General features: G+C 37.3%; 2 protein-coding genes across 2 annotated transcripts; both read right to left on the reverse strand.

Annotated features, from left to right (window-relative positions):
- Positions 1–35,223: 35,223 nt before the first annotated feature.
- LOC146731638 (uncharacterized) lies at positions 35,224–35,712 on the reverse strand. Its single transcript, XM_085492970.1, has one exon. The coding sequence runs from the start codon at positions 35,710–35,712 to the stop codon at positions 35,224–35,226; it is 489 nt and encodes a 162-aa protein (XP_085349096.1).
- Positions 35,713–47,491: 11,779 nt separating this feature from the next.
- On the reverse strand, positions 47,492–48,433 carry LOC100373958 (somatostatin receptor type 3-like). Its single transcript, XM_085492971.1, has one exon. The coding sequence runs from the start codon at positions 48,431–48,433 to the stop codon at positions 47,492–47,494; it is 942 nt and encodes a 313-aa protein (XP_085349097.1).
- Positions 48,434–68,975: the final 20,542 nt, after the last annotated feature.

Raw genomic sequence — 68,975 nt, forward strand, 5'->3', positions numbered from 1 at the left:
AGCTTTGATGCAATTCACATTACAACAGATTTATTATGGATCTTCTACACTTGTTGTTAAAGAGAAGGTAAAGCAATCACACATAGCCAAATGGCGGACATTCGTGGCTAATTACTTTATGTTATTTCCGACATGATATTAGTATATTAATTCATGGGATAATTCAGTTGATGGCCAGGATGTATACACACATATGCTAAACTAGTATGCACTGAAGGCAACAGAAAAACCGACATATCTTTTGGATTATTCATTCAACAACAAAAAATTCAGAATTCCTTGCAACTCAAGTTCACGCAACCACAGTCACAGCAATTCTGTGTCACTTGGAGCCATCGCTGAGCCCTTTTCAACTCTTTTGCCCCCGCATTATCATTGGTTTAAGAAATGGAATCCAGCATTTACACTCTAATAGATTCCAGTATATTACCTTCTACTGTAGTCAATGTTAGAATTTCTACTGGTCCTTATCTAGACAAATGTATCAGTAGTACCAGCATGTTGTGTCTCTAATGTTCACGTTTCTAAAATTTGCGATTTGTTGACACTATTCCATATTGTGACGTCAACGTGAAACTATGGTTACTGATATGGATAGAGTAAATTATTATTTTTAAACAGTTTGAGTGGCTACCTGTTGTTTGGTGACCCCTCGTTCAGATGATACAGCTATTTTCGTTTCCGCCACAACCAAATTTGCCACCACTTTTTTATTTTGATACCAGAAAAGAGGGCTAATTCTCACTTATTATTAGGATTATTACTCTATCGCTCCACTATTGATTTTAAGCATTTTATCAAAAAGTGTCAAATTTAAATAACTTTGCACTAACAACTGATGGAGCAATTAGTAATCAACATCTTGTTAGTGTTAATAAAATATATTATATAAATTATAACACAACCGTTTATTTTTGATAAGATATTCATATTTTAATAAAATCACAATTTTGTGCCATCTCAAATAAAAACAACAAGATGTTAACATTTCCATAGCTTGCTTGGAATTATGCTTGCATATTACTTTTGCATCACTACCCAAATTATATTTTGTATACACATTTACATGATAACATACAAGAAGTGTTTTGGGCCTTAATAGTATATGCACATAATTGCTGTATGTGTATAAAATTCCTTTCACGAGTTTTGACTTAATAAAGAATTAACAAATGTTACATATTATAATAAGTGTTCCTTGGGTAGTTTAAGATTTTAATTCGCTTTCATAGAGATGCATTGAATATCATTTATAATTGTATTAAACATCCTGAAAAACATCTTTCAAAAACATTCTTAACATATGTCTGTGATCTATATTAGGGACATTTTCCTCCGACAAAGCTTTATGGGCCTAAACGTCAGTTCCGCCTAGAGCACAGTTAATCACTGATTGAACATATGCAGACGTATGCCATATTTGAAAATTCGAATTATCTGTATGTGTATTCATATTTTATTGCAAACCCGAGTTCGTTGTACTGAATAAACTGGTATTGTTTTTTGTGTGTGTGCTGCGAATGGTTTGCCATCTACATAAAAAAGGAAAATTTTATTGACAAATGCAATGGGATGTATATGTCCGAAGGCAAAATGTCTTCAATGTCTGCATATTGACCGTATTATTATATTTCTCTAGGTACAACCTCTTGCTGTGCGTGTAGGCAGCCTCGATGCCTGTTTTTCTCAATACAATTTAGTGAGATAACCGTATTGCTTTGCCTTGCAAATTCTGAAAATCTCCGCAAACACGCGCTGTGTAATACAATATATTATTATACCTCTGTCACCATAATGCCATAAGTCTAATTTCAGATATGGAACGATTACAAGCATAAGCGTCCTCTGATAATAAAAAACAAACATGGCAGCCCCCAGGGTTTGACTGTACCCCATACAAAGAAGTTCAATCAGTTCCAAACTTTTTGTAATTCGCCATTCCCATGATGTATCCTTGGGAGGAAAAGATGTATAATAATAACTCAGACAGTACACCTCCGCATCGACCTCCGCTGCGCGTCGTCGATACTCCCGCTGTACTGTCTTCGTGCATACTTTTCGGTATCCTCGTAATAACCTCATATTAATACTATCATTATCCATTCTTTTTCTATCATTATGCAAATCATTTCAGAAATGATTTGAATAAATGGAGAGCCTACCCTCCGTCGTGATCACATTCTTTCAAACAAAACTTAAAACTAGGCGAGACGTGTTACCTAATACGTCCTTATTATCTGTTAAATACAGATACTAGATTAAGTTAAAAAACACTTTGTAATATTATTATTTGCAAAATAATGTATTAAACGAGTATAGTAATTAGTAAAATTAGAAACACGAGTTCAGTAAATCTGATATTATAGGGTCACAAGTATAATATCCTTTGTATCCCATATATCCGTTTCACAGCTCCTGAAGGCTCAAACATAACACAGTCAACGTAATTTGAATATACAAGCCGTCAAGAGCGTAATGGCTAATTTGCATAAACGATCATATGATTTGTTATTTGTTATGTCATCAACTTCCATAAATAGGTTCATTTGTCTGCCTCACATGTACTTACAAATATTAACCGTAGGTTTATTATTCTATTTATTGTGATAACTACAGTCGCCTGGTAATAATTGCCGTTTTTTTTTTCTGTCAAGGTTACCGCAAAGGATTCTGACACCTTTCTCCTGTTTAATTAAAACTGACTTTTGTCAAGAATTCAAAATGGCCGTCAATTTGCATAACAATAGACAGTTTACACCTAGCTGGATTTTCACAGGCTCATAAATACGATTTGCTTACAGTGAAATCGTAATTACACATTTTCGTCATGTAAATTTAAAGATGGTCGCTAAGCATGCCCCTTGTCATATAAAGGGTCGTAACCTAAGTTCTGATAAGGCTATGACAAAATGTTGGGAGTCCATCTTTAGGATATCATTGATGGAGCTGGGCACCAAAGACCAACAGTTTATTTAAAGACTAACATTCATTATTTTGGTATACTAAGGTATGCTAAATATGCAAATTAGGTATAGATGATCTGAATATGTTCAATTTTGCCAGACTTCATATGCAAACTAAAAGACCAAATATGCTTTGCTGTTGGTGATGTTGTGCACGGTAACCATGTAAGCTACATTTACATTGCAGCCATTTTGGAGTTATGCTAATTAGGAAAATAACATGTGCATAAAAGATTAGCGTGATTCATATTCTGACTCAGAACACCCTTGGGACATTATATCAATCAAAATACTTTGCATAACGCCTATTTGAATATGTGACCAAATGGCAACCAGACTAAAAGCTTTTTAGGACAAAAATGTACAAAAAAATCAAGATTTTTGTCATCAAAAGCTGAATATTGACTGAATCAATGTTAGGTTCGATAATTCAGTTTCATTCTACACATTATGCCCTTTAATTTGATACATCATATATGGATATTTAGTATTTTAATGTCAATACCCAACAGCTGATTTACGAAAAGGACTCAAAATCTCATATATCTTCAAAAAGAATATTACAATTTGCATTCTGAATTAATCAATCACTTAGATGATTTTTTTACAAACTGCTGAGGAATAAGAACTTTTCGTCATTAACATCTGAATAATTAAAATCAAATATAGGATCAATCACAATCGTTGACCGTGTGCGACCGTTTGGGGTTAGTGCGTCTGTGTGTGTGTATGTATGTCTGTGTGTATGTTCCACTGATATTTCAAAAACCAATTACAGTGTATTAGATTTCAGTGAAACGTGGTAAATAGATGCTCTTGGATAATGCTAAAGCCTGGTTAGTCTTTAGATGAAATCCATGCATATTTGATACCTATTTTTCATATTAATTAGCCAATTTTAAGCTTTTTTACTTGTTTCTCACGTACCATTCAACGGATTTTAATAACATTTGGTACATAGATGGTCTAGGATAATGAGAAGATTTGATTAGTTTTTGATTGAAATTCGTACATACTATTGGCCTAATTTGCAAATTAATTAGCCATTTTAAGTCACTTTTTTCTTTAACAAATTTCAATGAAACATGATACAAAAATGTTGTGGTAGAATGCACAGACCGGGTCAGTTTGTGGTTGAAATACATGCATATTAATGACCTGATTGTGTATTTATTAGCCAATGTTTAGCTTCTCCACCAATTTATCAACAATTCATCAGATTTCAATGAAACTAAGTACATAGGTACTCTGGAATAAGCCATATATAATTTCAATGAAATCCACAGATCTAATAAACTCAGAGTAGAAATTTATGTATATTAGTTGTATAAATGAGATATGAATAAGTGTAATATCTCATTAAATAATTTTTTTTTTAGTTATTGGAAATGTGCTTCTAATATGACAAATACAGTATTTCTTTCTTTTTAAGCTTTCCTTGATTATTATATCAGTCACATTTTACACATTGAACTGAATAGTTTGATGTAACAATTACACAATAGATAATACAAAAATATGAAATATATACATAACCTCAGCTCATAAAAATCACGAAATTTAAATGATTTGAAAACATAAATTGACACATTGTGTTACTTAGTTTTTATAGATTGAAGCAATCATCAGGAAACATGTTTCTTTCGTATATTAGATTCTGTACCGCTCGTGGAATTTTCTCGGACCTACAGTAGGAAACGACAATAATCTCCTATGGGATGGTAACCCTTTTTAATGACAGTGAATACATTATCTTAAGTTTACGGAATTCTTGGTCCAAGTGACAGTAGTCAATTTTGTGCATATTAAAATTTGAATATACATAGACCATTTTATTCAAACTTGGCGGAAAGAAAAACATATGACGTTTCATATACGAACAATTTCTTCTTTAAAATTACGTTCAAGATAGAATTAAAATAAACAAAAACAAATTCAACCTTGCAAGCGCTAATTTCTTTAAAAAACAGTGACAATGGAATAACATGTATGTTTATAGATAAAAGTCCACACACACTATTTGGGGGTAATGTTTGGTAATTTTTTATAAGAATATATCGCGTCAGTAAATTATATTTTCAGCAAGTGCCATTTACATTAGTTATATAACCATACAATCACAATAACAAATGGTTTGTGCTCTCTTGAAATTGACTATATATGAGATGTTTATTTTATGTTGATGTGAGGTATATTCCAAAGTCGTGGCGCACAATCGGCCACATATTACCAACCTAGACCCCGGCGCCACAATGCTATCGTTATATTGTGTGCAATCATAAATTATATAAATATTTATAATATTATTCTATTGGTCAATCAGTACCACGTGCGAATGTGATTGAGTTCAATGTACTAAAATAAAAAAGATGCGTGTGGGTGTTTGCTTAGTAATACGCACAATCTAGTCCTTGCCATGGTATCACACAATAATAGGGAACGCTTATAATTGTTAATTTAGAATCCCTATTATGATTTATTATGAATCATTGAAGCTATATAGCAAATGGTATAGCGATAAATCGCCCATGGTTTCTCTCGGCCCGTGGTGTGCCCATGGTGACACCCACGCCTTGTTAAGATATGTTGACACACAATGGGTTCCCGGAGATTAGATGACGCGGTGTTTCAGTATAGTGGCGGAAATAGCTTTTTGATTAAAATATTTTGCAACAAAATGTGTTCATAAAGCCGATACTCTTATTTACGCGCCACTCTGACAACTGGCCTGCAACTTTGAAGTCATTCCATATCGATTTAGTCAATCTTTTATTGTCAACCTGTTATACACATTTAACAGTTCCTGAAATGAAAAAAAGAAAACAACAACAACAACAACACGAATGTCTACTACATCTTTAAACAAAAAAACAACAACACTTGCCAGTTGACTGACAGGTTGGTGTGGAACTTGGTTGCAAACAAGACAACAAATAAACATGGCACTTACGTTAGAATTTTCAACAATGACCACCTAAATCTAGACTGGAGGCTGCTTGAAGATGAATTTGAACTTATTTAGTGTCATTATATCAATTATCACTTGAAATTAATAATAGACAACTCCAGATATATAAATTGTGTAAATTGTATAAAATTAAAACCAATTAATAATATATTTTTTGTAATTTAAATCAACTTATGGGTTATTACTTATACAGTAAATCTAATTTTATTTTAAAAAAATATATATATATCTGTATCAAACGTTATATATTTTTCAATTGATAATGCACATTATCATGCAGTTAGTTGTAACCGTGGAACACTTTTATGGAGAGAAAACGAGTTTCTTTCTGGCATAGACATGGATATGAATGATGTAGAATAATCACGGCTGGGACACCCGTGTTTTCTTTTTATTAGCAATAACTATGCGTACAATGTATGATTAATAAGTCCCGAATCCCTTCACCACGCCATGGGTAGGATTTGTGGCTTTGCAAATTCGGAGTGCTAACTGCTTGTCTGTTAAAAGTGTTAAAGTATAGTGGCCGTCGCACCGCGTCCTGTTCGATATGGGACTCATAGCGACGTATACAGCGACGACCGCCGCCCTTTAAAGCGAGAGGATCGACACCTGCGCACGCGCGTGAATCGAGTCCCAATCGACGATAACAACACACGCTAAAACGTAGAGGCTCATGGGTAGACGCTTGTTTGTAAACAATGACAAGCTATGGCCATCTGACGCATGCGCATGTGATGACTCCCCTGCTTTAAAATACAGAAAGCCTGTTTATAAAACACAACAGAAGAGTTATTGCTGTCAGTGTTAAATAACAGGGATTGACACGAGTTTATTCACAACGAACTTCTACTTTATCTGCTCTGCTCTTTAATCTAACTAGGTTTCCAAGGGAATCCTGACCAATGCTTGTTTAATCATTATAAATTTGTCATACAATCAGTATTAGGATGATCGGGTATTCTATCTCCTGACACTGAAATATGCAGGTTTACTGGATTTCTTGACATTTCAGGTGTCTTTTCTGCTTGGCGTTTTTCCCGTGCGCGTACGCACGAAACTGAACTTGTTGTTTTTTATTGTCGTTCAGATCACGGTTTCTAACATGGACCTCCTCGAAACAACGTCCCAATAATTACTGAAAGACACGTGGATTCAAATTATTTCATGCTGCCAATCTTGCTTGCATCGGTTTGACGGTTTGATGTACAGGCCCCACAGATGTAGAGTTCGCTATTTATTAATTTATTAAATTACATAATTACAGATCGTTCCTTCCCTGCCGGGACTGCCCGTTATTCTGTTTGACGTGAAAATATTTTTCATCTATGTACATTTCAGGGTCATTAAAAGTTTTAAATGTCATGAGCATATTATTGCATGGTTACGTGCACATTTGACATAATGTGTCTAGTGGGATAAACAATAATGTCGTTATGTTGTGGAAATAAAATCAAGCTATTAGTACATTTCCAACACGTGGATTTCGGGTTACAATCAATATATATATTTGTTATATATGCCAATTGTTTAATCCAAGCATGACTGGCAAAATCCGAAGTCTGAAATACATATTTTAATTAGCTTTTCACATTTTTCACAATGTAACCCCCCCGATTTATGTGTTATTTGGGATAACAGTATGTGTCGTGCTTCACAATTTTCTACTGATCCTACCGCGTGACCGATTTAAACAAAATGGCGACTACTCGATCCCTAGTCATGTTAGTCCATGCAATTGCACAATATTTCGGCAAGATTTGATCATTTTTATGGTTATATTTAAACACGGATATTGGCGCTTTAATAAAAGCGTATGATGTTTTTTTCTATATATATCAGAACCCAGTCAGATAATGAACATTGAAAGAAACAACATGGCTTCAACGTGACTTTATTTTGAACTAAATCTTTGAAGCAAACAATACGTTTGACGTGAATACCTAGTTTGAATTCAATTGTACCAGGCATGCCTAGGGAATTGTTCATATGTTTGACAAAATGCTTGCCATTAAAGTACAACTCACCATAATCATCAAAACAACTGTAAGTTTATACACATCATTATATTTTGTTTTTGTAACTAATTTAAATAGAACACGTGGATGTATATCCAAATATCCAATAAATAAGAACAAATAACCGCCAGTTTGTCTGAATTTCAATCAATTGGCCATATATTTTAAAATCTAGTGGATACGTGACAAATAATCTTGCAGGAAAATGGCGAATAGTTTGATTTGATTTGGTGAATAAAAGTAGTGGATAGCTTTATTTGGTGAATAAAAGTGGTGGACAGCTTGATTTGGTGAATGAAGTGGTGGATAGCTTGATTTGGTGAATAAAAGTGGTGGATAGCTTGATTTGGTGAATAAAAGTGGCGGATAGCTTGATTTGGTGAATAAAAGTGGTGGATAGCTTGATTTGGTGAATAAAAGTGGTGGATAGCTTAATTTGGTGAATAAAAGTGGTGGATAGCTTAATTTGGTGAATAAAAGTGGTGGATAGCTTGATTTGGTGAATGAAGTGGTGGATAGCTTAATTTGGTGAATAAAAGTGGTGGATAGCTTGATTTGGTGAATAAAAGTGGTGGATAGCTTGATTTGGTGAATAAAAGTGGTGGATAGCTTGATTTGGTGAATAAAAGTGGTGGATAGCTTGATTTGGTGAATAAAAGTGGTGGATAGCTTGATTTGGTGAATAAAAGTGGTGGATAGCTTGATTTGGTGAATAAAAGTGGTGGATAGCTTGATTTGGTGAATAAAAGTGGTGGATAGCTTGATTTGGTGAATAAAAGTGGTGGATAGCTTGATTTGGTGAATAAAAGTGGTGGATAGCTTGATTTGGTGAATAAAAGTGGTGGATAGCTTGATTTGGTGAATAAAAGTGGTGGATAGCTTGATTTGGTGAATAAAAGTGGTGGATAGCTTGATTTGGTGAATAAAAGTGGTGGATAGCTTGATTTGGTGAATAAAAGTGGTGGATAGCTTGATTTGGTGAATAAAAGTGGTGGATAGCTTGATTTGGTGAATAAAAGTGGTGGATAGCTTGATTTGGTGAATAAAAGTGGTGGATAGCTTTATTTGGTGAATAAAAGTGGCGGATAGCTTGATTTGGTGAATAAAAGTGGTGGATAGCTTAATTTGGTGAATGAAGTGGTGGATAGCTTTATTTGGTGAATAAAAGTGGCGGATAGCTTGATTTGGTGAATAAAAGTGGTGGACAGCTTGATTTGGTGATTAAAAGTGGTGGATAGCTTAATTTGGTGAATGAAGTGGTGGATAGCTTAATTTGGTGAATGAAGTGGTGGATAGCTTTATTTGGTGAATAAAAGTGGCGGATAGCTTGATTTGGTGAATGAAGTGGTGGATAGCTTGATTTGGTGAATAAAAGTGGCGGATAGCTTGATTTGGTGAATAAAAGTGGTGGATAGCTTGATTTGGTGAATAAAAGTGGTGGATAGCTTGATTTGGTGAATAAAAGTGGTGGATAGCTTGATTTGGTGAATAAAAGTGGTGGATAGCTTGATTTGGTGAATAAAAGTGGTGGATAGCTTGATTTGGTGAATAAAAGTGGTGGATAGCTTGATTTGGTGAATAAAAGTGGTGGATAGCTTAATTTGGTGAATGAAAGTGGTGGATAGCTTGATTTGGTGAATAAAAGTGGTGGATAGCTTAATTTGGTGAATAAAAGTGGTGGATAGCTTAATTTGGTGAATAAAAGTGGTGGATAGCTTAATTTGGTGAATGGAGTGGTGGATAGCGTGATTTGGTGAATAAAAGTGGTGGATAGCTTTATTTGGTGAATAAAAGTGGTGGATAGCTTGATTTGGTGAATAAAAGTGGTGGATAGCTTGATTTGGTGAATGAAGTGGTGGATAGCTTGATTTGGTGAATAAAAGTGGTGGATAGCTTGATTTGGTGAATGAAGTGGTGGATAGCTTTATTTGGTGAATAAAAGTGGTGGATAGCTTGATTTGGTGAATAAAAGTGGTGGATAGCTTGATTTGGTGAATAAAAGTGGTGGATAGCTTGATTTGGTGAATAAAAGTGGTGGATAGCTTGATTTGGTGAATAAAAGTGGTGGATAGCTTAATTTGGTGAATAAAAGTGGTGGATAGCTTAATTTGGTGAATAAAAGTGGTGGATAGCTTGATTTGGTGAATAAAAGTGGTGGATAGCTTGATTTGATGAATAAAAGTGGTGGATAGCTTAATTTGGTGAATAAAAGTGGTGGATAGCTTGATTTGGTGAATGAAGTGGTGGATAGCTTTATTTGGTGAATAAAAGTGGCGGATAGCTTGATTTGGTGAATAAAAGTGGTGGACAGCTTGATTTGGTGATTAAAAGTGGTGGATAGCTTGATTTGGTGAATGAAGTGGTGGATAGCTTTATTTGGTGAATAAAAGTGGCGGATAGCTTGATTTGGTGAATAAAAGTGGTGGACAGCTTGATTTGGTGATTAAAAGTGGTGGATAGCTTAATTTGGTGAATGAAGTGGTGGATAGCTTAATTTGGTGAATGAAGTGGTGGATAGCTTTATTTGGTGAATAAAAGTGGCGGATAGCTTGATTTGGTGAATGAAGTGGTGGATAGCTTTATTTGGTGAATAAAAGTGGCGGATAGCTTGATTTGGTGAATAAAAGTGGTGGATAGCTTAATTTGGTGAATGAAGTGGTGGATAGCTTGATTTGGTGAATAAAAGTGGTGGATAGCTTGATTTGGTGAATGAAGTGGTGGATAGCTTTATTTGGTGAATAAAAGTGCGGATAGCTTGATTTGGTGAATAAAAGTGGTGGATAGCTTGATTTGGTGAATGAAGTGGTGGATAGCTTTATTTGGTGAATAAAAGTGGCGGATAGCTTGATTTGGTGAATAAAAGTGGTGGATAGCTTAATTTGGTGAATGAAGTGGTGGATAGCTTAATTTGGTGAATGAAGTGGTGGATAGCTTGATTTGGTGAATAAAAGTGGTGGATAGCTTGATTTGGTGAATGAAGTGGTGGATAGCTTTATTTGGTGAATAAAAGTGGCGGATAGCTTGATTTGGTGAATAAAAGTGGTGGATAGCTTAATTTGGTGAATGAAGTGGTGGATAGCTTTATTTGGTGAATAAAAGTGGCGGATAGCTTTATTTGGTGAATAAAAGTGGTGGATAGCTTAATTTGGTGAATGAAAGTGGCGGATAGCTTAATTTGGTGAATGAAGGTGGTGGACAGCTTGATTTGGTGAATGAAAGTGGTGGATAGCTTGATTTGGTGAATAAAAGTGGCGGGTAGCTTTATTTGGTGAATGAAAGTGGCGGATAGCTTTATTTGGTGAATGAAAGTGGCGGATAGCTTGATTTGGCGGATAGCTTGACACTTTTTACGGAGATTCAACTTGAATAATCAAATATAGAAACCTAACATCATAATATATTATTTGAACTATTTAAGTTGAACGCTTGACCGTCATTGGTATTTTTTTTATACCACAAGCGTCTGCTAAAATTTGCATAATGAAATGTCAGACAATCGGTATTTAAAACTGAAAATTTCCACGAATTCTGAAATACGGATGTAAAAAATAATAGCAAAAACCACGGAAACGGTAAAGCGTTAAATCACAAACATTTTACAACTCTATGTAGAATACATTTGGCCGCCACTCATTATTGTAAAATTCCGCCGAATCCGCGACTGCCAACAAACAATCTTAATTTTACTTAGACAAGGATTATGTAAGAGTATCTACTATATATCAGTCTCAATGGCTAACCCGCTATTAGAAGATAGCTGATAAAACCAACTTCAATTGACAATACGATAAGCAATTTGCAATCAGAGTGCCAAATTTGAAATACTAGGCAATGCGGTCAATGTTGTCATACTTATATTAAATAAAAATGTATTGTCACCGGCAAATATCGACCAGGTTATTTCAACATGTCAACACACAGTCAATGACGTCACGTTTATCTATCTTGCCAAAAGCAAATATCTGACAGGCACAGCATTCAATTAAAATCATTCTGATATTTACCTGTTGAGTCTCGGCGTCTACTCGGAATGATATTGCATTAATTACGCACGTCAGGGACAATGTAGGAATACAATTATGTGTGCCCTTCGTAGTTCACATTTCTTAGACTGGAAGTGAAAGTTCAGATAGAAATTAAAAATGTCTATGTGAATATTGCCAATAGTATTTGCATGGTCGACGGAAACCATCACCAGGCGCGCAATGCGTAATGCCTGTGCCCGAGGCCACGAGCTAAAGCTATATACACAGACGGACCCCTGCATTTCGATGACTTGTATGATAAACATATTTATTAGTAGCCTAGTTTCACGACGGTTGTTGAACCTTGAATCCAATATTCAGCAAATATATGGTTCACGTCTTACACAACATTTTAAATAATCGTGTTTATTCTACATGCATTTGGTGAGATTACGGATCGTATCCTTTGGTACAAACAAAGTAATATAAAATAACATAATATATTATTTAGGGTAGAGATGCAGTTTACCTGACAGGTATTTTAATTAGTTAATTAGGAAACCAAGATGACTTCCCTTGTTCACAAAACTATATGTTTTCGGAAAGCTTATTGTATGAATTTAAAAATTTTGTTAGTATTTTTTGTTTATGGACAGTTTAGTTTGAACCATGTCCTAAACCATGCTTCTATTTCCTGTCAAAATTGGTTTATATGTGTACATCTGTTTACTATGAAGAAAGTGCCGTCCTGAAAACTGTCTACTAGTTGTAAATTTTGCAGAGCAGCAGCCCAAATTTCACTACTTCAAGTTTATGCATAAATTAACACCTAGGCTAGTTCTCTGTACGATTGTTGTAACACTGTTCAACCAAAAATAATGCCCCGACGGAGTTTTAAAGATAAACACATTGTCAATCATTTGTGAAAATTTCAAAACAAAATGTCAAAGCGTCTAGGTGCATTTTTTTAAAGTTCTGGGATGTGCTCTAAAAAGAAGCTGAGATAATTGCTAATTTGCATAACAATTCACTCAGCAAGAAGCTTGCTAATGCTCATAATTAAAATGGCTGTAACAGTTCCAAATTTAAATGTATCATCGTTTTGTTAAAAGCCAAATATAGTGCATATACTTGGAGATCGCGTCATTTTTTTTCGTCATGTTTTTTTTAATATTTATGTACAGCCTTGCTAAATCTTGCTAAGCATTCGAAAGAGAGAATGTTTGCACCTGTTATCTATATTTTAAAATAGTTTTTGGAGTATGTTCCACTATTCACAATTCTACAAAATTTTAACAGTCCATAGCCAAGAGTGTTTAAATAATAAAAATCAAAAAAAAAAAAAAAAAAAAAAAAAAATCACTCCCAAGTGCCCACGAATCTGCAACTCTACCTTAAACCAGATTCGTATATGGTTTCGTTTTTAAATCCCCTTTTTGCTACCACTATTAACAATACTAATGAAGAGCGCATGTCAGCTACGAAATACAAAATATTTAGCAATGAACAAAACAAAATAAACACTATTTATATAACCATACAATAATAATATAAATGCCTTCCACAAATTGTTTGTGCTCTTTTGAAATTGACTATATAGGAGATGTTTATTTTATGTTGATTTGAGGTATATTCTAAAGTCGTGTCGCATAATCGGCCACACGTTACCAAACTAGACCCTGGTTCCCCAAGCAAACACACGGAAGGAGAACTTAGACTATCCATCATTAGGGGGCATATATAGGGTTTAACATTCCAGCAATATACTTCGGTGATTGTCCACGCAGTGAATTAAATACAACCTGTACAATTTGAAATTCAATACTGTATTTGATAGGGAACCATACTTTGCGTTGTCGCGGAACTCCCTAACCATGAAATGCACGCAATGACAAAAAACAAGAATTTATAATGGGCTTTGACTCGATGAAAAATTCAGTGTCATTGCCATTCGATACTTTACATATCGGCCACCTTAGCTAAAACATAATGACGACACACTAAAGATTGTGAAATCGCTTAGTCAATAAACAACGTATTATTATAATTCATGGCAGCCAAGCTCCGAAATGTTGGGCAACGACACAACAATGCATTCCGTGTAACCGACCTGTTTTTGACGCAATTACATTTCATTTCCTCACAATTATCAATCACTTTTACTATATAATATGAAATTGCAATGATACCATACAACCGTTCACAATAACAAGCCGACAGAGATTAACACGACCACGTAATTTCACAGTGGTCCACTTCGATTAAAATCTAAAAAAGTATTAAATTATCAAAATCCAGCAATGTTTAATTAATTATCATTATTGATCAAGCAATGCGATATTCGATATGCGATGTAAAATAAGATTGTTGTTATAAAGTAACGCACATGTAATGTGAAAACAAAAATATGACCACACGCCATTAACACGAATTAAACTGCATTTTCCTGTTAAATTCTTCCTAACATTTCTATGATTTTATTTGGTAACTCAGATCATGTCTCCGGGGGATGTCGGCAAAGACGTTATGCGGTATGGAATTCTCTCGTCCTGAAAATACATAAACTTTAGTTTAATCAGCTATCCCGAACATAATAAAATGAATGGAAGCCGCTGCAGATATCAATGCAGTACACAACTACTGACGCTGGCTCTATCAATTACACCATCCACACGTTTCGTAACATTATCATTATAGCTTCAGGATAGTGTAAGGTAACTTCCTGTTTCCCTCTTTCCTCGGAAAATCTAAAAAACAACAACCATTCGGTCAAAGTTGTTATTGCTTTTTTTAACGAATATGCCACATGTTCACACACTCCCGATAGTATAATTCAATCATTGAATGAACGTGCGCACTACACAAGTTACAAGTCAACATGTAATAGTGTTCATCGTGAAAACCGTCGTTTACGAAACGTATATGATGACATTTTTTGCACGTATCTGTTAATCGACTTAATTAGCTGATTACTAGCGAATGGCTGTGTTATGTCTGTCATCGTTTCGGCCCTTTTGAGGTCCTGGACGGAACTTGGCTCAGTGATTTGGAACTAATTACGAGATAACCGTCGCTATTCGGACTACTATTTCTGACAGTTTGATATTCGCAGTTATTAATATAGTGAACGATTAATCAAAAGATATGACGTGTTCAGTGCTTAGTGTGATTAGTTGAAAGTGTGAAGGCCACGCCTTAGAGTCTTTTTACTTCTTTGTAATTGGTTAAGGTTTTGAAAATAAAGTTGTTTGAGTTGGTCTTGGCGAGTATACGAGGACAGACGAAGTCCTGGAGAGTCTTGGGGCGAGTCTTGACGCAGTCTAGTAGAGTTTTGGGTCAGCCTTGCGATAGTCTTGGGGACTTTTCCCCAGGGCGCTGTGTCTTATAGAGTACTCGACTGATTGACTAAAGACGAGAAATGAAACGTATTTTATTGTGTGCGTCTATTTGACTGTAAAGTTTAAGTGACTTTCCCGATTCCGTACCTCAAGGGGACGCGATAGAGAGACAAGATTCCCCCTTGATACGTATATCAAAATGTTTGCAAAGAAGTGGCAAACTAAATTATTGTTCAATGATTGTTTTCATATAGTATTTATTGTATTAATGACATTTCTAAATAATAGTTAATTGGGTATGTATTATCAGAGACTTGGAGGAGCTCGTTTAAATTGTACGCACAATATTACTCACCATATTAGACGGAATTCAAATTAAGACCCGCCACTAGAATAATAGTTATGGAGAAAATGAATCTAATGGTTGGGTCACATGGAATTAACACCTGTCTAGCGCTGCGTCGTCCAGCGTACTAACTCGAGCAATTGTGACAACACCGTGCATATTTGTCCAATAAATATGCTGCATACAGTCGATAATAAGTATTGTGTCTATTGCATATACCGTAGACGACACACAGAAGTGTCCTGTATATGAGCACTTGTATAATCGGGAGTTTTAGGTTGAAACGTCATATGTGTGTTTGTTTTAAAAGGTGCTTCAAAATAAAACAGTTTGGAAGAAAAATGTTTTAGGTACCTCCATGAACTTGTGTACATGTCGTAAATATAATCACTTATGAAACATGCATAGTCGGGTGTTTCAACTGTTTGTTTTGAAATTGCACCAAGATAAAACAATTTGGAAGAAAAATGTTTTAGTTACTCTTATGAACTTGTGTACATGTCGTATACATAAACATGCATAGTTGGGTGCTTTACAATGAAAGATAACACGATAACAGAATTTTGAAAAAAAGTGTTTTAATAACTTTGCGACACATTTATACACATTTTGCTTTCTGAGATGTTTTCGGGAAAAATATTTAAATTACATGTGTGATTGGAACACAGCCACCATTCACCAAAATATTAATGCAGAGTATCAAAATCCATTAAGCCACGATACTCCTTAGGCTGAGGGGTTCCCTGTGTGCATGAGAGGCCCCCTAAATTTCTCTTCATATTTTTGAAGTACACCATGTGGCAAATCAAAAATGTTTGGGTAGACTTTGGGTAACCCGGCAATAACCGAGAAAATTACGTCATAAGCCACGCTCATTGGCGCTCTTTTGGAACTGATATTTAGAGGTAGGGGAAACATAAATCACTGTATTTTTGAAAGTATAAACCACAGAATAATAAAATACCCCTTAAAATGTTTGTATTTGAGTACTCTAGTCATTCAAATAATCATTATGCAAATTAGAATGTTAATGAGATCATTAAAGGTCAAAAGGTCACGAAAATCCAGTTGGAGTGAAAATTTGACCGTTTCTACAAAAAATACCCTTCCAAATCATAAATTCCAAATCTATTTTGACATTTGTGATGCATGGAAATGTTAGAAGAGATGCCAATAATTAATTTGATACACTTTTCAGGTCAATTTATGCCAAATTACATGTCATGATATTAATTCCCTAACGCTAGTGTAATACAGTATATGCATAAGCGTAGTGTGCAATCTTGTTTGTGCCTTCTATTAGCCATTAAAATGTTTGTCACACTTTTGAAATAAAGAAATCATTATTTTCATGGTCTTTGGCTTCAATCTTTGCAAGAGGGTGGGAAAACAACAAATCTCTTTCGAATTCTTTGGAGGCAAAGTGCTGCAGAACCTGATGAGAGAAACATCCTTAACCCCCTTGCTTTGGAAATTTTGTTTCAATAAAGGTAAGTCTTTCAGTTTAAATTTTCCCCCAGAAGATTGTGTTAATATCTTAGTCTGATAGATGGAACCACACAACTTCTTGGTTTTAAGAGCAGATAATCAGATATAGCTTTGCGCAAGGAGTCATAAGGAATTTTAAAAATTACCGAAATTGGAATCCATCCCCATCCATATGAAGTTTTCTGATAACTAAACAAACTGGTTACATTGCAAAAATGTAAGTATTTCTGGCTTTAAAAGATCAAGTAATTAGATAAACAGTTCAGGTTCAAAGCATGCAGTGTACAAACAGATCACGTGCTTACAGGTACCTGGTAGGCCACTACATCTTATGATTTCATTTGGTCAATTTCAGGGAATGACAGCACATACCTAAAATGGAGGCTGGTACTAGTGGAGTGAAACTGTTGCCTTCCCCAGCAGAATCGCCTTCTGTTGAGAAATGCATTATTTGCCAAACAACAACGTCTGACCCAACCATCAGCAACCCAAATGGTAGGAAACGCATACGTGAAGCTGCAGACATTCGGAAGGACCCTGTCACCAAAAGACTTAAATTGCTTGGTGATCATGAGGAACATTTCGTATATCACATGACAAATGACTGTTACAAGAAGTACACATTGCAAAAAACATTAAATTTGATAACAGAAAAAAAGAAAAGAAGTGATCAGTCACCCTTAGCCGAACTGCGTAGAGTGCGATCACGGGGTTTACACCGTCCTCCTCCTAGTCCTCGTTGTGACAACTACAGCCAAAAATGTGTAGTATGTACGCATGTCAAGCATAAAAATGTGTACGAAAAATTTAGAATTTCAGAAACAGATAGGGCTAGGAAATTCTTAGAAGCTACTGTATTTCTACAGGATGATGTATATAGTCGCACATGTGATTTACAAGATGAATATTTAATATTTGGAGCAGACTTATTTTGTCACAAACACTGCATCAGGACTTACATATCAAAATTTGATCGTGCAAAAGCAAAGCCAGGGGTTATTCAGCCAATTAATCCCAGGAAAAGGGCATGGTCAACAGTGGTGCCAGATTTAGAGACTGGGATTCGGAATGGTGATGGATATGAACTAAGTCAGGTCAGAGATCTTATAAACACTGAACTGAACTCTGACATTAAGGTGAATAACAGAGAAGTAAAGGTCCATCTAACTGAACCCTTTGGTTCTGAGATTTCCTTTTCTCAGCCAAAACAAGTCAATAGATCTCAGATATTTTTCAGTAGGAGTGTAACAGCAGAAAATCTTGCAGAAACTATTCGCAGCACAGACCCTATTCGACAGTGTGCTGAGACAATAAAACAATGTCTGTTAGAATTAGATTTTGATTTACAAGACAGGTTCTGTGATGCAAATGACTTAGAAACTGCAACTGCAAACATGGTTGAACCAGAGCCACTCCTGAAGTTCTTTGCTATATTGTATAACTTTGACATTGATTCATTTGCTATTGCTTCAAAATGGTTAGCTAAGGGTGTAGCTGATTTCCCTGATGATGAGAATGACTGTGGTGTAGGGGTTTCTGAACAAAAATGTAGACAAGTGCAAGGTCTAACTCAAACTTTGTATTATATTCTTCACCGTGGTAGGAAAAGGACACCTTTGCATATGATGAATAGTCAGGCAATTTATGATGCATGCAAGAGTGCTACTTTGATAACAAGCTTCAACAGATATGGGCTATGCATTAGTTATGATGAGGTACAGCGTTATCACAATGATATGGGTAGATTTATAGTTGAGTCTAGTAGTGATGAGGTCCCCTTTCCAAGCCATTTTGGCAGTTCTCAGTTTACTATTGCTGCCTTTGATAATTTTGATCATGATGAGGCAACCCTGTCCGGTATTGGGGATAGTCATGACACAGTGAGTGTGCTGTTCCAAGATGATGATGGCTCAAAGGTGGAAAAAACAAGAATATCAGAGACAAGGACTGAGCATGGCCCGAAGACCTTTGATTGTGAACTAAAGTGCCAAGAACTTCAACCATTCTACAAACCGGCTAAAAGGGCCGACCTTTCAGCAGACTATGCCACTGAAACTCACCTAGTGGATCAGGACCTTCTGCAGGCTGTAAAGTCAAAGGATCTGGCTTGGTCTCTTGCTCAATTAGACTTGTCTGAAAACCAAACCTCCGTCAATATCAAACCGTCTGACCAGACTATGCCAGCTTGGAGAGAAACCAATGCTGTTTTATTTGAGAAAGACATTTCCAAGAAGAGAGTAAGTTTCCTCCCAGTTCTCCCATACCCCGTGACACAGTATGATACAGTCTATACTGCCCTAAAGAACATGAATGGAATACTCCAGCACCTTGACAAGTAGAAGCTACCCATGACATGTGATGAGGGTGTCTACCACATAGCACGTGAAATCCAGTTGATTCGTCCAGAGAAGAAATTTCAAGACATTGTGCTATGCATGGGATCATTCCATATGGCGAAGGTGGCCCTTGGCTGTCTGGGGAAATACCTGAAAGGAAGTGGAGCAGAAAGCATCCTTGTGGAGAGTGCAACCTTTGGAGTAAATGTCGTTGACTCTGTCCTTGGTGGAAAGAACTACAGCAGGTCATTGAAAGGGTTGCAGTTATTGAAGGAGGCATTATTGCGGTTACAGTGGAAAGCGTTTTTCAAGGCAAGTGACAACCTAGAGATGCACAAAGAGCAACTGGATATGTTGGTGGACCTAAAGATAAAGGTTGCTTTATCAAGCAGAGAAAGTGCAGCCACTTTTCAGAACTTTCAGGAAAAGAGCTGTGATCTCTTCAGCAACTTTAACCAATTCAATGATCATGCAAGGAGCACTAATGAAACCTTCAAGTATTGGGACACATTCATCCACCTAATTCAGCAAGTTGAAAACCTTGTTCGTGCTGACAGAGATGGAGATTGGGTATTGCATCTCCAGGCTGTTCAGGCATTGCTTCCCATCTTTGCAGCAGATTCAACAAATTACCTAAGATGGTGTTCTTTATACCTGGAGGATATGCACAAGCTACCAGAGAAAGCACCAGCCATATATCAGGCCTTCGTTGATGGTAAATTTATGGTGAAGAGAACACACAGGAAGTTCAACGCAGTAGGTGCTGATATGGCTTTAGAGCAGACAATCAGTATGTCGCAAAAGAGTGCATCTAGAATCATTGGCAACACAAGGAAGAAGAGATTTGTGGCAATGTGGGAGCTGATATACCATGAAATGTTGGCCATTAGGAATTTATTCCGAGAGTTAACTGGGGTCAGCAGCAGTCTATCTGAGGAACATGCTATAAGTAAAGCAGAGATAGCATCAGGGGAGCAGAAAGTGCAAGCCATTATTGCTACAATAGAGAAGAATGAAAACCCATTTCGGCTAGTTCCTGAGCAAGTGAAACTTCACAATATCCTCACCCAAGAAGTTATGTCTGACGAAATCAGAAGCCAGTTCCTGTCAGTTATGGAAATTGGGATCAAGGCATATGAATCTCTGAGGAAAGAGCGCTTTGTTGTGAAGTCAGTGAGGTTCTTAGCAACAATTCATCGGACAAACCTGAAGACATTTTGAGCATTCATAAACCGGAAAAGGAAAGCAAAGGAAAGTCATCTAAGGGGAAAAAGAAGGAAGATGCCCAAATGAGGCGCTCTGTTGAAGTGGCACGTGCCAGAGGAAGGACCATGGAAGAGCTATTGCAGTATGATGTTTCCTCCACCTCATACCTGTTTGATCCGGAGGGACTGATGACAAAACCTCAAAAGAGTGCACTTACCCAGGATCTAGAGACAAAACTGACAGACAAGGATGAAAGAGTTCCCAGAAAAGATGGTGAGTTACAGACTACTTGTATAGCTGATGTGATGGCTAACATAAGGAAGATAAAAACAAAGGGTATTCAGACCTTTGGTGGGTTTTGTGAACAGTTCCTGGACTACATCACTGTGGTTTATAATAGTCGGGGGTCAGACAGACTGGATTTGGTGTTTGACTCTTATGTCGAGGGTTCAATATAAGATTCTGAGAGAAATCGCCGTCAGAACAAAGCCCCCATTGAAATGAACTCCATACTTTACGACACACCTTTATCCAAAGATATGGACAGATTCTGGCCATCCAGCAACAATAAACTAAAACTACAGATGCTACTTCACACTCAGGCCATGACGCGTGGAATAGAGACACCTTCCTCAGTTCATGTTGTGGCAAGTTACTTTTCTGGTGCATCTGAAAGTGCTGCATGCAAGGGCGTCATAGATGGCAATTCTGCTGAAATACCAGACCTGTGTCCTGATGTAGAAGAGGCCGATGCTCGAATCATCCCACATGCAAAGCATGCAGTAAGCAGTGCAACTCAACATATTGTTGTCTTGTCTGGTGACACAGATGTGTTTGTTCTTCTTATGCACTACTTGGAAGTTTTCAATTCTGAAGGTCTGAGGGAACTTTGGATTAGAGCAGGTGTTGGGGATTCTACAAGATACATTCCAATTCACACACTGGCACCAAGAATCGGAAAGGACCTTTACTATTTGCTACCCTTAGTGCATACATTGACTGGCTGCGATTATACCAGCAAAGTGGGGACAAAGCATGCAGCCTTGAGCGCGAATCCATTGGAGTATCTCAGTGATTTTGATTCTGCACCAAGTTGTACTGATGATTTTACGGCATCCTGCGAGGGATACTTGGTTCAAGTGCTTAAAAGGAATACCACGTGCACAAAAATGGATCAACTACGGGACTACACTTACCATCACAGCAAAGGGGTCTCCTTCGATCAGCTTCCCCCAACTAGCCATGCAGTACAACAGCACATCCGTAGAGCCTATTACGCAACTTATGAGGTGGTGACATTGTTACACCCCCATAAGCCAACACTTCTGAATCCAACTGCCTTTGGCTTCAAGAATACAGATGAACTTTTGCTGCCAATTAAAGGCCAGATACCAATTCCTGAAGAGTATACAATCCTCTGCAACTGCAAGAAATGCAGTAATGACAGATGTGCCTGTCACAAAGGTGGACTTCCTTGCATAAGTTTCTGCAAGTGCCAAAGTCTCCAGGGAGATGAGCAAAGTGTACAATGCAAGAATCCATCTGGTTCAATTCATGGTTGAAATCTTGGACAACTCACTGTGTATGACTGCATCTGTGCAGTGTGAATCCTTAGTGATAAAGCACATGATACATGTAATAAGTATGGGTAAAATCAGCATGAACGTTTTCAACTATTTGGCTACAAACATGATTAAGATGACATTGCATCCAATACTGTTCATGATTGCAAAAATCCAGTTTGAAATGGTTAAAGTGGCTATGGGGATAATGCGTTGTCACTAATTAATGGAAGAATGGATATATACACTTTAGTACAATGTCATGTATTTATACACTATAATAGTAACATTACAGTGCAAGATATCCAACTATTACATTTTTCAATTTATATTATGTAATGTTCCCTGGCATAGAAGGGCCTAAAATGGATATCAAAACAATCAGTAGCATCTCTTCTAACATTTCCATGCATCACAAATGTCAAAATAGATTAATCTATGATTTGGATGGGTATTTTTAAGCAACAGTCAAATTTTCACTCCTACCGGATTTTAGTGACCCTTTGACCTTTAATGACCTCATTAACATACTAATTTGCATAATGATTATTTGAATGAATAGAGTACTCAAATACAAACATTTTAAGGGGTATTTTATTGTTCTGTGGTTTATACTTTCAAAGATACAGTGATTTATGTTTCCCCTACCCCTAAATATCAGTTCCAAAAGAGCGCCAATGGGCGTGGCTTATGACGTAGTTTTCTCGGTTATTGCCGGGTTACCCAAAGTCTACCCAAACATTTTTGATTTGCCACATGGTGTAATTCAAAAATATGAAGAGAAATTTAGGGGGCGTCTCATGCACACGGGGATCCCCTCAGCCTGTGGATTACGAGGCAATTAATTCACAACGTGTCTTGAATTCCAGTAGTACATACAAGTAGATTGGTCTAGTAAGATCATATAAACGAACATACATAAAATTTTTCCTCAATCAACCTGGTCCTAGTATAGACATAAAATTTTTTTTTAAGCTAATGTAATGATTCATCTCATTATGCGTTGAATTACGCCACCTTCGATGATTGTCTAGTTAGCATATGCCGCATAATATTTACTTACGAGTCCCCTGACTTTTCACTCAATTTTGCTTAAGCGGGGGAGTCGTTATTTGCGCATGCGTCAGATGGCCATAGCGTGTCATTGTTTATAAACAAGCCTCTACCAATACTCCTTTGCGTTTTTAGCGTGTGTTGTTATCGTCGCTTTAGACTCAATTCCCGCACGTGCGCAGGTGACGACCCTCCCGCTTTAATACTGCTTGCATAAAAGTAGATGCACTAGTCTTAAATGTCATATCAATGAACACTGTAATGACACATTTATGTCCCCGTAAAACACTCAGAGAAGAGATGTATTTTTTGTGTTTACAATGTGCCTAATTTTCATCAAAAAGTGTTTTAATAACTCTCCCAAAACACTTTTCTAAAAATACTAAAACACTACTGTTTTGATAGAAAATACAGGTGTTTTATTATGTAATACACATGTTTTTAATTACAACGGCGTGTTTTAATGAAAACTATAGAATTGCTTCCAAGATTTACAGCGTAGTGTTGAAAATGCGATGTATTGCTCCCGATGCATAATCTTCCCCGGCGTATATATCACATAAATAACAACATGCGACGCATGAATTAAACGATATTTTAAAGACGTGAATTGAATTGATACGCTGGTATGTTAAGTCCAGTGGACACTTTGCCCTGGGACGTGTTGTCTTACATTTTGAATTTTCACTCCCCATAAAATCATCAATGCATGTAGTAAATCATGTATAAACATGTAATTTCCCCAACAAAAATATAGTACACGTATTTGTTTTCAAGATTGTAAAATACAGAGAATGAATTCTACAATGTGAAATAGAAATAACACCATTATACTACACTTACAAAACCCCATACTCCCATAAAAATACACACCGCCACCCACTATTCACAAACTCACGATTATCGAATGAACACTGCCACCAACGTCTGATACAAAAAAATAATTTGACCTTTCACCATAGCTATAATTACAGCAATCATTATTCCTGCGTACATTATTATCTCGTGGACATTATCAAGAAATGTACCAATTACTGGTACAAATTCCTTCACCCAGTTATTGAAGTATACAATTTTCATTTTTAGTCATTCAATTACCAGGATACACAATTTTAAATGAACCACCATCAACACTCAGATCATATCACAACCTAAAACGGTTTCCTCGAAATTCCCAACACACTAGTGTACGGCAAAATAGAAAAAAAGAAAATACCAAAAACTAATCATTTTCCAAAGACTGTGCAGCACGAGTGCAATACTTTACGTCATTATTACTACAACAGCCAGGTTCATCACATCCGCAAAAAAAATGAATTTACGATACATTAAAGTCCAAAGTAGCATGCGAATTCGCTTAGCTCGTCTTTTTCAGCGAAAACTATTCGCATTCTCGGGGCGAATATCCGGGCATTTTCACCGCCTGGCAACCATCACGGTGAAAACAAAGGCCGAAAACTCTCAGAAAACGGGACTTGGGGATGGTTGTTGAGACTCCCCTGAACAGTGTAACAAGATTACCCCCTGCGTGTGTGTATAACATATATAAATTCGGTTATTCAGCATTACTTCGAAGTTGAGTTTCTGTTGTTTTCTCGAATTTAGCGATTTTCAACGGCCCCTCGACCGGCGTTCCACAGCAGCGCGCACAGAGCCCGTAGAAATACATGGTACAGTGCGAACTCCGCACAGTTCGATACGCGTTACTTATCATCACTGCACACAATCTCCCCAGGCAGAGTTCTATTACGAATATATCTCTGCCACCACGCGATCTTATGCTTGTCGTTGATTGGTCGATGCGTCACAGTGGTACTACTTTCAAAGACACGCACCAAAACATTGCAATGCAGGTGTTCGATTTTCGAACCCAACGTAAGTGTGCGCGTTGTTTGTAGATTCTGGCTGTTTTCTTAGTGAGAAGCTCATATTTTTACTTTCCTTAGCACAAACGGAGTGGCAATAGAACGTGTTCGCTGTGAATACCACGAAGTGCTTTCCTTTCTTTATATGTCTTTGCCTAGCGATCGAAAGGGCCGTCAGCTTGATGAACCGAGTAACACCTTAGTAACCGTTATTCCGCGATGAAATTATTTTCTTTTGTAAATTATAACTATTTCACCGTTTTCAGTGTGTTTACGAAACAATCATTATCAGCTATCGACGAAATAATTTAAAACTTGTTTTCAAGTAGGAATAAATCAACACGAAAGCCATCTAATAACAAAAATACGCAAATGATACGCGTTGTAAAAGTCTTGTGGTGTTTCACCACAAAATGGCGGTGTGTGGTGGAAGATATACTTTCGGTGATCTAACCGCAAGGAACTCTGGGAAGGAGAATGCACTGCACAAAGCAGCTTTGCATAGAACTCATTTGCATATTCGAATATGTTCGAACTACAAGACCCTGTCGGTTAACAAAGTTATGCGTAATTCACTTGGTTACTTTAATCACTTTAATAAGACGTTTCACGCCCCGACTCCGAATAAAATCCTTTCCTACATGCCAAAACATTAGTTTCTATTATAAATGACTAACTTTATAAACTTACTAGAATCTGTGTGTTCTATGGCTGTTAGACGAGCAAAATCGAACCCGTTCAAGCCAGAAATAGTATTGAAATATTCACCAGAATACAAGATAAACAGAATTGTTAGGAAACTCCTTTCAGTGAAATTAGTCTTTAATGTTTCTTTCCCAACTATTTCTGGCTTGAACGGGTTCGATTTTCCGCGTCTAACAGTCATAGAACACAAAGGTTCTAGTAAGTTTATAAAGTTATATATTTATTGTACATTATAATGCTTTGGCATCTAGGAAATTATTGCAGTTTTCTAAAGCAAGTCTTGTATATTTTGTTCTAATCACTAAACATTTTATTCGGATTCAGGGCGTGAAACGTTTATTAAACTGAAGTGATTAAAGTAACTAAGTGACTTTCGCATAACTTTGTTAACCACCAAGGTCTTGTAGTTCGAACATATTCGAATATGCAAATCTGCTTTGTGCAGTGCTGATAAGTAACGCGTATCGAACTGTGCGGAGCTCGGTCTGCGTTGTGTCGTCACCGGAAGCGCTGTCCCAGCAGCCAGAATCAAGGCAATCTCCTTCCCATAGGCCTTTGCGCTTTACGCAATAGTGCCTCTGCTACAGGCAGCCTTCAATTTTGTGGTCAATCACCTCACTACGCACGGTCATTTTCTTGTACCTGTTACATCTGAAAACGTACTACAAAAAGTGGAAAAAAACGTATGTGACATCCGAACTATTTATTAATGTCAGACCTCAGTAAAAACTTAAATACGAACCATTTTATCGCGGACTATGTTGTGCAAGGTAATGTTACTGTAGTGAAATGGCGCACGTGATACACTAAAACTTGGAAGAAAAAACGTTCTGTTATCGTATATAGTTGGGAAAGAAACATTAAATACTAATTTCACTGAAAGGAGTTTCCTAACATTTCCGTTCATCTTGTATTCTGGTGAATATTTCAATACTATTTCTGGCTTGAACGGGTTCGATTTTGCGCGTCTAACAGCAATAGAACACAAAGGTTCTAGTAAGTTTATAAAGTTAGTCATTTATAGTAGAAACTAATTAAATGCTTTGGCATGTAGGAAAGGAGTGCACTCTTCTAGCGCAAGACATGTATATTTTAATTTAATCTTTCCCAACTATATACGATAACAGAACGTTTTTTTCTTCCAAGTTTTAGTGTATCACGTGCGCCATTTCACTACAGTAACATTACCTTGCACAAGATAGTCCGCGATAAAATGGTTCGTATTTACGGTTTTACTGAAATCTGACATTAATAAATAGTTCGGATGTCACATACGTTTTTTTCCACTTTTTGTAGTACGTTTTCAGATTAACAGGTACAAGAAAATGGCCGTGCGTAGTGAGGTGATTGACCACAAAATTGAAGGCTGCCTGTGGCAGAGGCACTATTGCGTAAAGCGCAAAGGCCTCTGGGAAGGAGATTGCTTTGTGCAGTGATGATAAGTAACGCGCATCGAACTGTGCGGAGTTCGGAATCAAGGGGTATTCGCACAGAGTTCTGGGTAAATCAAGTGCGCATACTCATTTTCAGCCAACCAGGCGTGCTGTAACAGCGAGTATTTCTTTGATTTACCCAGAACTCTGTGCGAATCCCCCTTGATTCTGGCTGCTGGCCATTTCCGTTCATGAAATCGTCGGATATCATCAGAAAACGCGGGATTTGTGCAATTTTAAATAAAACCAAGTTAGCGGTTATGAACACTGGTTATTAACGTAACACCTGATCCCCTCTAAAATTTTTGTTTCGCATTTTAAGGTAAGAAATCGAAATTTGAAACCAACAGGGTGTCGATTTACTAGGTGCCATGTTTCACAACTTGTTTATTTATATACGTATAGCGGGGGATTTTTTTAAAATTAGTATTTATTGATTGTCAGCCCCCAAGTGACTGTGCGTAAAACATCAACACATACAACTTTTAGAATGATTTATTTACATAGTATTGTGACCATGACTTCTCTATCTCCACAGTAGCCTACTTAGTAGTCAGTCAAACATTTAAGAACGTTACATTATTAACACAATGCGTACATGGATAGACCTATAGATCAAACAAATCTGGATTTTGATTATGCATATATCTAAGATTGTCATTCATTTTGAACACTCCCATACTTTATTGTCGTTTACAGGCAAACAAATACGCTGAAATCTCACCTAACGTGTAAACAGACATCACAAGTGTATCGCATGGTTGTGTGCGGGAAACTTCTATACCCCGTGCATAATGCTGATTGATTTCTTGGCGCATGGACTTGTTTATGTGAGACTCACTGTACATACATTCACTTCTCATGAGCATTACAATTGGAACTAACGTTCACCTTACTTCATTATTCACGCATTCACGATTATACATTGGAGATTCAAGAATCTGTGTACGATTTACGACTGTGTTCTCGTGCGAGGTACGGTACGGTAAAATAAAATATCTGATTTTGTTTTACGCGCTGCCCATGCGTACGGAATTACGGTTTTAATGTATTGAAATTACATAATCACGCAAATTATGAAATTACGTGACGCAACTGATGCTTGCCCTCCCGTTTTAACACGGTAACCGTAATGTCGTCTTGCATAATCCTTTACCGCGATAACCTTATAAGGCAGAAATAACTGTGTCATTAGAAAACGAATCTGGAGTGCTCGCATCATAGATATGGATTTCTACTTATCCCGTCTCTGACAACTGAAATCATACATGTTTACTGACACTTTACATCAACGCCTTATTCGGTAAAACACCATGTCGCTACAAAATAGCTCTTATCGTAAATCAGTGGATAAGATGAGTCTGTTTCGTAATCATGAGGTAATCACCTTATATTACTTGTTCGTGGAGCTGTTTGTTGCGTGAGACTCTTTGGGCCAGTATTATCAATTTGCCGACGATGAGTGGATAATACGTCCCTGACGTCACGAGGATCATCTACTTCTACCGTTGAGTGAAATCAGGTGATATTTTTCACTATTCCAAAACGTCAGAGAAATCGTGATTTTACGAAGTTACACGATTGCGAATCGTATGTTCATTCATGCTAATTAGGAGTGACGTCTAAGCACGTCAGTGAACGCGATGTCTAAGCACGTCAGTGAACGCGACGTCTAAGCACGTCAGTGAACGCGACGTCTAAGCACGTCAGTGAACGCGACGTCTAAGCACGTCAGTGAACGCGCATTTGCAATTACGAATTCAATAACGGCATGAATATTACTCTTTGTAGCTATGTTTTTTCCATTATTATGAGTTGCTCCAAGCATGGAAGGTACTAACGGAAGGAGCCACGACGCCAATCAAGTGGCCACTTAAGCCTCTTAACTGGCTTATTTCCTTTTGTTTCAACCCAAATTAATCCTGATAAGGCCATTGTCTAGCTCATCTTTGATGTCCATGATAGTTTGCGATTGTTTACACAGGTAACGAGTTAGCGGAGTATGATACAACCCCGCCATTTTTTTAATGTGACTATAAAATATATGCGCATTATGAAACTACGGTCATCACACATGCGCACTGGGTTTGTTTAGGTGTAAAAGGTCAAAATACGTATTTCACAACTGGAAATTCAACTGATGAACGTTTGACTTCACAAATTTCCCATGTTTTAAATACTGTATTAGCAACTGTAACTAGAACAAGATTTCGAGTGCATACAACAACAATTCCTAAGGACTCCTAAGAAATATTATCACAGAGAATGTGTCGTGGCATGCTCTTCTTTCGATACTATCTTTTCTGTTGGTGTTCGCCGATGTCCGGTGGTCAAAAATTTCGACAGTTTCGGGCGCCAAACCCACGCACTGACAATGGTACCATTGAATAATGCAATCGTCACAAGAAATCATTGATTAACTCTCATTACCATTACAAATACAAAATTCACGATATTTCATCAGAGTTTCTTCAATCAATGTTATATCTGACAATTTTCCATTAAAGTTCGCCTTTTTCAATATTGTGCATGCGAGGTACGACTATTGCTTCCGAACATGCTCCGAATATTACCGAATGCTCGGGATTAGCATAACCCATTGTACGAAGGTGTTAAAAGCTAACAAGAACAATGTTTGTGAACAAACATTGACAAACGATCATGGGGTAAAGCTAAAACAATAGCGTCGTGGCTCCTTCCGTTAGTACCTTCCATGCTCCAAGTAATTTATTGTTATTCAGTCTGAAATTTTCATGAATTTATGTAAGTAAATATATCATTCAAAATATGTAGTGAATTATTGTAAGCGTCAGGCAAAACTGATAGTTTATTGGACTTTACTGAACAGTCTGGAGACAAATCCCAAGCTGGTTTTTAGCTCAGATTTTTCTTTTTCATATAAAACCTTTTAATAAATTTGTTCAAAAATGTTACACAAAATAGACTCAATAATATTTGTCAATTACCGTTTGTTTCATTTGACGTCACAAAGCATCACGTCATGGGATGTGATGTAATTAATTATTCATAAAGACATTCAACTCAAAACCAAACCAATCAACAGAGATACTTATATTTTTCCAAGGCAATATTTTTGTCTTGGGATGCACAACATGGCGTGATATATGGATTTGTTAACCTGTATTCGAAAAACAACACCCTTATTGAATGCTAATCAAGTATTCATTGGCTAATATACCGAAATTCTTTTAAATTGATTAGAAGCAAAAACAGTAAGGCTTTGTATTTTGAACTAATTCACCAATCACAAAATGACTCATACTTAGCGAACGAGAAATGTTTTTGTGTTATTTTTTTTCTCCGGAAATCATTATGATGTTTACATTCCGTACTCGTCGTTGTTGACGCGATTAAACTAATGCACGCCTCGTGGCGTTGATGAGACGCAGACAGCCGCTGATAGACTGATCTATAGAACATTATTTTCACTAACATAGAGCAAACGTAAGACATTTTCATTGTAGTCGCTGACAATGAGACGGTTTAAATCCGCTCATCCACAACAACCAGTATGCACAACCATCATTAAAAAAAACACAGATCACCACCCGAGAACTGTATCGATTTGTTTTGAATAATGCAAATAAGCCGACACCAATCGCGGGATAAAACTGCGAAAAACAGTAATAGCGTTAGTTAACTAACTGAACGAATCAAAATAACGAAGAATCGTCTCAGACCTCGCCTCAGGCCCACGCCCAAATAGATGAACACATCGACATACATAAACTTAGTCGAAAACGGAGATAGATCAACTCACTAACATGTGTGTTTTCCATAAAACATAAAATTGATACAATATTAAAAACCAGTTTAGAAAGTTATAACGGATGTAAGAGCTTATCATCATATCCATGTTCCCCAAGACTAACACTACCTTTCTTAACTATAAATGAAAACATGTGCAATGGCACATATTATAAAACTATTTTCAGCAATTCAAATAATCATAAACACAACATACAAACTGTGATTTGTCAAATATAAGTGCCTTACTGGCCTATACCATTATTTTTAAAAACATAAATTCGGTATTCAAATGACTGACATAAAAGCTAGACGATAAGAAATGTTGCAAACAATACAATCAAACAAAAACACCTTATAGAGGAAAAATACTTTTTACGGCATCATTATGAAACAAAAAATTAACCCTCAAAATAAAGCGAATGCTACCAGTTATTTGTTTTTTCTACCACCCACTACCCAGGGTGACAATGGTTAACCTTTTGCAACTGACAGAAATGGCTGCTATATTAGGTAAAATCAATATTTTCATGTAAAGAAAAATCATGCTTACCTGAACCAACGTTTGACTCACAAAGCGTGTTGATTGCGCAATAGCATGTATGTTAAACGACGTGTATCTATGGCAATGCATATACTTCTGATATCAGTTTCTGTCTGTTACTCAATGTGTATCTATGGCAATGCATATACTTCTGATATCAGTCTCTGTCTGTTACTCAACGTGTAACTATGACAATACATATACTTCTGAAATCAGTCTCTGTCTGTTACCCAACGTGTGTTTATGGCAATACATATACTTCAGACATCAGTCTCTGTCTGTTACTCAACGTGTATCTATGGCAATACATATACTTCTGATATCAGTCTCTGTCTGTTACTCAAAGTGTATCTATGGCAATGCATATACTTCTGAAATCAGTCTCTGTCTGTTACTCAAAGTGTATCCATGGCAATACATACACTTCAGACATCAGTCTCTGTTACTCAACGTGTATCTATGGCAATACATATACTTCTGATACCAGTCTCTGTCTGTTACTCAAAGTGTATCTATGGCAATACATACACTTCTCATATAAGTCTCTGTTACTCAAAGTGTGTCTATGGCAATACATATACTTCTGAAATCAGTCTCTGTCTGTTACTCAAAGTGTATCTATGGCAATGCATATACTTTTGAAATCAATCTCTGTCTGTTACACAACGTGTATCTATGGCAATGCATATACTTCTGATATCAGTCTCTGTCTGTTACTCAACGTGTATCTATGGCAATGCATATACTTCTGATATCAGTCTCTGTCTGTTACTCAAAGTGTGTCTATGGCAATGCATATACTTCTGAAATCAGTCTCTGTTACACTCCGTGTGTCCAATGCAATGCATATACTTCGGAAATCAGTCTCTGTCTGTTACACTACGTGTGTCCAATGCAATGCATATACTTCTGAAATCAATCTCTGTTACACAACGTGTATCTATGGCAATGCATATACTTCTGATATCAGTCTCTGTCTGTTACACAAAGTGTGTCTATGGCAATGCATATACTTCTGATATCAGTCTTCGTCTGTTACTCAAAGTGTGTCTATGGCAATGCATATACTTCTGAAATCAGTCTATGTCTGTTACTCAACGTGTGTCTATTGCAATGCATATATTTCTGATATCAGTCTCCGTCTGTAACTGAAAGTGTGTCTATGGCAATGCATATACTTCTGAAATCAGTCTCTGTTTGTTACCCAACGTGTAACTATGACAATACATATACTTCTGATATCAGTCTCTGTATATTACTCAAAGTGTGTCTATGGCAATACATATACTTCTGAAATCAGTTTCTGTCTGTTACTCAAAGTGTATCTATGGCAATGCATATACTTCTGAAATCAGTCTCTGTCTGTTACTCAACGTGTATCTATGGCAATACATGTACTTCTGATATCAGTCTCTGTCTGTTACTCAACGTGTGTCTATGGCAATGTATATACTTCTGATATCAGTCTTTGTCTGTTACTCAACGTGTATCTATGGCAATGCATATACATCTAATATCAGTCTCTGTCTGTTACACGACGTGTGTCTATGGCAAAGCATATACTTCTGATATCAGTCTCTGTCTGTTACACTACGTGTGTCTATGGCAATGCATATACTTCTGATATCAGTCTCTGTCTGTTACTCAACGTGTATCTATGGCAATGCATATACTTCTGATATCAGTCTCTGTCTGTTACTCAAAGTGTGTCTATGGCAATGCATATACTTCTGATATCAGTCTCCGTCTGTTACTGAACGTGTGTCTATGGCAATGCATATACTTCTGAAATCAGTCTTTGTCTGTTACTGAACGTGTGTCTATGGCAATGCATATACTTTTGATATCAGTCCCTGTCTGTTACTCAACGTGTGTCCAGGGCAATACATGTACTTCTGAAATCAGTCTCTGTATGTCACTCAACGTGTGTCTATGGCAATACATATACATCTGATATCAGTCTCTGTCTGTTACTCAACCTGTGTCTATGGCAATGCATATACTTCTGATATCAGTCTTTGTTTGTTACTCAACGTGTATCTACGACAATGCATATACTTCTGATATCAGTCTTTGTTTGTTACTCAACGTGTGTCTATGGCAATGCATATACTTCTAATATCAGTCTTTGTCTGTTACTCAACGTGTATCTGTGGCAATACATATACATCTAATATCAGTCTCTGTCTGTTACACGACGTGTGTCTATGGCAATGCATATACTTCTGATATCAGTCTCTGTCTGTTACACTACGTGTGTCTATGGCAATGCATATACTTCTGAAATCAGTCTCTGTATGTCACTCAACGTGTGTCTATGGCAATACATATACATCTGATATCAGTCTCTGTCTCTTACTCAACCTGTGTCTATGGCAATGCATATACTTCTGATATCAGTCTTTGTTTGTTACTCAACGTGTATCTACGACAATGCATATACTTCTGATATCAGTCTTTGTTTGTTACTCAACGTGTATCTATGACAATACATATACATCTGATATCAATGTCTGTCTGTTACTCATCGTGTGTCTACGGCAATACATATTGTAATGGAATTTATTCGGGGCTCCACTACAAAAAGAACGTTACCCGGCGTAGTAATTTAGGGGCAATAAACGACGACACTTTCTACCGTGTCGCACGGTGTTTTAGCGGACACACAGAACGCACTTTTTTCTCAGGGGGATCCTGGTACCGCCTCGGTTCAACCACTTCATGATGTTATCTAAATAAAACAATTCACACACGGAATGTTATAGTTATATTCTCCATGAACCATCACATCAACGCCATGCTGCTCGAACAGAATTACAGAGTGTGTACATGTCAATCAAAAATGGTCATGTGATATTATATACTCAACCCGATAGGCTAATATCTGTAATAGGCGTACATCTAATACATATATGGAGTGGAATATTCCACCACTACCTGGCGACCCGAAAGGTCTACCTAGGTTAACAAATATCGTAGTTTAATAATGTAATAAAGCACAGATTTCCATTACACTCCTCCTCCCCAGACCAAACTACATCCTGTGTTTGAGTCGTCATCTCAACAGTAGTTACAACAAGTCTAGATTCACATAGGTTACCTACAATAAACATTGTCAATCCTACCTGTATATACCTGTAAAAGAAATAGTTAACAATAAATCACAAACACATAACTCTAAATAGATTTGCATGCATGCAGGCTGCTGGTCTATATAACATCAATATTTTCACACACAAAGAGTTCATGCATCTAAAACAAAAGTAGTTTTCTACAGATCAGTGTTCACATAAAATGTCCAAATACATTCTCAAACTTGATGAACATCTTCATCATCCAGGTTTACACGTCTAATCCTTCCGAACCCATAATAATGTGTTGGTTTCCGATCTCGTCTTGGGTACTTAGACTGTCTGTCACTCTGGTTGTTCTTCTCACAATTATTATCTTCACAAGGCACAGTCATGGTCTCAGTTTCAGTGTTCGCTGGCTCTTCTGGCCCTCCAGGTGGGTCTAAAGGTGGAGTTTCAGCTTCTTGCTCTGTGCTACCAGTCACATCCAGTTGGTGATCACAGGTAGCGTCTGTGTTCACATTGGGCTTCAATAAAGTTGTTGAACAATCTTCCACTGGTGCATTCGGCAACATGACAGGACTTAATGATTGGTCAGCAGAAATCTGGTCCGTCACCTTCGTAGTTTGGAGTTCTTCTGGGTGACCATCTTGTATTCTCTGTTCCACAGTCTAGCCAAGGGGTGATTGGTTTTCCTTGGTATCTTTTCAGTTTCTCATAATGAACTACTTTAAACTTGCTGCGGAGACTATGCTGGATGCGGTAAACCACATCAGATATTCTACTGACAACCATATATGGACCTTCAAAGTTCATTTGTAATTTGGGGCTGAGACCTTTCCTCCTCCGTTCTTCCTTTAGCCACACAAACTCTCCGACTAGATACCCTTTCTTATCGAGGTAACGGTCATAATGTCTCTTTTGATGACGAGCACTTGCACCTAATCGTTCTCGTGTCAATGCATGTGCACTCTGCATTTTGGCCTTTCGATCCAAAACATAGTCAGATTTACCACTGTCACACTCATCGTTGTTGACTTCAAACATTAAATCTACCGGTAATGTTACTTCTCGTCCCAACATCAAAAAGTTTCCCCTGTAGATGCATGTACGGATGAGCGATAGGCCATGGACACATATGGCAAGTACTGATCCCAATCACGCTGGTGGGCCAATGGGTCTAGATAAGACTTAATTACTCCCACTACGACCTTCATATGCCTTTCTACCATTCCATCACTTTGAGGGTGTCGTGGAGTGGTGTAAGTTTTGGAAATTTCCAACAATGAACACACTTCCCGGAAGGTAGATGAGATAAAATCTCGTCCTCTGTCTGAATGAATTTCACCTGGCACACCAAAACGACTGAAGACAACACTAACCAAAGCTTTGGCAACTGTTGTTGCTTTCTCATCTTTCAAGGGTATACATTCTAGCCACTTAGTAAAATAGTCAGCAAAGACCAAGACCTTTTTGTTTCCCTCAGAACTTTCAGTAAAAGGCCCCAATATGTCAATTGCCACTCGCTCCATTGGATTTCCTACCAAGTATGTTTGTAGTGGTGCCTTTCGTGCAGATTGACGTTGAGCACAAACATTGCAAGACCTCACATATGCCCGCACATCTGAAGCCATGCCATACCAGAAATATCTCATTTTCAGTCTAGAAAGGGATTTTTCCATTCCTAAGTGACCTCCAGATTTAGCAGTATGTAATTCTTGCAGTACACGTTCTCGACAATCAAATGGAAGAAACATTTGCCACCTCACCCTGAGACCATCAGGTGTTTCAAACAGCCGATACAAAACTCCATTATTTACTCGCAGATGATCATACGCAGCCCAGCACATCTTAACCTCATGTGAGAACAATGAAATGTCCTTCCAAGCAGGTCTCTCTGCACCGGTTTCCACAGCAGAAATCAAAATTTTCATACCATCCACCTGAAGTTGTTTTACACGAAATTCCATGTTGGTCCATAGTGGTTTTGCTACCAGTATCCCAACATCATGCTGCTCGCATTTCTGACCAATATCAAGGTCTTTATTACTATCAGAAGGGGAATCCATGCTCTTGGCCACCAAAGGCTTCCCTGCAGTCCCCATCCTCACAGATAGAGATTGAACAGCATCACCAACTTCTACATCTTTGTTATGCTCTGTACCTGCTACAGGTACATACTGTGGAGCTTTAGGATCTAACGCAAAAGTTCTCACATTTGTTTCCTCTAACTTTTGCTGACATTCAGAAATATAGCTACTGGGGTGAATCTGTCCATATTGTTTGCACTAATATGATGGCAGGCGACTGAGGGCATCTGCATTAGAATGTTTCACACCTGGTCTATGAATGATTTTAAAATCAAATTGTTGTAACATTTCTAGCCAACGGGCTAGTTGTCCTTCAGGATTACGGAAACGCATCAACCAAATTAGAGATGCATGGTCTGTACGCAATATGAAATGCCTCCCAGACAAATAATGACGGTAGTACTTTACATAGTTAACTACAGCTAACTCCCTCCTAGTTACACAGTACCGACGTTCAGCAGCAGACAGGACACGACCAGCATAACCAATTGGAATTTCTTTGTTGTCCTGGACTTGAGAGAGGACAGCACCTATGCCAGTATTGCTGGCATCAGTGTCCAGGACAAAAGTACCATGTTGAGAAGGAAAACCTAGAATTGGGGCTGTAGTCAAATCTTTCTTTAGACTATCAAATGCACTCTGGCATCTTTTGTTCCAGTTAAAAACAACATTCTTCTTTGTCAGATCATGTAATGGGCGAGACAACTCTGCAAAGCCTCCAACAAAACGCCGATAATAAGACGCTAAACCTATGAATGCACGTACCTCGGATACAGATTGAGGAGTGGGCCAATTTTGCAGAACCTCTACATTACTAGGATCGGTTTCAACCCCCTTTGCTGAAATCCAGTGACCAAGAAATTCTACAACCTTACCAAACAGAATGCATTTGTTAGGCTTGAGCTTCAACCCTGTTTGCCTTAATCAAGTAAAAACCGTCTCCAGCCGAAGCAATTCATCACCAAAGGTCCTAGCAAAGACTATTATGTCATCTAGATATAAGAGTAGTATCTTCCATGACAGACCACTGAAGCAACGTTCCATTATTCGTTTGAATGTGCTTGGAGCATTAGCAAGACCAAAAGGACAAACATTCCACTGATACAATCCTGTTTTAGTACAAAATGCAGTGTAAGGCTTGGACTTCGGTTCCACCTCTACTTGCCAATAACCTGATTGCAAATCCAGCGTGGAAAACCACTGTGAATCATGAAGAGACTCTAGAATGTCATCAATTCGTAGGAGGGGAAAACTGTCTCTGACTGCTACAGCATTCAATCTTCTGTAGTCAACGCACAGTCGTTGAGATCCATCTTGTTTTTACCAACATCACAGGAGAAGACCATGGACTGACAGAGTCCTCTATTAAACCTCTTTTCAACAAATCGATTGTTTGCCTGTCTATCTCCTCTTGCTTCCATCTAGGTGTACGATAAGGCACCTGTCTCACAGGATTTCCCTGTACTATGATTTTATGTTTTATTAAATCTGTCCTACCAAGGTCTCTATCATCACAACTGAATATGTCACCGGATTTTCTCAACAATTCAGCAAACTCATGTTTCTGCTGAAGGTTCAGTTCTGTGCTACCCTTATTAAACAACTCAAGAAGATGACTAGGAACTATTGACTCATAAGATTCCGAAATATTGTTAACAGAGGGTTCACAACTAGCAGTGTTTATCTCTTCACAATCACCACTATTATTAACATTGCCCTCAGGCAGATCAAACTGTTCAACTTCTCCTGTCCCAACTCGCAAAACTGTACCTGCCTTTAAGAACTGATCAGTCTCATTCACATTGAGCACACGGACAGGTATTCTGGTACTCCAGGGATTCACAATAGCGTTACACACACCAATTCCATTTTCAAAAAATTTAGTTGAAACCGTAGGACCCAACAGTGCAGTGCACTCTGTGTCACATTTCATACAAGCAGTGACTCTATCTGTAGCTTTCCCACCATTAGTTTTATAACATGGTTTCAAGTAGTACCCAACCTCACCAACCCTTGGTGGTTTAACCTTTCTACCAATCACCAAAGATTCGCTCAATGCAGGGATATATGTGTCTTTGGTGACACTTATCCTCGAGACATAAGGTTTAAATTCAACATTATTATCAAATTTATCAGAACATGTAATAATTTGTCCATCCATCTCCAACACTCCATTAAAAGCATCAATTTTACAATTCAATGGCCCAATAGAAGAAAGACCCAAGACACCAATGTCCCAAGGTTCCAACTCTACTATATACACTGGTACCAATACATGCTTTCCATTTAAAGCAATGTCTAAATGGCACATTCCAAGTATTTCCTGTTTACTGTCCCCAACAAGAATAACTGACTCGTGAATGACCTTCAACTGAGGTCTATCTTTTTCTGGAATTTTGAGGAACCAATGTTCTGCAAGAAAGGTATCTGTGGCACCTGTGTCAACTTGTATATGACCTTTGACACCCTGAATTGTTACTTCAGTGAATAGTTTAGTTTTACCACACCAAGTAGTTCCACCATGTTTTAAATCATTCTTTGTAGCTTCATTTTTAACACCTTGGGCCAACCTGACATTACTCTTATTACCTATTTGGACTGGGGGGTTGACCCGTACATCCAGTCCGCTGGTGTTTAAACTTTGCTCTTTTACTTCTAATGCAGGACATTCATAACGTGTGTGTCCAGGTTGGTGACAATTCCAACACTCCAAGTTTTTGACTTTACCCTTGGAATATCTTTGACCTTTCCCCTGACCTTGATCTCGAGTCGAAGTTGAATTTTTCAGAGTAGTAATTTCACCCTGTATTTTATCAACACTCTGCAGCAACTGTTTCACAACACCAGTCAACTCATTTACTTTGTCAGAGGAGTCCTCTCTATCACCAACAACTCGTACAACAGGTCGTTTTCTGGGACCAGTTAGTGTCAAATAATTCTCCCCCAATATGCTCTCACGCACTACTTCATCAAACGTACACCCTGGTTTACGTGCAGTTTCATTAACTTTTCTATGAACTTCTGGAATATCTATTGCATTGAAGTAGGCATCGATACATAACTGCTCAAACATGTCACCCTTGGTATCGGGATAACCAACAGAAACTAGTTCTCTGATTTCTTGTACCAAACCTTGTAAAGAATCACCATCTTTTCTCACACACTGTTTTAGTCGCAACCTACAGATATCCCTCCTACCTATGGAACCAAACCGATCAGCAAGTTTTTGGCAAAGTTGGGAATATGTCAGACTTTCAATATCCAGAGAATTCAACAGTTGCAGTGCAGGGCCAGTCAACAATGCCAACAAATACTCTTTGCGTTCCATTTCATCAAGTTTGTGCATATCACAGTAAATCTTGAAATGAATTCGATATATATCCCATGATACATTTTCTGAATATCGTTCAGGGGTCAGCTTATAACAATATGAAGTGTGCCTAAATTTATTGTCAACCCAGGTACTCGTAACATGCTCCGTTTGACTGGGACTGTTAACCATAGGATGACTGGATTTAGTTCCCATAGCAACAGGCGGTTTCTGTTCAGGGTACATCGGGACACCAACATTAGTCGCATGCACAGAAACATCACTAGTATTTTCCTTCACTTTATTACAAGTCGATTCTGGGGAAAAGTTCACAGACTTGTCAAATTCACGTTTAAAAACAGCATTATGCATGATCGGGGTTTGTGGTGAAAATAACACGTCACTATGCTTTTCCTGCCTTGTCTCTACGGGTTGATTTTCTCTGTCTGCTACCTTCAATACGGACTCAGACAAATAGAAAGATTTCCACGCCTTCCTTAATTCATTATTTTCCTTTTCAAGGCGTTCTTGTTCATCGGCTAAAGCTTGTTTCCAGCTTTTCATTTTATCACTTTCTTGTACTTTATCGCTTCCCGCCAAAGGGGTACTGCTCACTTGTTTCTGTGACGATGCAGAAAACCCAGTCAACATTAAATACAATCTCGATATCAGAACCCTCCATACTACATCGATCGGACCAATCACCTCACGGTTATGAAAGAAGGAATGAAGAAAAAGAAGTATTGTATTTTTTAGACAAGAAGGAGGTGTGACGCGTGACCGTACCGACTCGATAGAATTTCCCTAGCTAATAAACAACGTGATAGCAGACCCTGTAGTTCAAATACCCAGAACATTGAAAAAAAAGAAGACAATTTGTTTTTCTCTCTGTCGGAAACCACATCGAGTGTGCAAAAATCACCGACGTTCAATCGCCAAATTACAACGTTCGTATCCACTGGCAAGCTGATGAGTCAACACAAATATGGCCGACCAACATGTACTGAAATGGTAACGTGGTACTTACAAGCGGCCAAATTAAATACCCAAACACAAAATCTGCTTTGGGCTGAGAATCGGAAAACTTGACAACTCAACAGTCATCCCACCGCTGCCACCAAATGTAATGGAATTTATTCGGGCCCCACTACAAAAAGACCGTTACCCGGCCTAGTAATTTAGGGGCGATAAATGACGACACTTTCTACCGTGTCGCACGGTGTTTAAGCGGAGACACAGCACGCACTTTCTTCTCAGGGGGATCCTGGTACCGCCTCGGTTCAACCACTTCACGATGTTATCTAAATAAAACAATTCACACACGGATTGTGGATGAAAACAAAGTAGTTATATTCTCCATGAACATCACATCAACGCCATGCTGCTCGAACAGAATTACAGAGTGTGTACATGTCAATCAAAAATAGTCATGTGATATTATATACTCAACCCGATAGGCTAATATCTGTAATAGGCGTACATCTAATACATATATGGAGTGGAATATTCCACCACTACCTGGCGACCTGAAAGGTCTACCTAGGTTAACAAATATCGTAGTTTAATAATGTAATAAAGCACAGGTTTCCATTACAATATACTTCTGATATCAATCTCTGTTACTCAACGTGTGTCTATGGCAATGCATATACTTCTGATATCAGTCTTTGTCTGTTACTCAACGTGTATCTATGGCAATACATATACATCTGATATCAGTCTCTGTCTGTTACACGACGTGTGTCTATGGCAATGCATATACTTCTGATATCAGTCTCTGTCTGTTACACTACGTGTGTCTATGGCAATGCATATACTACTGATATCAGTCTCTGTCTGTTACACGACGTGTGTCTATGACAATGCATATACTTCTGATATCAGTCTTTGTCTGTTACTCAACGTGTATCTATGGCAATACATATACTTCTGATATCAATCTCTGTCTGTTACTCATCGTGTATCTATGGCAATACATATACCTCTGATATCAGTCTCTGTCTGTTACACGACGTGTATCTATGGCAATACATATGCCTCTGATATCAATCTCTGTCTGTTACTCATCGTGTATCTATGGCAATACATATACCTCTGATATCAATCTTTGTCTGTTACTCATCGTGTATCTATGGCAATGCATATACTTCTGATATCAGTCTTTGTCTGTTACTCAACGTGTATCTATGGCAATACATATACTTCTGATATCAATCTCTGTCTGTTACTCATCGTGTATCTATGGCAATACATATACCTCTGATATCAATCTCTGTCTGTTACTCATCGTGTATCTATGGCAATACATATACCTCTGATATCAACCTCTGTCTGTTACTCATCGTGTATCTATGGCAATACATATGCCTCTGATATCAATCTCTGTCTGTTACTCATCGTGTATCTATGGCAATACATATACCTCTGATATCAATCTCTGTCTGTTACTCATCGTGTATCTATGGCAATACATATACCTCTGATATCAATCTCTGTCTGTTACTCATCGTGTATCTATGGCAATACATATACCTCTGATATCAATCTCTGTCTGTTACTCATCGTGTATCTATGGCAATACATATACCTCTGATATCAATCTCTGTCTGGTACTCATCGTGTATCTATGGCAATACATATACATCTGATATCAGTCTCTGTCTGTTACACGACGTGTGTCTATGGCAATGCATATACTTCTGATATCAGTCTCTGTCTGTTACACTACGTGTGTCTATGGCAATGCATATACTTCTGATATCAGTCTATGTCTGTTACACTACGTGTGTCTATGGCAATGCATATACTTCTGATATCAGTCTCTGTCTGTTACACTACGTGTATCTATGGCAATACATATACTTCTGATATCTGTCTCTGTCTGTTACACTACGTGTGTCTATGGCAATGCATATACTTCTGATATCAGTCTCTGTCTGTTACTCAACGTGTATCTATGGCAATACATATACTTCTGATATCAGTCTCTGTCTGTTACACAACGTGTATCTATGGCAATACATATACTTCTGATATCAGTCTCTGTCTGTTACACTACGTGTGTCTATGGCAATGCATATACTTCTGATATCAGTCTCTGTCTGTTACTCAACGTGTATCTATGGCAATACATATACTTCTGACATCAGTCTCTGTCTGTTACTCAACGTGTATCTATGGCAATACATATACTTCTGATATCAGTCTCTGTCTGTTACACTACGTGTGTCTATGGCAATGCATATACTTCTGATATCAATCTCTGTTACTCAACGTGTATCTATGGCAATGCATATACTTCTGAAATCAGTCTCTGTCTGTTACACGACGTGTGTCTATGGCAATGCATATACTTCTGATATCAATCTCTGTTACTCAACGTGTATCTATGGCAATGCATATACTTCTGAAATCAGTCTCTGTCTGTTACTCAACGTGTATCTATGGCAATACATATACTTTTGATATCAGTCTCTGTCTGTTACTCAAACTAAATTTAAAATAAATTTGCAATACTTGCGATATGTTCATCAACATTTACTTTGTAAAAACCCAAAACTTCACTACCGTACATAAATATTGGTAAAATTTTAAAGTCAAAAATCTTTAAATAAATTTGTACAATATCATTGTATTTAGATAATTTCTTGTTATTGTTTTACTCGCATGTTCGCAAATCATGTTTTGGGACCAGTGACCATTAATGGAAAAAGTATTAACTAGATAACAAAAATGAGGCACAACCGGAAGTTGTACTCTGTTGCAGTGCCACTCTTCATAATGCCTTTTTTGCCAGCATTTCTAAAAACTACAATTTTTGTTTTACTAATATTAACTTTCCATTCAGCTGAATACTCCGATAAACCGTTCAGCAGTCTTTGTAAACCAACTGCAATATTAAATCGTCAGAAAATTTTAAGTAAAACAATTAAAGTAAACCAACATATACCCCTGAAAATCGATGCTCAGAAAGTCACCAAGGTGGATTATAAAAAAAAAGCAAACAAAAGAGGTGATAAGATAAAACCTTGTTGAACCTCACATGGACATTTAAACGTTTCCGTTACCCCCTTTGGGCTTCGCACACGAGACTTTATATTATAGACTGTAAAAAAGCGACTATGAAGACCATTTTAAGCACTTTAAAGATTGTCATATAATGATTAATATGGTCGAACACTTTTTCAAAATCGACAAACACACAATAAAGTCTACTCTTAAGAATAAAATATCTATTTATGATGGTGTCTAATATAAGCATAATATCTTGCGTGTCATACGAATTGATTTTCATTAAGTTTTTTTCAACCCATTTGTTCTATCTCGTATATATATATATATATATAATAGAAGCATATCCAGTCTTGTTTTGAAAAAAAACGTCACTAAAATAAACATGTTTTATATTACAAGTGTGGTTGAAAGTTATTACAGTTGTGAACTATATTACATTTCATTACATTTGTGGAAAAGAGTTATTACATTTGTGGATGATATTACATTTTATTACATTTGTGGAGAAGGGTTATTACATTTGTGTGTGATATTACATTTTATTACATTTGTAGTGAAGGGTTTTTACATTTGTGAATGATATTACATTTTATTACATTTGTAGTGAAGGGTTATTACATTTGTGGATGATATTACATTTTATTACATTTGTAGTAAAGGGTTATTACATTTGTGTGTGATATTACATTTTATTACATTTGTAGTAAAGGGTTATTACATTTGTGGATGATATTACATTTTATTACATTTGTAGTGAAGAGTTATTACATTTGCAGTGAAGGGTTATTACATTTGTGGATGATATTACATTTTATTACATTTGTAGTGAAGGGTTATTACATTTGTGGATGATATTACATTTTATTACATTTGTGGTTGAATCTATTATTAGACAAATAAATGTACAAATGGAAGGCAGTACGAGAAAGCAAACCACAATTACGGATGAAAGTTATCCTCACTAAATACTTCCACCCTGTTTTGTGTGACAAAACAGTTTGATCATTTACATTAGCTTTTTATACATTTTTGAAATTCAAGACCAGGTGAATCATAGTTCATTATTTTATTGAATTTGTTCTTAGGTATCAATCTTTACTGAAAATGTCACGAGAATCTATGTGTAACTTGTTGAGTTTCTGCTTGATGAAAGACAAGCAGACGTACGCCCCCAAGATATAACCTCTTCGGCGGAGATAATTACCATAAAAGTATCATTATTGTCCATCTTTCCAAAACAAAAACGCATGAGTAGTATGCAAATTAGCAAATAAACACAAAAAATGAGATTTTAATCAACACAAGCGATAATTATGTACCAAACAGCAAACTATTTGTACAAATGGTTGAAATAAACATGCTAAAGATATAGTCTAGTTGTTTGGTAAAAAAACTTGACTGATCGAACAGATAATAACAAAAAAGCATCAATTGCATTTATCAAAACAAAAAAATAAAATATTATTACATTTATGGTTTTTATTACACTTTATTACATTCATGGTTGGTATTACATTTATGGTTAAGAAGTTATCACATTAATGGTTGGTAGGAAATTTGTGGTAAAGAAATTATTACATTTATGGTGAAGAAATTATTACATTTATGGTTTGTATTACACTTTATTACATTTATGGTTGGTATTACATTTGTGGTAAAGAAATTATTACATTTATGGTTTGTATTACACTTTATTACATTTATGGTTGGTATTACATTTGTGGTAAAGAAATTATTACATTTATGGTTTGTATTACATTTGTGGTGAAGACATTATTACATTTATGGTTTGTATTACACTTTATTACATTTATGGTTGGTATTACATTTGTGGTGAAGAAATTATTACATTTATGGTTTGTATTACATTTGTGGTGAAGAAATTATTACATTTATGGTTGGTATTACACTTTATTACATTTATGGTTTGCATTATATTTGTGGTAAAGAAATTATTATATTTATGGTTTGTATTACATTTGTGGTAAAGAAATTATTACATTTATGGTTGGTATTACACTTTATTACATTTATGGTTTGCATTATATTTGTGGTAAAGAAATTATTACATTTATGATTGGTATTACATTTGTGGTGAAAAAATTATTACATTTATGGTTTGTATTACATTTGTGGTGAAGAAATTATTACATTTATGGTTTGTATTACATTTGTGGTAAAGAAACTATTACATTTATGGTTGGTATTACACTTTATTACATTCATGGTTGGTATTACATTTGTGGAAAAGAAATGATTACATTTATGGTTGGTATTACACTTTATTACATTCATGGTTTGTATTACATTTGTGGTGAAGAAATTATTACATTTATGGTTTGTATTACATTTGTGGTAAAGAAATTATTACATTTATGGTTTGTATTACATTTGTGGTAAAGAAATTATTACATTTATGGTTGGTATTACATTTGTGGTAAAGAAGTTATTACATTTATGGTTTGTATTACATTTGTGGTAAAGAAATTATTACATTTATGGTTTGTATTACATTTGTGGTAAAGAAATTATTACATTTATGGTTTGTATTACACTTTATTACATTCATGGTTGGTATTACATTTGTGGTAAAGAAATTATTACATTTATGGTTTGTATTACACTTGTGGTAAAGAAGTTATTACATTTATGGTTTGTATTACATTTGTGGTAAAGAATTATTACATTTATTGTTTGTATTACATTTATGGTAAAGAATTATTACATTTATTGTTTGTATTACATTTGTAATACCATACGTTTCAATAAATTCTCACTGAATGGCGTACACATGTTGTTGTCTCAATCCTTCTCAGAAAACCACATAAAATAAAAACAGAACAGAACACAACCACCTAAACGCAACGTACTGTATTCTGTCGTACTTGTTTTGAATCACATTTTGAAGGATTTTTTGTTGGAAACAGAAAAATAGTCAAACATTAGTAAATATTCGATATGAGCATATATTCGATACATGCCCAACGTTCTAGACCCGACATATAGAACAATTACAGGCACACACGGATGATAGCTCTATTATTTTCACAGCGATTTTGACACCAGCTAGTATTTCCATCTGCGTTTTGTTTGAAAAAAGTACATCAGGTAAATTGGGGTCAACCAATTCTCAAGTTACGGCCTTCGAGACGGGGTCTCGCTAATGCGCATTAAAAACGGGTTTAATGCATCGTATAAAACAAAAAAGTATTATGTATAATTGGTTTACTTGATACCAATTTCCAGATCCGGGTGTTCACGACAGAGAAACTTAAATGTAAAATGTATCACATTGAGTCTCGTTATGACATACAGAGTTACTGAAGCTACTGAAAAGTCGGCAATGTTGCGAGTAATTTTATGCTCAGTATACGACATACAGAAGTAAGCTAAATTGCCATTCACATGTTATATAAGGCTTATCGTAGTGTGATACTTCATGAATTTCTCACCTACTCGTCCACTTATGCGCTTTTATGGCGTTTTTAAAATCGTGTTTGAAATATGCGTACACGATAGGGTTAAGACAGCTGTTCGTGGCACTCGTGAAAACGCTGATGTAGTAAGCGATCTGCAAGCAAAGGCTAGGATTGGTGATATGCTTTCTATAAAGTAACAATATCCGTACGACCCAAAACGGCAACCAACAGACGAGGAAGAGAACAACAGCGGCGATAACCATCGCACTGACCCTGCCAACGTGAAACTGGCGTCGACGGCGTTGGGGCCTGTTAATCAAGTGAAAGATTATACCGCAGTAGCAGATCAAGATGATACATACAGGTAAAACAAAACCCACAACAAACATGTACAACGTGACGTACTTCCCTGTATTAGCGTTACATATAACGCTACAGACAGTCACACCTCTGAAGGTCTCCGTACGTGAATACAGCCAGAGAGGCATGGAAATAATTGCGGCTAACAGCCAGATTATAAAACAAGCTGTTCTGGTTTTCTGAAAACTTCGGCCTTTTTTAGACCACGTTAGATTAACCACAGCTGAATATCGGTTGATCGCCATAGCAGTCAGTGTAAAAATGCCGGTGAACGTATTTACACCGTCGATTCCCATCACTATCTTACACATAATACTTCCAAATATCCATCGTTTTGTCGTGTTGAAGTAAGCTATAAAGGGCAACCAGAGAAGAAAAAGAAAATCCGCACACGCTAGGTTTAGCATGTATAAATTTGGCACCGACGTCATCTTCGGGCAACGAAGTAAAATGTAAACCACAATCCCGTTGCCGACAAGACCGGTAACACAGATGATAGAGAAAATAGTGGGAATCAGATAGTGAAACATCCACGGCGGAAGCGAACTTTGAAGTGTTTGTCGGTCCAGTCCTGTGACATTTTCAGCGAAACTAGCGTTGATAGGATTCATTATCCGTAGAATATTGCTGCATAGTCACGTCAGCGAGTTAGGTCGTATAATGCACTCACGCTTCTTACCTATTGCATTGAGTATGGGTTTATGTCTAACTGTACACAAAAAAAGTATTCAACTCGAATTCACAACATCGCCACCACCGGCAAATGATGACACGTGATTTGACTCTTCGAGGCTATACGTATATATAAGTACATGACATAACGAGATCCAGTCAACTCCAGGTCGGTTATTCCAACTGACGTAGACGCTAACATTCACATTTGGGAACATTGATTTATTTAATTTATTTCGCCAAAATTGCCCTGTCATTTAACGCACAGACAATGGTTGATCGGCATCACGTGCTCTTCAGTTCAAATTTATAGCAAAGCATGGGATCAATTGAAAGTTTCGTCGCATGCTTTCTGTCTATGAGCGTAATCGACTCTTGATTCGCTAATCATCTTCTCAAACATCTCACGTATATTGTATTTTTCGACATTTCCGGGCATTATAATTAAAATTAAAGCGAGAGGGTTGTCACCTGCGCATTCGCGGGGATTGAGTCCCAGGCGACGTTAACAACACACGTTGAAACCGCAAAGGCTCATGGGTAGACGCTTGTTTATAAACAATGACACGCTATGACCATCTGACACATGCGCAAGTGACGACTCCCCCGCTTTAAGGGCAATGCACAGTCCAACATCACGCAATAACAGGACTCGGACGGGGATGATCCCTTAAATAATGTGTTCGACTTCGTCTCATCAATTATTGAGCACATTGCTGTCTAAGCTTTGTTATCAAACACTAATAATAGGCAGCGAATCGTCCTTTATTCTCGGAACATTGTGTTATATTGACAAGACTGGCTAAAAATAGAAAAGATGACGGTTCAATAATTGTCAATGCATTTACATGTAATTTGATCATCTATTTTTATCAACTACTGAAACGAGCACTCATTCTACAATTTTAATGAACAAATGCATTTTTTTATTCTCAGTGTACCAATTTTGTTCCGACTTCCTCTCCGGTCCCGTCTCCATCGTGCGACATAGTGCTCTTACTCAATGAGTTGAACAAAAAAAATGTTTTCAATGAGCAGCCTTTTAACCGGCTCCAGCTATGTATCTGTATTTGTTTACCAGTACAAAAACTGTTCACCCAAGACGAGGTATTGATTTACCATACAAGTACTTTCTATTAATCAAATGCGAATTGTTTTTCCTTCGCTAGATTGACTTATTGATCGTTGCCTCATTAATTGCCTTCTGTTGAAAATAATATGTTTTTTTTTATACATGTCGATTTTCAATTTTACGTCACGATAACTTAAAAGTTGTTATTGTGATCATAGATTTGCCGCCGAATCAAGACCCAATCTGAATATTTCTTTCATATGGCCAGAGTAACAACACATCACACACACAGTTATCTCATTGTCTTGAGCGGACTCATGTTCGCTCATCCTTGTGTCAAGTTTCGCTGAAGAGTTCTCTGACAAAGACGGTGTTCGACATGCCCGCATAGATTGTTAAATACGTTGGGGGGGGGGCATCTGTTCACGCGCGGGAATTGAGGCCCAAAGCTTGGCTGGTTCCCGCCTCAAGTGTCATGGCGTACCAAGCCACAAGAGGCCGGTAACTAGTAACGAATCCGGCATTCCGATTGGTCCATCACTTTCCCTTGGTTACCTGACGTCAGCGCTTACGCTCGTGGCTCTAGAGCAGGGGTTTCCTTTTACTTTCGAAAGTTGGGCGAATAAAAAACTGTTTCTTTTGTTATAAATTTTCACAGAAACAGGAATGTCAGAAACATTTCAAACGTATGAATCTAAGCAGGCAGTATGTATGAGCATGGCTTTATTGTAGTATTACAGACACGTTTACGCAGAACGGAACTTGTAATGTTTTCAAATTACGTCACTCAGTCGCGTTCCTTCCGGCCGGAAAACAGGCCCAAATGGAACAATATGGCGATTACTAGTTACCTGCGTCCTACTGGCCATTCACAAAGGACGCCGGGAACCAGCGAAGGCCCAAAGCACGCTAAAACGCAAAGGCTCATGGGTAGACGCTTGTTTGTAAACAACGAAACGCTATGACCATCTGACACATACGCATATGGACGCCTCTCCCGCTATAAGAGGGGTGCATAGGGGTTAGCTAGTACAGGTTACAGGAAATAAAAAAGGCATTTTACGTTTTTACAGGAAAAAAAATAAAAGTTCCATTTACAGTAAAAAATAGGTTTCACACTTTACAGATAAAGTACATTTCTAATTACATTTTACATTTTTATAATATCTGTGATAATTTGTGTTTAATAATCGAAATTTGAAATTGCGCACGAAATGCGACTACATTTAACGTGGAAAATGCTTTATACGCTTACATTTTACACCTTGCCCAATTTTTACGAATTTACGTTTTTTTATTTATTTAAATTATTACGAAATAAAAACAATTGATTACAGCTCACGAAAATACCCATTGCCGACCCCCAGATTATGGTGCCTGTTTTATAACGGACACGAACAAACTCACATTTACTTACGGAAACTAATTTTAAAACAACACAGTTACGTCATATGTTATGACTTTAAACTTTTTAAAAAAAAAAATATTGAAGGAGGCGTAACTATATTTCTACGTACTCATTGTGGGAAAAATATGCTTCGCGTAGGTGAACGAGTTCGCCTTTTTTTATCGCATCCTCAACTGATAAGTCTGATGTAGACCACATGTTTCTGACACTGTGGCGGGTACAAGAATCAGCGTGTAACATCACTATTTAGCCGTGTTCCACGATGTCCATGTGTCTTTCTCCCGCTTATTCGACCACGTAAATTGGTATTCCGGCGTTAGTGTGCGCCGGTCGGCTGTCCAGCTAGACTATCACTTGATAGACTGCTATACATTGTTCTCTTTTAGGACTAGTACGTAGTGTTTGTTACAATTACGAAATGTTGCGAAAATTAAAACTCTCAAATGTTCACAACAAACGCAGACTGTAACAACAATTCCAACCCCAACCGCGTTGATTCGATTCGTCGTTGCTTTCCAGTGAGTTACGAATAACCCGTCCTTGGTAAATCACTTCAGTTATAACTACGTTTGTCGTTAGTCTTGTTTTTGTATACTTATTGATTTGTCTGAATCGCATGTCTTCACGAACAATGAATCACATTACCTATATTGCTGGAGTGAGGTCATTTAAAAAGTATGTTATCTACTATAGAGAATATGATTGTATTTATTCAAGGGTTGAGTGTAATGTAATTTCTACTTCTTCTTCGTAGACTAACCATGATAATCCCTGTATATTAGTGTTTAATCCACACAGTGTACGACTAAAATAACGTGGATAGCAGCATCGATTTTTCAATTTTGTATCTGACCCCCCAACCCAGTACACCCACGCAAACCATTTGTTGGTATAGACTTTCGTTTATAAAGCCTCATCATCTGAAAAAAACAACCGTTTAAAACATTCACGACTTCACTAGAGTATTAAGTGTGTGCTCGAAACCCAACCCCGTTGCTAGCAAATACACAGGTGTTAAGTTATCATGATGTGACATCTCATTAAAAAAGTCCCGTGTCCCAGCAACAAATCATGTGTTTGGAATTATTACACTGTTTGTAAAAAAAAAAAAAAATATCAAAACAAAAGTGGATTGTAGCAATGACTTGTTAAGACATCGAAAGTTTAAAACAAAAACGTATGTCCCCTTGGTGTTTACATACAACAAAGGACTGAATAATAATACGTTCCAAAAATTGCTTTGAGAGGTCAACTACGCCGTATCGTTCGCCAGCAATGTATTTGTGTAGCCTTCATGTGGACATATACTTACAACTACTTGACATTTTCACCCCTAGATAAGTATAATATAATCGGCGTCCGTAGAAACATTACCTACGCTTTGCTGTTATTTAGTATAAGGAAATATCTTATTAAAATAGCCCTATATCTTGAGGTAACAAATAAACAGACATCTGGCGTCACGTTTTCTTACGTTGCGTGTATAGTAAAATAAAGCTGACTAGAGGGCAAAAGCTTGTGATGTTCAAACGAAAAAAAAAAGTGATCTACTTTGTGAGGTGATCTTATATTGATGTCAGTGTGCACTCATGGATTGTATTCCACAGCTATCACGTGACCAAGATATATCTAGTACTTCTACCTAGACTGTCTTGGCGGGGAATGCAGCGACCTACATTACTGTTATAGAACACGCAACTGACGAGCCCGTCCTGTAGACGGAAAGTACATCGTGTAATCTTGACAATTTGTCTCGAGTGTGATGGATTGTATTCTCATACATACTAAATATGTACTAATATCAATAAGTATATACTTGTATTGTATACATATAGGTAATCGACATTAAGTTTCAACATAGCGTTGTTGCAGTGCCTGCGCTGGCAAAAGTTTGTCATCGTTTCTGCAGCTGGTGCCCTGGAGTAGATCTCTTTCTTGTCTACTGTCATACACAGAAACACGTGTAATTATCAGTCAACGTGTCTTGTTGTTTGGAAATATATATTTAGCACGTTTTGTGTTGGGTTTGATTAACATCGTTGTTTTTTTCCGTGATTTTCTATGTGTCCGCCGACGCTTTCGCATTGGGTTATTGAGTCTACATCGCTCATCATTGTCATCAGGGCTTTGATCTATTATATTCACTCACCTTCTTGTTACACCTAATTTGAGGGGGGGGGGGCAATAAAGCGTCAAGAACTGCGGCAAGGACGTACTCTGTCACGTATGCAGCTTTCTCTCCAGTTTGTTGATTTTATCAGCGTTCGGATCTATTTTTGTATTCTCTTCTTTCCTCGTTAAATTTGTTAACACGTCACGTTTGTGATTTGTCGATATTCCAGGCTGCAGTCAGAATACACATTGTTCAGTTTTACGCACAAGTGCTTTCTCACTATGTACGCCTTAATCCCTTGTGTCTTGCATTTGATTTCTTGCATCCTCAATTTCATTACTCAATCTAACGCTACTTTTTTTCTTCTTACAAAATCAGTCAGCATTATTCTAGACAGCGGTCAGGATACACATTCTCTCTCGTTTGTTGATTTCTTCAGTGTTTGAATCTTTGATATTTTCTTCATTTCATGGTAAATCACTGCGTTCAATACTCAAATTTAACTTTTTTATGTTTACAAAATCAGCCAGGATTATGCAATAACCGCGTTTCATTGATGTCTGTTAGTAATCTGGGAACCACATTACCAAGTAAGTTATTGATAGTGCAAGTTTTTTCAAACTATACATTGTAGGCAACTATTAAAATAAATTTATAATGATTCATTTATATTTATACAAAAATAAACACGTGATGCTACGTCACAAGACGTTCCACGTTGCTAAGACGCGCACCATTGTACCACGTATTTATACGGGCTCTGCGCGCGCTGCTGAGGAACGTGGAACGCCGATTCGAAAATTCGTAAAAACACCGGGAACTTACCTTTGAAGTAATTCTGAACAATCAAATTTATATGCGTTACACACGCAGAGGGGTAATCTTATTACGCTGTTCAGGAGAGTCTCAACAACCATCCCAAAATACTGTTGTCCGAAAGTTTTCGGCCTTTGTTTTCACCGTGATGGCTGTAATGCGGTGAAAATGCCCGGATGTCCACCCCCGAGAATATATGTAGACTTCACTTGTTCAGATAAAATAGTTGGATGTGCAAAGACGTCTTATCGTGCCACATTTGACAACACTCTCATCGGAAACTGTCGGTAATGATATGATTTTTGTTATTTAAAGTTTTTCACCCGGGAATTTAGGCAGATATAAATAATGTGTACGTTATCTAACTCAATAACTGGTATATGTAGGTGAATTAGTGAAACGGCGCGGGACAAAGGTAGGTTGTGAGGGCGTACCCCGACACAACTCCCCATGCCGTGCCGTCTGTTCCGTGAATATTGGGTGATGTTGCGTAATTTATAGGGATATCTATCGTTGAGGGCAGTGTGGTATAACAATGCCATTTCCATTCCAATCTGTTAGTTTCATTCTTTGTGTTTTAAAATCCCGAGAAACAAATGCGTGTGTCCTATCTTTGCTTGAAAGTCACTCATTGATAAATAATCTGGTACATGTCTTGATGATTTCAGTGTACATTCAGCTATGGTAAATGTTGCATCTCTTGTTGAGACAAAAAAACTATCCGGTTTAAGTGGTAATAAAAAAAAGTTGTCAGCCTAGTAAAATGAAAGACTACACCTGGCAGTAAATGCCAATCCGGGTGATGATGATGATGGATATTGATTTTATTAATGCAATTCCGACTATCGGTGTGATCGTGTTATCCGGACTAGAATCTTTTGCGTTGTTGAAAATGAAAGCCAGTACATTTTCAAATAATAACAACTCGAGTTAGAGACATATAGACTGAGTACCGTCAATTTACACTACTCAGAGACAAAGAGCTAGGGTAAAAGAAAGTACCATGATTGCTATTGCTAAACTATAATTCAGCGTATATAATAAATGTCGTCATCGACGTGTCATAAAACATGTACCAGTACTATCATAATTGTTGTCATAGAAGACTGTCTCAGCGCTGGCATATCATTACACTCAAACTGCAGTGGACTATTTCGCAACCAGCAATAATGGTGGATTGATTTCAATACTTGTGCTTTGAGCAGCGACTAAATGTATAAAATATTGTTATTTCTACTTCAAATTGTAGGTTCACAAAACCAGGAAATATAGTTCTACCATGTGCATTCGTGGTAACTTTAGCGCCATTGGACAACTTAAGTACTAGTACCTTGCACCTTGGTTTAAAAGACTAATAAAGTTATAATTTGGTGATTACAATATATTCTAAAGTCCTTGAGTTAAACGAGTTACGCATCAACACATTCAAACCTGTTTATTTCGCAACAAATTATCCTAGCTTCCACTTTCACAAACATTAACGATATCTTGGTTTTAAAACAAGTGATTTGTGTAGCGACGAAGATTATATAATTACGTTAAAAAAACTAAATAATATCATTTTCACAAACAACTTCACGTTCATTAAATATCATGGGAAACCGAAGGATTGCAATAATTGTTTTCTACCATACTGGCTTCCCTTGTAATATCATCTAGTGTTATTCACGACCATGAAAACATTGGGCTTAAATTAGAAATGGTGCTAATACTTATCGATGACAATGTATTGTGAAATCTCTTAGTCGATTTATTGGGACACAAAATCAGCAGATTTAAGTTCGATTATTTTTTTTTGGAGAGAAGTGGCTCAGTGAGCGCTGTAGTCATATTGTCATTGTTAGTTGTTGGTACTATACTGCTTGTATAATGTTGTATTAATAATTTACAACTGTGTCTGATCCTATGTCGTATTTGACGCTTGATGAAAACATTGATTGAAAGAATCCAGTTTAATATATGGTTAATCACGGATAATACTACGTTTTTATTAACGATATAAAATTACACTACTGAAACGAGGTATATGTATTGCTTTTAAGATTGATTGATTGATTGATTTAGCCCTAGCCAATATCCTGCCATCGTATTTTTACATTGACTTGTCCAGATGAATGTTAATCATGTTTTATACCAGCTTGGCAAGAATGTATGAATGCTTCAGTTTATTGTTGGTGTTTGTGTCGATTGGTTTACACTAGCTTGGCGCATTTGCGTATTCGAGATTGGAACCTGGTATATATGGGTACATGTTTGTACAATTTTTTTCTTTGTGATTTTGTCTCATCTCAATATTGCGGTCTGTCTAATTCATTGTCAAACAAAAATTAATTTGCTCATACATGTTTGTTTTGTAAGCAGAATACATCATGTGACATATTCTAACTATGTGGGACCGAGATCTAGATGTATTGAAGCGTTATAGTGGTAGTCGTCGCCGGTAGAATGCCTCTTGATTTCACAGTGATTAATGATAGACTAATTTAAATACAAGAACTTGGTTTAGCAAACGAATGCAGTGTTGGCAAGTCGTTTATCAACTCGGCGATCTCACACTATGTTGATAGGAGTTAAGATCAGTGCCGTCATTATTGTTAAACCGATATGTCGGACGAAAATAACACAGAATTTATCGTAGATTAAATTCCCGTGTTTTAATGGCATTTAATGAACTTGAAGTTTAACATGGGAATAATATTATTTTGGGGTTAATATATGCATTCAGTCGGTGTAAAAAGTGCTTGAATTAACATTAGAATTACTTTCGTGAAAAGCTATTATCGGTGCAACCGTGGAGGTGAACACAAATTGGTTCACCTCTGTGGTACAACACGTCTGTTTACTTCATAGTTATATATATATTTCTTAAATAGCAATGGCAGGTATCAAACCAGGAATTCAGCGAGCGCAGTGCGCGACGAAAACAGTAGAAAACATTCCGATGTTATTCTATCGGCCAACTTCTGATTTCAAATTTTCATATTGAAGTCTATGAATGGTCAGCTTTGCCGAGAGTATGGTTAGCTGTTTGGCACTTTGAAATACTTGCAAATCTTGAGTCAGAAGACATGTTAAGTATTTTAGAATGTAGATCGTCTGAATAGGTAGCTAAATATCGGCAATTGTGAAAAACAAAGTGTATAGCTATTTGTTATAGATTATCTAAAAAAAAATTGGCCAGTGTTTTTAAAATAGTTACTTAGTTAAATTTTAGCTAAATATTGCCAATTGCTAAATATAACAATGAGACATTTTTTTCTAAATTGGTATAGTTTCGCTCTTCTGAAATACAATGGTTTAGGCCATGTATATTTTTATTCGCCGGAGAATCCATTAAAATAAATTAGGTATTTTTACGGAATCAATATTATTGTAGAATCTATTGAAATACAATGGGTATTTTTACGGAATCAATTGTAGAATCCATTGAAATACAATGGGTATTTTTACGGAATCAATTGTAGAATCCATTGAAATACAATGAGGTTTTTACGGAATCAATTGTAGAATACATTGAAATACAATGGGTATTTTTACGGAATCAATTGTAGAATCCATTGAATTACAATGGGTATTTTTACGGAATCAATTGTAGAATCCATTAAAATAAACCGTGTATATTTAGTGGAATTCATCGTAATCTATCAATATATTCTGTCAGTGGATACTATTACGTGTCCATGTACATCAGAATACATTGCAGGATTTTATAAACATATACCGCGAAATACACGATGGATTCTACACAATTGTTCTGAACATGAACCGGACAGAATCCAGAACAAAATCCAGTTCTATACATAGTAGATTGTGATGATCTCGCACACCGAAATGACTTTCCGAACTAATCGACATGACTTCACTTAGGAATGGATGTAGGTCGCTCAAAAAGACTCCAAGTGAAAATTGTTGGTGTGCTGAAGTAATACATAACTCGAATAACGTTTAAATAAGTAAGTTTGTGCAACAACAATGACGTTTTAGCGCATGCGTAGGTGTGTGTTCCAGTTAGTACGTATATATAACTAGAAAGGAGAATGTCGACGAAGTCACGCGATAACGCACGACTATCAACAGGAAGTGACATGTAAGTTCAGACCAAAGTTTCATATTTTCCTTACATTAGTGATACTCGCGGGCCAAAAGACATAAACCAGGTCCGGGTAATAATAAAACAAAGTATACAATTCAGTTGCAGGTCAAACTACTAGTAATCAGCAGTTTACATACTTCAGGTGAAAGTAAGTAATAAGCGTTCTCTTGACACGACGTTGCTACACACGTGTACAAAATCAAAACATCGCGTCAGTACTATTTCGAAAACATTATAATAATTTTGCTTTAATTTAGTTGACTGTTACAGTTTATGCCCTGTTGTTTCGTAATTTCAAAGGCTTTTTAATACATGATCAGCTCTGGTGAATGAATTTAATTTTGACTACGGAAAGCGATGATCCAACCTTTTTGCTACCAGGACCAAACAATTAGGGACTAAACGTGACCCCCAGTGAATTGCACGAAGGCGATTGATCTTATTAAACACTGGCTTGATTGGGAGGCAAAACTATCTTTCTACACCCATTCATGTAACCTCTCATACCCCAGGTTGAACCCACTATAGAGCCCCCGCACTGGAAAGTAAGGAATCGACGGAATCCCCTAACCGCTGCAATTAGTATTTATTCAGTAAACCATTTAAAGCACTACTTGTCTGTATAGCAGTAAATTTTAAACTCTTATAAACAACCCCATATGCCCCACATGTAAAGACTTCATAATTGACAGAGTGACCAGGTATTTATTGAGGCTGCAAGTCCAAAATAATAAGTGGTTTTATTAGTCATATATTACGACTGGTCGCGGTAATCAGGAACTATTCCTTCCCCAGTCAAAACAACAACAACAACAACAACAACAACACACTGGTGGCAGAGATGGGATTGTTGGCTAATGCCCAAATTGAAAAATATAAAAAGGACGGACAAAAATGCTCCACTGGGGGCAATGGTTAAATCAGCCGTGGATAAATCACAGGACAAATTTTAACTGAAAAAAAAGGTGGGAAAACGAGAGGATACTCCAGTGGAGCAGTAGGCTACACTTCGGACAAAAGAACCAGTTCAAAGAAAATGAAAAGCTCAGATGAACAAAAAAAGTGACCATGGAAAATGAATTCAGGGAATTGAGACTCACAAACCCATACTTATACAAGAAGGCCCACGATGATTGGTTATTCTTGTAGTAGTATATATATAGGAGAACATCCCGGACATTTGGTGAGAGAGCCTGCAATAGGTGGTGACGAGGCTTTTAGGAATAGGTGCTTAGAGCTAACTACCGAGTCAAATTCAACACCGGACAAATTCACAGAAAAGCTTCCTGAAGGGATTACCTGGTTAATTTGTGGATTCGTAAAGAGTTGGGACGAGGCACAAAGAGCATGGTAACTGTGTTGAAAGCTGCAACAAATGAAGGTGAAACTTAACAGGAGAGCTGGACCTGGTGAACAGGCAGGTGAGTAGAAGTGCACCGCGCATGACAGTGACCATCTTATTTTTGATAAATCAAGAACATATTGCTTGCGCTACAGCTACGGGCGTACTCCTAACAGTTCACGAAAAGCGTTACAAATAATTATGATTGACTCGAATGACATTAACAGTTGATTTTCTATACATACACCATAACTGGAAGCAATACAAGCTAGAACAGAATGTTTTAAATAAAAAAAAATGACTTCACGCCTGCAGTTCCCAAATTTACCGTAGGCATGATGTTTGCCCGCACACAGAATAAACATTTCTGACCATCAATGTCTGCATTGTCTTTCAAGTCACGAGATATTTCACGTCCTAGGTAATTAAACTGGTCAACAACTTGAAGTCAACATTATTATTATATAAATACAACCGTGGGCAAATGTCCATGCTATTGTGACCATATAAATGCATAGAATAGGACTTGATTGAGTTTTAGATAATGTCATGTTTTTCAGCGTATTTCTCTCAAATATGTAAAATTTTGCGCAATCCTTTAATAGAGGGCGCAGTTACACACATATCATAGCTAAAATTGTTTATAAGACAACCATATTGTGTGTTACACTGAGATTATCCAAATAAATACTAAACAGTGCTGAGGACATTACTCATCTCTGTTGAACTCCATTGGAAACATTAGCAAATTGTGAGATGGTACTTCCCCATCTGGTTGCAATACCAATTTACAAGAAGACGTATACTATACGCTCGACCATTTATTAAATAAGGTCCAATGAGAGTGATCGCGAAAAGAAACAGACAGATAAAACAACAAATAAAATAAATATAAAAAAAACAGATCGGTAAATATATATTGGTCCCGGTTATTCCGAGACTATTTCTACACCCAAGGCGGAAAACACCACAATAATTATGTTTTCATTATATAAGGACAAACACCAGTGTCAGTGTGCTTCCCATACACAAAACTAATGAAACATTTCATCAACAACACATATGGCGTGAAAGGGGTATATTACATAACATAATTTTTCAAAATCACCAATTTTGACAAAAACTGTTTAAAGCCAAAAAACGACGATAGTCTGTGACAATGTGTATATTTGTTATTTGAAATGTTGAATGTTGTAATATGGTATCTACAATTTGGTATAGCCCTGGAAGTCGTGGGGGTACACCAGTTAACTGTACCAGAGAATCACTGTGGGTGACATTTGCACGTGTTCACCACGCATCTGAAAAGTTCGGTGTTTGATCCAAGTTAAAGACTTGCTTATTTAACCTAATGTTATGTTGGCCTGGGCAGCATTAACACGGTTGAACTTAAAGGGTGGCGGTTGCACAGAACACATTCGAATTTCGAGTAGTAGTATACATCGTACGGAACTTATATTGAGCATTTCTCGGCGCCGACGACCACCAACAATGGACTTTGATTAAACCAACGTATTTTTCTTCTAATACAGTTATTAGTGCAAATAAAACAAATCGTACGAATACATATCAAGCAACATTTTGAAACACACCAGCATACGCGCACCAGCTCGGGCGTCGAATTTCGGTTGCGATTTTAAAGGGCGGTAGTCGTCGCGCTGCGCATGTGCGACATTTGTGTTTGCGGTTTGACCTTGGCGCAACTTGCACTAATTGCTGCCAGTGAGTCCTACGATACCTTCCAATCACCTAAAAATACCAAATTAGAGCTTGGTAACATCTCAGTATGTACTTGTTGATATGCGCAACAGTCAAAGTCGTCATCTTTTTTGATATGAGACCCATTTATATCACACAGCCTTTTCATTATCACTGAGTGATGATAAGACTCGTGTATCATAACACACAAACCACTCATCGTACTTGAACTGCATTGTGCATAAACGATAAGCTGTACACTGTATGTGTGTTTTAAGTACGAGACTCTTAATAACAGTGAATATGATAATTTGTGTATTAAACCACAAGGCTGTAATAGCGAACGGAAGGGGTCGAATCTTGTATCATTCATTTCGTTTCGTTCATGCATTCAGCAAGAACGATAGCAAAGTTACGCCGTCATGAAATATTTCGAGAAGGGAAAACGACAAAATATTGGCAGCTCATACACTAGGTTTTATTTTGGATGGTTATCTGAATTTATAATGTGTCATCAAAAACGTATATTTTTTTCGAATTAAAACAAAATCGTCACAAAAAAGTACGGGTGGGCGTGCTTTTAATACACGACTACAACAGATAGACATGTACGGGGAAAACATGTTTCTTCAGAAAGTGGTACAAATTATCTTTCGATAACTGGCTTAAAGATTTCCCCTTTGTTTTAAATTAAGTACCCAAAGCGCCATATCTGACTAATGCAGGTTTTATTCTGCCTAACGGATCTTCCAACGGGGATTGCAATTGATGTCCGTAATGACAGGAACAACTATCACAAAGTTTCCGGTACGGGTCCAATTTAGGTCAAATACTTGTTCAACTTTGGTACACGGATTTATCTACAGAATGATATATATATATATATATATAAATGAAGTAGCAATATTAATGCTCCTTGATAATTATATTTGTTATTGAGCTGACGTCAAACTTTGTTGGTGAACGTTTGAGAATCACACATGTATTTTTCAAGGTCAAACACACTGACCGGAAAGTACGCCGGCACGTACCACGCCGAGTTCATACAGGTGAACCCACAAAGCAATTATTGTATGCCGCGTCGGCATGTTGGATAATCCACAGGGGCCGGGACGATATTCCCTGGTGTGACTAATGTTTCGATCCCCGAGTCTTAACCGCCAAAGCACTGTAATCGCGTTTTTCGACCTAGACAACGGCAAAAAAACGTGATTGGGCAATATTTGTCGCGTATGCTGCATCGATGCGACTGATAAATGGTATATCACTAACATACAGTCCTCCAAGTCGTCGCGACGTGTCGTAAACCTCATGTGAAGTAATGTTGGCAGACCATATTCCCCGAAATGAGTGCGTGCCTGATTCATGTTTCTTTCACTTGAACAGAAGTGATACTACACCCGAATGCAAGGGTCAATATCACGATTAGCAAACACCATGACGCTATAAATAAACCATTGGTCAATACGGGGAGGAATCACCCTGATAAATGTGTTGTGAAGTTCAGTAGAACAGCGTAACAAAGTACGTATAAACAAACACGGGTACCAAACTCGCCTTCCACAAAATTTTGAATGAAAGATTTCCTTCTATTGGACGTAAAAATTTATGTCGTCACACGCTATTTGGACAGGTATAAAACAACCGTGAAATCATTTTGTGTGTCCAAATATTGGCGCCTTGTAGAACGAAGGTTATCATGATGGTGCGCGAATCCCTACACTACCTGGTAATTATGTCTACCGTAAGTATGCAATGTTTTATTTAATTTTAACAACTAACCGAATTTTAAGGCATAAAGTTTGTTAACACAGCGATCGGCTGCCACTTCTAGGGTTGCTTGCAATACGAGCGTTAATATTAGTTATGTGGTGTTTGTTGGTAGACGTCGCATCGGTAATATTAACCGGTTAATTCGTTTTGCCTATCCCTAGTAATGATTCGTTCGTGGGTGCCATGCTAGGGCATTCGATTAAACGTTTTGGTTTTAATTTTGCTTAGTTGACCTTCATGATGTTACTTGCTGCATACTAAGTTTATTCTAAAATGCAAATACTTTTGAGGAAATGGGCGCGATTTCACTGTAAACGCAAACGTAAACATTAATGTGAGTGCTTGACACTACCACGTTGCCAAGACGCAGTATAGGAAGTGTCAGAATGGATTTGAAACACACTTTGCCCCGTCGGAGAGTACACGTGCTATTAAAACGGGAATTATCACGGTTAACAGTCTTGCAACTATGTGGACGCAATGAATTAATGAAATTAAATAGTAAAAACAAATCCAATCCAAAGTATCGTCTTGTACGCAAATACAAAGGATGTATCGGAACACAAGCAATCGAGTTATCGATTATTTCCCGATATGAAATCCTATCTGTCGGTGTATGTCAAACTAGAGACTGATATAGACACTCGCCGATAGTCAATCATTCATTCATTAACGATGCGACCACGGTTCTTTTTTTAGTAACCGTGATGCGACTTTGGTGCAACTGTGGTTAGGTTATATTTCATAAAGGCCATACGTAGTACACCTATATCCCAGTGGCAAGTCCCGTTTTTTAGCAATTCAGCGGTAATTCATTACTCGTGGAGACAAGACGAATAAGGCATATGTGAATAAATTATTTACAAAATATCAAATCTCACAGCCCCTCACCCAGATTTCAAATATATACCACGGTGTTACGTGCCAGGTTATACAAGTGATTGAGCATGGCCGCCTTGAAGATTATTGCAGCTGAACTATAGCCACAAGTTCATTTGCCATAGTGCTGAATATACATTGTAATTTGTATGGTAGAATACACTATGTATTGACCTCAGTATTTACAATTATTACATACACTGAGCGTACTGTAACATAATCCTGTCAGTAGGTGCATTAATTTCGTTGAACGAGGTTAGATTAGAAGCTGTCGCCGTATTACGGATAAATATCAGGATTGAGTGGAGATCGTTTTTTCCCTAAGAAAGAGTCGATAGATATCACGAATAAACAAACTTATCGGGATTCCCCACCTCAATGTGAAATATATGACTCATTGTGTTAACTATGGCATATGCTTTTGGTGAAACATAAACAGCCGACTCAGACGATCACAATCACGTGATCGGACCCGCCGTTTTACCAACCTCAATTGTTAAACACTTTGTTATCCGAACTGTATGAAACTCACATTGATTTGATGCGATGTGCACGCCAACGACGGAAGTAAGTGACGCGTTAATATCAGGGTCATCGCAACTAACAATGACAAATACAAACAATATATACCTGGAGGTTGTCCACGTGTTACCCGGCGGGGGGGGGGGGTCACTCTATATTAAAACAAAGACCCTCTATGATAGAGGGACTGTGATTGAAACCTCACACCATGTGCGTTCTTGCTAAAAAATAATAGGCGCCTAGGGCTGACACCACACTGCCAAACCATACCCCTTATTGCGGACGCAATGTAAATTTAGTACCCCTAGAGCAGACATATGGCGGTGTATGGGAGTGGTTGTTGCAAGAGGGGGCCTACAGCGGGCGCAGCAACCCTGTGGGCTTATTCCTGGGGGCCTATTGCAGACATTACCATTTTAAAGGAGGCCTATTTCCTCCCGCGCGGGCCCGCTTTAGAAGATGAAAAACACCCTTTTCCCCCCGCTAAATTTGGAACGCACATGGGGTAGTAACGGCATGACCCCCCGGGACGTGTTATTAACTGAATAAATCAATTCACCCATAATTGTGGTTGATATGAGTTAATAAAATATATGGTCAAATCGCAAGGAATGATTTGTGAAATTATGTATCAGATTGAACGGTTTATGGAGAACCCCCTTGACCCTTTGACCCTCTCACCTATATGCATAAAACATGCGCAAAAGACCAGTTTTCAAACAATATGAAAGTTAATTAAGTCTGAAATTCAAATAAGTATGTATATTATTGTTTTCAGGCAATGCTGATGTCTGTATCAAGTCACCCCACAATTCCAACAGATGAATCCACTGAAACAGGACCAGATCTTTTAGATGAGCAATGTCGGGAACCAGAATTGGAACATTTGACACACTTGCTTACGGAGATCAGTAGCAGTCAAAGTCTCGCAGTCTTGGCAACGAACGGTAGCGAGTCTTTAGAGGATTGGATAAGGAGCGATGCAAACAAATACAGACCGTCTAACTGCTCTTCAAATTCCCAGCCGCAGTCTGTATCGCCACAGCATGTCTCCACGTGCCCTTGGTTCTACACAATCGGCGTGGATGGCGACAGGTTTCCCCGTATCTTGAACTATGCGCAGTGCGCATGTCTTAGTTGTCTCCAAAACGACGGTTCACCAGACCCGATGAACACGTGTCAGCATGTGTTCTATCCAATGAAAGTACTCCGCAAGACAGGCTGCACCAATCGCGTTTACCGATACGAAGAGGCTTTGGAAAACGTACCAGTGGCCTGTACTTGCGCACGCAACATTCCAACACCACGTCATTTGAAGCGTCATAATGGCCGCAGACACCTAGAGGGCAGTATGTAATAACCATTTTGTTTAGCAGCCAGCCAAGAATCTAACTTCAAGCTACGGTCCTAGCGGGGGTCTTAAAGCGGGGGTCGTCGTCACCTGCGCATGCGTCAGATGGCCATAGCGTGTCATTGTCTACAAACAAGCGTCTGCCCACGAGCGTTTGCGCTTTTAGCGTGTGCTGTTATCGTCGCTTGGGACCCAATTCCCGCGCATGCGCAGGTTACGACCCTCCCGCTTGATTAGTATCTCATTACCCACTCACATTTATATTAATATTACACATCCTATGGTCATTTTCTTACCTGACGACAGTTTAGCATCGCACATTCCTGAATTTACATATTTAAAACCAAAATATTGATATCGACCCCAATTGACCTTTGATTATAAATCAGCTAAATTATATTTTTTAGATTATTTGATAGCTACAACTATCGGTTATAGCAAAGTTTCGAATCCTCTTGTTGCTTAGCGACCATACACGATCGTAGAAGAAGGGAGGGGCATCCTGTCGCGGTCGCGCGCTCAATACTGTAACAAGCAGATAAAACACAAAACTCGTCTATTATATCAGACATGTTTCAATTGTGGTTTAGTTTAAACTGTGACTATCTTGTCCACACATTGAGGACTAATCGAAATTATGCAGTAAAGCATGCACATTTGGTAGTCACGTTGTAGTGACATTTTTTTATTATTTTACTTGTATCTACTTCAGTATCACATTTTGTACTCGCTTATGTATTCATGCTTTCTATTTGAAATAAAAGTTACCTGATTAGCTAGTAGTTTAGGTGTTAATTTCACACATATTTGTATGAGATATATTTGTAGCATGTACATAGCATGTAGTGAACAGACAAATAAGTGCATCTCGAATCAGTCCTATATAATCTAAACACTGGCTCCGAACGGCATTTTCGTTTCCTTAAATATCTTATTTCCGCCATATAACCACCTCTCTTGAATTGACCAAGTGGTTGGCTCATTGCGGAACTCGAATGTGACACGGAACTCGGATAGTAGCAAGGGTGTATAAGGAAGTAGCTTACTCCGCAGAAGTTAAGCTCACCTTGACTCAAAATCGATAAAATAACGAGCCATATACATGTACTACAACTTTGTAAAATGCTGTGGCAAACTTACCACGCGTTCTATGGCGTAAATGAGTGTTATGCCTGCCGTCCATACAATTTGTAATTATCTGAAAGATGAATGAGCACACAACCGGAGCTGTCAATTTGAACTCCGACCTTCTTCAGTACATTGCTCATAACCGTTGCTGTGTCGACGTCACAGAAGTGTGTCGTCACAGGAGGGCGGGCGCAATTTTTTATATCAGGGTTATAAATAATATACTAGCAGTAGAAATTAAACATGTAGGACGCCACCAGAGGCACATGGTGATTATATGAATGCTTATATTCTGATCGGTGATGGCAGCAATCATGAATGAACCAGAATAATTATTGGGAAGAATTCTTTAGGGCAGTTCAGGGTTATTTTTAATGACAGGGGCGGGAATCTGGGCTATCTTCGTTTTTCAAATCTCGTTTTTTTGGGGGTGGTGGTGCAGATGTTTTCCATAGATATGATGGATCAATTTAACATATAGCTTGTTGGTTATAAATACAGCACTGTTTGGAAGCTTTTTATTATTTCATGAGATAATTCATATCATATTCTCTCAAATTTGGTGAACATGATTATATCGTGACAAACACGATAAATGTCGGTGTCTTGAAGTCGTTTTAAAAATAGGCTAACGAATACTCCATAATATTTCGCACTCATGTCCTCGAATGATTGTCAGATTGTTTTTCCTCATATTCGGTATCATAATGGCATTATTAAAAGCAGAGATAACATACCATATACTCTTCAGTTTTACGAGGTTCATACAATTAGGATACCGAACATGAAACAAATTGGACGATCAGATCAAAATTATTAAAATATTAAAAATCTTAAATTAAAAAAGTCACAATCTCCATTTTTATCTGGTTTCTGCAAGAAAAGTTTTATTCATATACTGAAATTGTTCTTGAAATATAGGCAGATAAATACACTTACTACTAAAATAAATTTATATTATATTGGATTAATATGCATTATGCCATACTATTATATTCAAGGAGAAGTTCTCACATATTTTTTCTTCATTCAGTAACATGTGCAAAAATGCAAAATTTAAATTCAAACTCCGTATACTAGACAAATAGATGTTTTCATGGTCATATACTGTTTCTTTGGGACAGAGTTATATAATTGTTTGAACCCAAAATGGGACAACCTGTTTCGCACGGAATCACACAAGGTCTTTCGAATCTGATCAATAATTTCCTAAATCACTGCAAATACAAGAGCGTAAAAAAACCTTTCGAGTTGGATTATCACCTGCGACATTCATAAATTAGCTCCAGTTCGTCGAAAAGATCGTATGACAGTTATCAAGATCAAGAAAATAGTTCACATTTCTAGGACCAGAACGGAAAATAGCCGCAGTGGAAAATCCAGCACAACCTTTTTGCAAACGTTGTTGCAAACTGTCACGTATGACTATTGACAACCAGTATGACTATTGACAACCAGTATAACTATTGACAACCAGTATGACTATTGACAACCAGTATGACTATTGACAACCAGTATGACTATTGACAACCAGTATGACTATTGACAACCAGTATGACTATTGAATGATTAATTTGATTGTGTACATCTGTACATGTGTGGTATTGTACACTTGTTTTGGACACCAGAAACATGGGTTGCAGACAACCTAGTCTGTGAACTCACATGCGATCAACAGTCTGCTTAATGCTGTGCAGGAAACTGATTCTAGTTCAATGACGTACTTCCAAACGTTTCCGAACTGAACATTTTCTGAAGGTGTCTGTCATGTTACGTGGTGAAATGATGAAATGGGTAAAACTTACCTGGCAACATATATAGCAAGATCCCAACAAATCCAGCGAGTCAATAGCCGTATAATCTCATACTGTATGTCAAAATGATAATGCATGGCACGGCAAATGACTAAAATACAAAACCATAATTGTCCGATAGGCACTCGAGTCAGGGCAGTTAATGTCTTTACTGTTTTTCATACCTTTCGGACGTTACCATTTGCTTTCACCACAACCAGAAAGTCAGTATAAGCATCATAATTATCCTGATTATGAATCCTGACAGCAGAGTAGCAGTAAATTTGTAGACGGGTTCATGCTGAGAAAATAAAACAAAGAAAATATTCATTAGAACATGAAGAATACAAACCGTTTTCACTCCTGTGTATAACTCAAAACATGTCCCAGCAAAATGAATTTTTTCTGAGAAATCATATAAATTATTCAATGGATGCATCAAAGGATGCGATGAGTCAATCAAAGATTTAGGGAACACTCCAACCTGACAGTC

The sequence above is a fragment of the Saccoglossus kowalevskii genome, chromosome 18 (genome assembly GCF_978046115.1).
Source record: "Saccoglossus kowalevskii chromosome 18, keSacKowa6.1, whole genome shotgun sequence".
In the NCBI taxonomy this organism is placed as follows: domain Eukaryota; kingdom Metazoa; phylum Hemichordata; class Enteropneusta; family Harrimaniidae; genus Saccoglossus; species Saccoglossus kowalevskii.

Bases quoted from the DNA above. Each gene is read 5' to 3' on its own strand.
- LOC100373958 (XM_085492971.1), bottom strand. From the start codon at position 48,433: ATGAATCCTATCAACGCTAGTTTCGCTGAAAATGTCACAGGACTGGAC.
- LOC146731638 (XM_085492970.1), bottom strand. From the start codon at position 35,712: ATGTTGGGACGAGAAGTAACATTACCGGTAGATTTAATGTTTGAAGTC.